The sequence below is a fragment of the Salvelinus alpinus genome, chromosome 5 (genome assembly GCF_045679555.1).
Source record: "Salvelinus alpinus chromosome 5, SLU_Salpinus.1, whole genome shotgun sequence".
Classification (NCBI taxonomy): Eukaryota; Metazoa; Chordata; class Actinopteri; order Salmoniformes; family Salmonidae; genus Salvelinus; species Salvelinus alpinus.
The window spans coordinates 68895539-68967627 of record NC_092090.1 but is presented as its reverse complement, the minus strand read 5'-3'; the positions used below and the strand labels follow the sequence as shown (position 1 = coordinate 68967627).

General features: G+C 42.6%; 1 long non-coding RNA gene across 1 annotated transcript; it reads right to left on the bottom strand.

The window, feature by feature from the left end:
- Positions 1–13745: 13745 nt before the first annotated feature.
- On the bottom strand, positions 13746–40532 carry LOC139575224 (uncharacterized). The gene is made up of 4 exons (XR_011674921.1): positions 40392–40532; positions 39831–39951; positions 39520–39596; positions 13746–14093 (listed from the first exon to the last, which is right to left on the bottom strand). It is a non-coding gene; the product is annotated as an uncharacterized lncRNA (long non-coding RNA).
- Between the last annotated feature and the right edge of the window lie 31557 nt (positions 40533–72089).

The following is a 72089-nucleotide window of genomic DNA, read 5'->3' as shown; positions in this document are numbered from 1 at the left end:
TCGATATGCAGGGGTACGAGGTAATTGATGTAGATATGTGCATATAGGTATGGGTAACGTGATTCGGCAACAGGATAGATAATAAACAGTAGCAGCAGCGTATATTATGAGTTAAAAGACTTAGTGCAAAAAGTGTCAATGCAGATAGTATGGGTAGCTATTTGGTTAACAATTTAGTAGTCCTATGGCTTGGGGGTAGAAGCTGTTCAGGGTCCTGTTGGCTCCAGACTGCATCGGTACTGCTTGCTGTGCGGTAGCAAAGAGAACAGTCTATGACTTGGGTGACTGGAGACTTTTTAGGGCCTTTTTAGGGCCTTCTTCTGACACCGCCTGGTATATAGGTCCTGGATGGCAGCGAGCTCGGCCCCAGTGATGTACTGGGCCGTACGCACTGCCATCTGTAGCGTCTTGAGGTCAGATGCCAAGCAGTTGCTATACCAAGCAATGATGCAGCCAGTCAAGATGCTCTCAATTTTGCAGCTGGATAACTTTTTGAGGATCTGAGGGCCCATGCTAAATCCTTTCAAGGGGGAAGAGGAATTCAAGTATGATAGCTAAGGAGATGTAGAAAAACATCTGTCTCCGGATTACATCTTCAAACTACGGGCTACCATGTGTCGTGTCTTTGGCATCATTGAATTGAAGACCGTTATTTTATCAAATCAATTCTCTGTCATTATTATTACGTGATTAAACTAATCATGTAAATGTAATTAACTAGGAAGTCGGGGCACCAAGGAAAATCTTCAGATTACAAAGTTATAATTTTCCTAATATAACTTTTCAGATATTTTAATATCTGATCAATTAGTCTTGTAATTAATGAATTATTTATTATTCTTTACCTCACATTAGTCTCATTCCAAACATCAAACCCAGCTTTTACTATGAATCATTCATACATCAATTGTCTTAATCATTTATTTACTAATTAACTAAATAATCACACAAATGCATAAACAAACAAACAGTAGAAATGGTTACAAGGAAATGATAAGGAGGATATTCCCTAGTGGGCTAAGCCGATATGACGACTTGGTGGACAAAGGGAAGTGGGTGTGGACTGAGAAGGGCGGGAAAGACAGAAGAGTCACTACACAGTTGATAATTATATTAATTGAAATGCTAATCCTATGCACATGAACGCTCACTCATTCGGGAATAATTGCAATCAATATATATTTACGCTCAGTGTGTCGTCGTGATCTCTGTTGGAATCGTCCGTCTTTCTGTTGGAATGTTCATCCAAGCGTTTCTCTGCTTCCCTAGAGTCTTTCGTGGTTAGAATGGATACTTCAGAGTACCATTCAGAAATGTTCTTATAGAATAGATGTTTCGGCGGTTGTCGGTCTTCGCATCCCAGGTTAACAATTTCTAGCTGCAGACTAGTAATTAATATCTAAGATTTGCTCTTATTCTGTCGGGATCGATAGTCTCAGAGTTTAATAATTTCCATCCGTGTAGCCAATGCTCCACGTGGTATGGTTAGGAATTCAACAACCATTACAACCTTAGCTTATACTGAGGTTCTTGTGGTCTCTACTCAAACCTTCGCCCCCTCGGTGACCGAGGTACGCATGGTCTGAAGAGGATTTCTTCATGTGGGTTTTTTATTTGTAACAGTAGAAAATGTCTGTCCCATGAGCCAGATCATGTCTGCGCTCATGGGGGCGGGCCAATGACTTAGTTAAACTGTAAAGGGAATACAATTCTCTCACATGAACATCTTTACATCATTTCACAAACAGTTTCATCTTTACTCATTCATTTATACAATAATTAGACGCAAACCTCATAATGGAGGCACCTGTATAAACAGAGTTATGGTAATGTGGCTGTATTGTCTTTCATGAGGTCACAAACATGAAACAAAATGGACCGGGTCGTAGCTAGCTTCTCCACCGACCATTTACCCATTCTCCAAAACATGGACATTGTTCAGTTCTCATGTTCTGTGATGTAGAAGAAGTTCCTTTGTTCTACTCTGAAAGTCTCTCTCTCTATATACTGCATGGCCAGGAGGAGAGAGTCTCCTCCAGGAATTTACGACCTGAGATAACAGAACCTGGGTGTAGGAGGGAGAGAGAGGGGGATGCCACGCTCTATACCCAGAAAGGGCCATGTCATGACACATGGCATCCGACAGGAGAAGCGTCCATCCATAATGTATATGGGTAAGATAGTCTAGCTAGCTACATTTTCAGATATTTTACGTTTCAAATTTTGACAGAAAGTGGTTTCTTTTCAAGTTAAAGTGTACTGTTAACTAGCTAGCTAACATTAACTGGCTGGCTCGCTAGCTAACATTACGTGTATGATCTTATTATTAGTTTCTCATAGCCATTTTCTTGGCTAGTTATAGCCTAACATTAGCTAGCTAACATTGAACCTTGTTGGTTAGCTACATGCAGATTCATGCAGAGTAGTAACGTCATGAGTTGTGTTTGCGCTTAGTGGGACTATCATTTGTTTTTCAACAGGACAATGACCCAACACACCTCCAGGCTGTGTAAGGGCTATTTGACCAAGAAGGAGAGTAATGGAGTGCTGCATCAGATGACCTGGCCTCCACAATCACTCAACCTCAACCCAATTGAGATGGTTTGGGATGAGTTGGACCGCAGAGTGAAGGAAAAGCAGCCAACAAGTGCTCAGCATATGTGGGAACTCCTTCAAGACTGTTGGAAAATAATTCCAGGTGAAGCTGGTTGAGAGAATGCCAAGCTTGTGCAAAGCTGTCATCAAGGCAAAGGTTGGCTATTTGAAGAATTTAAAATTGTTTAACACTATTTTGGTTACTACATGATTCCATATGTGTTATTTCATAGTTTTGAAGTCTTCACTATTATTCTCCAATGTAGAAAATAGTAAAAATAAAGAAAAACCCTTGAATGAGTAAGTGTGTCCAAACTTGACTGGTACTGTACGTCAATTTGTGCACCACGTGTGTCTTTATAGCCACTCCCGTCACACGTATGCTTGTAAAAAGCCTTTCTAATTTGAACAGGAAAACCCAGGATGCCGGGATGCTGGCAATTTTCTCGGGAAGGAACATTTTGAGATTTTAGGGAAAATGTTCAAGAAGTTAACTTCTTGTGGCTGCAGGGGCAGTATTGAGTAGCTTGGATGAAAGGTGCACAGAGGTGCCCAGAGTAAACGGCCTGCACCTCAGTCATAGTTGCAAATATATGCATATTATTATTAGTATTGGATAGAAAACACTCTGAAGTTTCTAAAACTGTTTGTATTATGTCTGTGAGTATAACAGAACTCATATGGTAGGCAAAAACCTGAGAAAAAATCCAAACAGGAAGTGGAAATTCTGAGGCTGGTCGATTTTCAACCAAGATCCCACTGAAATCACAGCGAGATATGAATGAGTTTGCACTTCCTACGGCTTCCACTAGATGTCAACAGCCTGTAGAACTTTGTCTGATGCCTCTACTGTGAAGGGGGGCCGAATGAGAGGGGAATTAGTCAGGTCTGCCATGACCTGACCATTCTTTGACCATGCGCGTTCACATGAGAGGGACCTCTGTTCCATCGCTCATCTGAAGTCAATGTAATTCTCCGGTTGGAACGTTATTCAAGATTTATTTTAACAACATTCTAAAGATTGATTCAATACATCGTTTGACATGTTTCTACTGACTGTTACTGAACCTTTGGACAGTTCGTCAGCTTTTAGGGAACGCGCTTCGTGACTTTGGAATTGTTTACCAAACGCGCTAACAAAAGTAGCTAATTGGACATAAATAACGGACATTATCGAACAAATCAAGCAATTTTTGTGGAACTGGGATTCCTGGGAGTACATTCTGATGAAGATCATCAAAGGTAAGAGAATATTTATCATGTATTTTCTGGTTTCTGTTGACACCAACATGGCGGCTAATTTGACGATTGTTCTGAGCGCCGTCTCAGATTATTGCATGGTTTGCTTTTTCCGTAAAGTTTTTCTGAAATCTGACACAGCGGTTGCATTAAGGAGAGGTATATCTATAATTCCATGTGTATAACTTGTATTATCATCTACATTTATGATGAGTATTTCTGTTGAATCGATGTGGCTATGCAAAATCACATGGATGTTTTTGGAAATAGTGATTTATCAAACAAAACATACATGTATTTTGTAATATGAAGTCCCATGAGTGTCATCTGATGAAGATCATCAAAGGTTAGTGATTCATTTTAGCTCTATTTGTGCTTTTTGTGACTCCTATCTTTGGCTGGAAAAATGACTGTGTTTGTCTGTGATTTGGCGGTGACCTAACATAATCGTTTGTGGTGCTTTCACTGACAATCCTATTTGAAATCGGACACTTTGGTGGGATTAACAACAAGATTACGTTTAAAATGGTATAAGACACATGTATGTTTGAGGAATTTTAATTATGAGATTTCTGTTGTTTGAATTTGGCGCCCTGCACTTTCACTGGCTGTTGTCATATCGATCCCGTTACCGGGATTGCAGCCCTAAGAAGTTTTAATAAGCAGACAGCCATTACAGAGCTCGACACCTCTTAACTGTATTCATCATACATTTGTCAATTTTGGCATTAACTGCAGTCAATAAAAATATGCTGTCTGTTTGAGCTCATTGAGACATTCAACCTTTGTCTAAAAGTCTAAAATGTTTAGTCTGAAAAGTGTCAACATTGTGTTAAAATCTTTCTACTGACAATCCCTCAGTTTATACTGAACACCCGGAAGCATTGATTCGTTTTGCACCTGGCTTTTCTGTAAATGTAATTAGCCACTCATGAACATGAATAGCTGGCAAGGGCTCAATTCAATCCAACCTATTTTGCAGTATTTCATATTTTTCCTGTTGTCAAATCAAATGTCAGAATGGTTCAGGGTATTGTAAATGTACCCGGTAGACTGACTCCCCTGACACTTCCAAAACCAGACCAGGGGGAAAAAAGTCCCTACATCACAATTTTATGAAGTTCCCTTGGGAAAAATAAAGTTCTATTAGGTCTGAGTCAAAGTTTAAGTTAGTTGGGTTAGGCTATCTCTATCATCGTTTCCATTCCATCACAATTCTGTACAGCTCTCCCACTCCCTCCCTCCTTCCCTCCCACCTCCTCCTTCCCGCTGAACAGATGATATCTTCACTGCATCAGTGCATTCATTCATTTGATCATCATGACCACTTCATTTAGACCAGACATTTGGAATCTAATAAAAAGAGAGTTCATCAACACTGATAATAATTTGTCATCTTGATAGATTATGATTTTTTTCTCCCATTGGTCAAATAATAATATACTCTCATTTTATTTTATGATTCATAATCATAATCATTGAGTAAAATGTGCATTGGAGTCAGAACCCATAAATGTCCAATAATTTGGCCTGTAATAAAGTCATTTTGAATGTAATGAAAGCACTGGTAGTAGTGATGGCCCGGGAGAAGTCCCATTGAACTCTCACTGACCTGTCATCTCTTTAGGGAAGGTAGCAGGGCTGTATCTCGATAGTGTAAAGAGGGCAGGCCGCCATCCAATAGGCACTGGTCTTATAAGGCTATGTTAGGTGGAAATGATAGAAAGGAAGCCTAGCAGGATGCATGCTGTAGCTGTCCAGTTATTTCATTAACATCAGTGTAAATGAAAGAACGGAGTCAAGGAGAGGGCGCACATTAAAGTATATTGAGATTCACTAAAAGTCAGAGGAAGGAAGGAAGGTACTCTTTCACTGAATCCTAAACCTTTCCCTCCTTTTCCTTTACCAGGTCTTTAATGAATAGTAATAGCATTTGTTCCCAATGGTTCCTGGCATCATTAAGGTTAAATAGAAAAGTAAAAGTTTGCGTCCCATATGGCTCCCTATTCTCTTTTTAGGCTGTTGGTCAAAAGTTGTGCAATACTATATAGGGAATAAGGGGCTATTTGCAACGCAACAAATACCTGCCAAGCTAAACAATCTTTGTGGATGGGAGTGGAGTGGAGCTAATGTCTAGAATCCATTAGATGGGGTCTAGGGGTCTAGGGGTCAGGAACACCTGCACGTTCATCTCCATAATGTCCGCCATTCACACCAACTGCCTTCTCCACACAAGACACACCATCACTGAGTGAGGAAAAGGAGCAGGACTGAACCTCAGACATTGAAATCAATTTACAGACATTTCTGCAACAGCCTGCCAATGACAAGCGCCCGCCAGCCTGAGTTGGTCGACGAAAGCAATGTGATTTGATGGGACTCGAGTGACATTATGAGTGATTAATATAGCAACTTTGATATAACACATTATAAGGAAATTGCTTGGCGAAAGGGATAAACCCAATCATCCATGTCCAAACGGGAAATGATCTGGCCAATAAAACTTATAAAACAGCTTGCCCTACCGACTACCTTTCTCTACAAGGTCAGATTAATTTCACACCTCAACTGTCTTGGAAATTCTGTTAAAGTAGCCTAGGCCTATTCTAAGCTATGAGTGGTTCCTAAACTTTGTTGTGCCTTGACTGTGACCCACCTGAAGCTAGACAGAACCAAAAGAGACCAGTAGGACATATGGTTGAAGCCTACCATTTGGTAAAACACTGTTAAATGCCTAAACAACGCCAATACATTATCATCAATACATATGAGTTAGCACATCGTCAGCATTAGCCTGCATGGACACAGCCTATGGCAGGGCAGATTACAGTTTCATTTAAAAAGCCTAAAACATAATTCCCAAAATTCCACAGCAGCCATGTCACTGTAGCCCCACCTGGGTAATGCTGACATCCTAATCATCTGAATTCTAAACCCAAGCTAACTGAATCACTCGGAATTAGAACCAGAATGGAATGTTGAGAGACAGTAGCATGGCTTCTAGTTCTAAACTTGTCTCTACTCTCTAGCTAGCCTATAACATACTGTAGCTGTACGACTGGTCCCGCTCTCTCTCTGAAGTACATCTCCCCCCTTGTCCTTCCTAGTGGGTTAGGGCTGACAGCGCTGGTCTCCATTTAGAGGGAATGGGCTACATTTGTTGGTTTCTGTGTGAAAAGAGTCCAGGCAGTAGAGAACAGAGAGGAGAACAGAAGATGGGCCAAGCTAGCATGGAGGAGATGGAGAGCACACAGTCATTCTGCCACTGCCAAAACACTCCAGATGGAAAACAAGGCAATTAGCAGTAGTGTGTGAGTGTGTGTGGGGGGAGAGGAAAAAGCTTCCAGCTCCAACACAACACAGTTGTTAGAGAGACACAAACAGGATGCAACAGACAAAAAGTGAAAGCCTGTATGCCTCCCCAAAAACAACTCAGAGAGGGGAGGGGAAGGGGAGAAAAGTGGAGGGAGAGGTGAGGTTAGGGGAGTCTCTAGAACCAGAACCCAATCCTCATCTTACATGATTGACTGGAATGTTGAGAGGCAGTAACATGGCTTCCAGTTCTAAACTTGTTTCTACTCTCTAGCTAGCCTTAAAACATAGCTGTATGACTTGCCACGCTTTCTCTCTTTCTGAAGTACATCTCCCCCGTATCCTTCCCAGTGGGTTAGGGCTGAACAGAGACCAGCACTGTCAGGCTTCATCTGTTGGTTTCTGTGTCAAGAGAGTACAGCCAGCAGAGAGCAGAAAGGAGAACAAAAGAGGGGCCAAGCTAGCATGGAGGAGAGGAGAGCAGTATGGAGCTCCAACACAACACAGTTGTTAGAGAGACCCAAACAGGATGTGACAGACAAAAAGGGAAAGCCTGCATGCCTCCCCAAAAACAACTCAGAGAGGGGATGAAAGGGGAGGGAGTGGTGGCGTTAGGGGAGTCTCAATATACCTTACACCACGGTTCCCCAGTAGGTGGCCCGCAGGTGATTTTTATTTGTCCCCCCAAGTTTTCAGAGCAAAATAGGAGATGAGCTTAATAGGATTTTAATTTAGGAAATCTGTTCCCAAGTATAAATAGAGAGGCATATATGATCATACCCCAATGTAATCAAGGTTTGAAGTTATTCTATTTTTATCCAAAACTATATCTGCGTGGGATTCTTGCAGTCAATTTGCACTGTAAATATTATTTATCAAATCACATTTTATTTGTCACATGCGCCGAATACAACAGGTGTAGGTAGCTCTTACCGTGAAAGACTTACTTATGAGCCCTTAACCAACAATGCAGAGTATATACACTACCGTTCAAAAGTTTGGTGTCATTTAGAAATGTCCTTTATTATTAAAGACATTTGTCCATTAAAATAACAAAATTGATCAGAAATACGGTGTAGACATTGTTAATGTTGTAAATGACAATTGTAGCTGGAAACGTCAGATTTTGACTGGAATATCTACATAAGCGTACAGAGGCCCATTATCAGCAATCATCACTCCTGTGTTCCAATGGCAAGTTTATAATTTTAATAGGCTAATTGTTCAATAGAAAACCCTTTTGCAATTATGTTAGCACAGCTGAAAACTATTGTTCTGATTAAAGAAGCAATAAAACTGGCCTTCTTTAGACTAGTTGAGTATCTGGAGCATCTGGATTTGTGAGTTCGATTACAGTCTCAAAATGGCCAGAAACAAAGGACTTTCTTCTGAAACTCGTCAGTCTATTCTTGTTCTGAGAAATGAAGGCTATTCCATGCGAGAAATTGCCAAGAAACAGAAGATCTCGTACAACGCTGTGTACTACTCCCTTCACAGAACAGCGCAAACTGGCTCTAACCAGAATAGAAAGAGAAGTGGGAGGCCCCGGTGCACAACTGAGCAAGAGGACAAGTACATTAGAGTGTCTAGTTTGAGAAACAGACGCCTCACAAGTCCTCAACTGGCAGCTTCGTTAAATAGTAACCTCAAAACACCAGTCTCAACATCAACAGTGAAGAGGCGACTCTGGGATGCTGGCCTTCTAGGCAGAGTTCATCTGTCCAGTATCTGTGTTTTTTTCCCATCTTAATCTTTTATTTTATTGGCCAGTCTGAGATATGTATTTTTCGTTGCAACTCTGCATAGAAGGCCAGCATCCCGGAGTTGCCTCTTCACTGTTGACGTTGAGACTGGTGTTTTGCTGGTACTATTTAATGAAGCTGCCAGTTGAGGACTTGTGAGGCGTCTCCGGGATAGAGAGTAGAAAACTGTTTGGTACAGAAAATTATCAGACTCAAGTTACAAATGCTGGTAAACACTCAAATAGAAATACATTTAGTAAAAAAGTAGTGCGGACCAATATAGTCGTCTGTAGCAGGGGCATTTTTTTGTTGCATCTCCGCTCTTCTCCTCATCCACATCCTTCTGTCCTCACTATGACTCACTACCTCTCAGATGAATGCAGAAGTACCTAGCGCTACTGATGCCCCAATCCATCTGTGAGGTAAAAGTGGTCTAACTAACCCGCACTGCTGAGCAATAGATAAAACAGGAAAATAAAGACATTTTAGAAGGCTGTAGTAAATAGGGAATAGAGGAAGGTAGAGAGAAAGAGAGAGGAACAAAGAGTCAGGGCAAAATAAGCATTTCCAAGTAATTAGTTTAAAGGCCCTGGGAGGAGGATAGGAAGGGAAAAGGGATCACATGGCAATGCATGATCTCTGTACAAACAATAAACAATACTTTTACCCACATAGAAGTGTCTCTAAACTGAACACATGCAGCTGCCAAACCAGGTCAATCTGACTACACAACCAGGTCAGCTTGACTGCCACAGGAAATGACACAGTATCTCTCTCTCCATCTCTCTCTTTCTCTCTCCATTTCTCCTTCATCCTCCCCTCTTTCTCAATCTCTCTTGCTGTCTGTCTCTCTCTCGATCATCTTTCTCTCTCTTGACTTATCTCTGATCTCCAGTGACTTCTTGGCCTGTTTTAGCAAGTATAGGACTGAGATGAGAGGCTGGGTGTGTCATTGTTTACAGGATTATTAGGAAGATCCTGGTGTTGAGACACAACAAATAATTACCATATGCGTTTGTCGGTGGTTATTTACTTTTTCTCAATTTCATTTATATATTTAGACATCGAACAGGCCTACATATATCAGCTAAAGGCATCAATGTTAAATTCATGTCAGCGACTTTTTCATCCATTTGTTTTCATCGTTTGGCCTCCATGGCATATTTAAGTATTCCCCCCATGTTTGGTTTCTTGGCAGGTTGCAAACGCCCCTAAAGCAACATTCACAGGCATCAAACACCAGAACATTCAATAGACACCATTAGAGGCCAATTTGGTTGAGTTGGGGGGGGTACAGAGTTAGGCAGCATGGGGTGTGTGAGTGTGTATGTGCGTGGGAGTCTGGCTAAGTAATTATTGTGGACTTTTTTTTCATGTGGAGCGACTGAAAGAGAAAACAGCTCCTCTCAGGCTAGAATCACACAGAGAGAGGGATGAAGGGATAGAAGGAATCACACAGAGAGAGGGATGAAGGGATAGAAGGACTAACACAGAGAGAAAGATGGAAGGATGAAAGTACTAACATATAGGAGGAGAGAGGGATCAGCTTCCTAGTGTTTGGTTAAAGCGACATTGTGAACACAGGCAGTGTACCTCCATCCGTCCCTTTTAAAGTAGGCTCTCTGTCGTTTATCGATCCATGGAAGGAGCCTGTGCCGCCTTCGCTCTTTCTCTCTGATCAAAGAGAGAATAAGGCCCTTTCAACCCCTCAGGAAACACACTCACGCTGGGAGAGGGATGGGTGGATGGAAGGATGGAGGGGAGCTAAGGGCACAGACTCTCAGATAAACGAGGCAGGGTTGGACACATGAGGAGCCTTTGAAAGAGTTTCTTTAAAAAGTTTAAGGAATGTATTGAATTGTGCCAATAACATGTCAAAATCCCCTCAAATGGGAAACATCTATTGCCAACTGGGCAGAGGCGCTGTCCATTTCAGCACTACAGAGCGCAGCTATTCCAGTCTCAATGAGTGGAGATGCAGCAGAAGCGCTGTCCATTCTGCTGTCCTGAATATGGGCACAGCCTCACAGCAATTTGAAAGAGGAAGCTAAATATTTTAAACACATGTTTTCTTTTCAGTCTCCTCCATTTCCACTGAATGATGTTAACTGTAAGTATTTATTTCCTAATAATAATAATGTAAAATTAACACATTTACAGAAAGACCTGTGTGAAGGCCAACTTTTTGAGGCAATAAAATATTTTCAGTGCTTGACGATATACCAGTAGAGGTATATCAGACCCTTTTTGACATACTCAGATTCATTATTAGCATGTTTTAATTACTCCTATACAAATTATAGACTTTCAGGCACTCAACAAGTAGGTCTGATTTCATTACTACTAAAACAGGGCCCAGGTGGTAAATATAAAGATCCAGTCCATTTAAAAAACTGGAGGCCTCTAATACTTCAATGTTGTGATGCGAAAATCCTGGCGAAATGCATAGCACATAGAATAAAAAAGGTTTTACCAGATATTGTTAATCCTGATCAGGCAGGTTCTTTACATGGACAATATATTGGAGATAATATACGACAATTACTTGAAACAATTGAACATTACCAAACATCAGATACCGGGCCTGGTCTTCATAGCAGATTTTGAAAAGGCGTTTGATAAAGTATGACTAGAATTTATATATAAATGCCTGGATTACTTTAATTTTGGTGAATCTCTTATACAATGGGTTAAAGTTATGTACAGCAACCCCAGATGTAAAATAGTAAATAATGGTTACTTCTCAGAAAGTATTGAGCTTTTAAGAGGAGTAAAACAAGGCTGTCCGTTGTCTCCATTGAAATGCTAGCTATTAAAATTAGATCCAACAAGAACATCAAGGGGTTAGAAATCCAGGGGATAAAAACAAAAGTGTCAATGTATGCCGATGACTCAAGTTTTTTCTTAAGGCTGCAATCTGAATCCCTGCACTGTCTCATTGAAGATCTTGATCAATTTTCTATCCTCTCTGGATTAAAACTTATTTATGACAAGTGTCCCATATTACATATTGGATCATAAAAAAATACAGTGTTTACACTACCTTGTAGTTTACCAATAAAATTGGCGGATGGTGAAGTAGACATACTTGGTATTCACATCTCAAAAAATATAAATTAAATTACCACAATCAATTTCAATAGAAAGTTAGCAAAAATAGATAAGATTCTGCAACCACGGAGAGGTAAATACTTGTCTATTTATGGGAAAATAACATTGATTAACTCTTTGGTCCTATCACAGTTTACTTACTTACTTACTAATGGCGCTGCCTACTCCAGACGACTCGTTTTTTTTAAATTGCATGAGCAAAAAATATTTATTTTCATTTGGAATGCTAAGCCAAAATTAAACGTGACTATTGATATAATGAATATGAGTTTGGGGGGCTAAAATGATTAAATATTAAAGATTTAAACCTCTCACTAAAAGCTTCACTCTATCACGTTTCAGGAGAAGACCCAGATGCAGACAGTGTTGAAGTAACAAAAGTTTATTACTAGAACAGGGGGCAGGCAAAACGACAGGCCAAGGGCAGGCAGAGGTCAGTAATCCAGATCAGAGTCCAAAAGGTACCGAACGGCAGGCAGTCTCGGGGTCAGGGCAGGCAGAGGTCAATAATCCAGGGTGGTGTGACAAGGTACAGAATGGCAGGCAGGCTCAGGGTCAGGGCAGGCTGAATGGTCAAAACCAGGAAAACTAGATAACAGGAAGTAGAAAATGACAGGAGCAAGGGGGAAAAACGCTGGTAGGCTTGACGAACAAAACAAACTGGCAACAGACAAACAGAGAACACAGGTATAAATACACTGGGGATAATGGGGAAGATAGGCGACACCTGGAGGGGGGTGGAGACAAGCACAAAGAAAGGTGAAACAACAATTACATTGGAAGCAACATTCTTTCCGCAATATTAAGCTGATCCACCCCTAAAAAATAAATAAATAAATAAATAAATAATAATAATAATAATAAAGAAACAAAAAAATTAAAAAAATTAAAAAATAAGGTGAAACACATCAGGGTGTGACAGTAGGCGCTATTGTGATGACATCCTGTAGGTCTGATATCTGATTGGAAGTTCACTTTTACAGTATGCCATTGGTCAACAACTCCAATTTTGAATCCAAACATGGTCAAATGGTTTGTTTACATGCACAGTAATAATTTGATATTAAACCGACTATGGCAGTAGGTAGATTATGCAATTGTCACGTTCTGACCTTAGTTCCTTTTTTATGTCTTTATTTTAGTTTGGTCAGGGCGTGAGTTGGGGTGGGCATTCTATGTTGTTTTTCTATGTTTTGTTCTGTATGTTATATTTCTATGTGTTTGGCCTAGTATGGTTCTCAACCAGAGGCAGGTGTCAGTCGTTGTCTCTGATTGGAAGCCATATTTAGGTAGCCTGTTTTCTATTGTGTTTTGTGGGTGATTGTTTCCTGTGTTAGTGTTTGCACCATACGGGACTGTTTCGGTTTTCATTCATTCTTTTGTTCTTTTGTAATTTGTATTCATTCTCGAATAAATAATATTATGGATACGTACAACGCTGCATTTTGGTCTTCCTCTCCTTCCACCAACGAAAGCCGTTACAGCAATAGTCATGTAAACACCTTACTCAATCAAATGTTTTTATAAAGCCCTTTTTACATCAGCATTTGTCACAAAGTGCTTATACAGAAACCAAGCCTAAAACACCAGAGAGCAAGCAATGCAGATGTAGAAGCACCGTGGCTAAGAAAAACTCCCTAGAAAGGCTAGAACCTAGGAAGAAAACTAGAGAGGAACCAGGTTCTGAGGGGTGGCCAGACGTCTTCTGGCTGTGCCTGGTGGAGATTATATAAGAGTACATCGCTATTAAGGCTAGATCTTTCTTTAATATTTTCAAATGATCATAGATGACCAGTAGCGTCAAATAATAATCACGGTGGTTGTCGAGGGTGCAACAGGTCAGCACCTCAGGAGTAAATATCAGTTGGCTTTTCATAGCCGATCATTCAGAGCTAGAGACAGCAGGTGTGGTAGAGAGAGAGAGAGTCGAAAACAGCAGGTTTGAGACAGGTAGCACGTCCGGTGAACAGGTCAGGGTTCCATAGCTGCAGGCAGAACAGTTGAAACTGGAGCAGCAGCACGAACCGGTGGACTGGGGACAGCAAGGAGTCATCAGGCCAGGTAGTCCTGAGGCATGGTCCTAGGGCTCAGGTCCTCAGAGAAAAGAGAGAAAAGAAAGAGAGAATTAGAGAGAGAATACTTAAATTCACACAGGACACCGGATAAGACAGGATAAATATTCCAGATATAACAGACTGATCCTAGCCCCCCGACACAAACCTTTGCAGCATAAATACTGGAGGCTGAGACAGGAGGGTCGGGAGACACTGTGGCCCCGTCCGACGATACCCACGGACAGGGCCAACCAGGCAGGATATAACCCCACCCACTTTGCCAAAGCACAGCCCCCACACCACTAGAGGGATATCTTCAAACACCAACTTACTACCCTGAGACAAGGCCGAGTATAGCCCATGAAGATCTCCCCCACGGCACGAACCCAAGGGGGGCGCCAACCCGGACAGGAAGATCACGTCATTGACTCAACCCACTCAAGTGACGCACCCCTCCTAGGGACAGCATGGAAGAGCTCAAGTAAGCTAGTGACTCAAGTCCCCATAATAGGGTAAGAGGATGCTCCAGATACTCAAGTAGTCTAAATAAGGCCAGTTTAATTGCTTCTTTAATCAGAACAACTGTTTTCAGCTGTGCTAACATAATTGCAAAAGGAATTTCTCATGATAAATTAGCCTTTTAAAATGATAAACTTGGATTAGCTAACACAACGTACCATTGGAACACAGGAGTGATGGTTGCTGATAATGGGCCTCTGTACACCTATGTAGATATTCCATAAAAAATCTACCTTTTGAACAATGTCTATACTGTATTTCTGATCAATTTGATGTTTTTTTAATGGACAAAAAATCTGCTTTTCTTTCAATAACAAGGACATTTCTAAGTGACCTCAAACTTTTGAACGGTAGTGTAATGTTGCTGCTACCTTCTCTTATGACCGAAAACAGCTTCTGGATATCAGAACAGCAATTACTCACCTCGAACTGGACAAAGATTTTTTCTTTAATGAGTCCGACGTGATGGATATACTGCTTCTCTGAGACCAGGCCTAAATCCCTGTCATTTGCGTGAAGAAAAGACGGAAATACAGGGGGCGGAGATCAGGGTGCCTTGTGAGAATGTGTGTTTATATGTCAAAAACAGCTGGTGCGCAATGTCTAATATTAAGGAGGTCTCAAGGTATTGCTTGCCTGAGGTAGAGTACCACATGATAAACTGTAGAGCACACTATCTAACGAGAGAGTCTTCTTCTGTATTTTTCATAGACATCTATTTACCACCACAAACCGATGCTGGCACTAAGACCACACTCAACAAGCTTTATAAGGCCGTGAGCAAACAAGAAAATGCTCAATTAGAGGCGGCCACCTAGTGGCCGGGGACACTAGGTGGCAAATTTACATCCGTTTTACTTAATTTCTACCAGCATGTCACGAGCAACCAGAGGAAAAAAACTCTAGACCACCTTTACTCCACACACAGAGAAGAGTACAAAGCTCTCCCTCGCCCTCCATTTGGCAAATCTGACCATAATTCAATTCTCCTGATTCCTGCTTACAAGCAAAAACTAAAGCAGGAAGTACCAGTGACTCGCTCAATACGGAAGTGGTAAGGTGACGCGGATGCTATACTAAAGGACTGTTTTGCTAGCACAGACTGGAATATGTTCCGGGATTCATCCAATGGCATTGAGGAGAATTCCACCTCAGTCACCAGCTTCATCAGTAACATTGTCCCCACAGCGACGTACGTACATGCATATCCCAACCAGAAGCTGTGGATCAAATCAAATTGTATTTGTTACATGAGTCGAATACAACAGGTGTAGACCTTACCGTGAAATGCTTACTTACAAGCACTTATCCAACAATGCAGTTCAAGAAACAGAGTTAAGAAAATATTAGCTAAATTAACTAAAGTGAAAAATAAAATAAAAAGTAACCCAGTAACAATAAATAACATTAACGGGGCTATATACAGGGGGTACCGGTACCGAGTCAATATGTGGGGGTACAGGTTAGTCAAGTTAATATGTACATGTAGGTAGGGGTAAAGTGGCTATACATAGATAATAAACAGCGAGTAGCAGCAGTGTAAAAACAAAGGGCAGGGGGTCAATGTAAATAGTCCGGGTGTTCATTTGATTAATTTTTCAGCAGTCTTATGGCTTGGGGGTAGAAGCTGTTAATGAGCCTTTTGGACCTTTGACAATTTTTTGTCCCTTCCTCTGACACCGCGTAGTATATAGGTCCTGGATGGCAGGAAGCTTGGCCCCGGTGATGTATTGGGCGGCACGCACTACCCTCTGTAACGCTTTAAGGTCAGAGGCCGGCGAAAAAACAGGCAACATCCACACCGAGCTAAAGGCTAGAGTTGACGCTTTCAAGGAGGGGGACATTTATCCGGACACTTATAAGAAATCCTGCTATATCACCAGACAGGCAAAGCTTCAATATAGGATTAAGATTGAATCCTACTACACCGGGTCTGACGCTCGTCAGATGTGGCAGGGCTTGCAAACTATTACGGACTAAATGCCTTTTATGCTCGCTTTGAGGCAAGCAACACTGAAGCATGCATGAGAGCACCAGCTGTTCCGGACGACTGTGTGATCACGCTATCCGTAGCCGATGTGAGCAAGACCTTTCAACAGGTCAACATTCACAAGGCCGCGGGGCCAGACATTTTACCAGGATGTGTACTCAGAGCATGGCAGACCAACTGGCAAGTGTCTTCAATTACATTTTTAACCTCTCCCTGACCGAGTCTGTAAAACCTACATGTTTCAAGCAGATCACCATAGTCCCTGTGCCAAAGATAGCAAAGGTAACCTACCTAAATGACTACCGCCCCATAGGACGTCGGTAGCCATGAAGTGCTTTGAAAGGCTGGTCATGGCTCACATCAACACCATCATCCCGGGAACCCTAGACCCACTCCAATTCGCATACCACCCCAACAGATTCACAGATGACGCAATCTCAATCGCACTCCACACTGCCTTTTCCCACCTGGACGAAAGGAATAACCTATGTGAGAATGCTGTTCATTGACTACAGCTCAGCGTTCAACACCTTAGTGCCCACAAAGCTCATCACTAAGCTAAGGACCCTGAGACTAAACACCTCCCTCTGCAACTGGATCCTAGACTTCCTGGGGGGCCACCCCCAGGTGGAAAAGGTAGGCAACAAAACATCTGCCACGCTGATCCTTAACACGGGGGCCCCTCAGCGGTGTGTGCTTAGTCTCCTCCTGTACTCCCTGTTCACCCACGACTGTGTGGCCAAGCACGACTCCAACACCATCATTAAGTTTGCTGACGACACAACAGTGGTAGGCCTGATCACCGACAACGATGAGAGCAAATATGGAGAAGGTCAGAGACCTGGCAGTGTGGTGTCAGGACAACAACCTCTCCCTCAACATGAGCAAGACAAAGAAGATGATCGTGGACTACAGGAAAAGGAGGGCCCAACACTCCCCCATTCACATCAACGGGGCTGTAGGGGAGCGGGTCGCGAGTTTCAAGTTCCTTGGTGTCCACATCACCAACAAACTATCATGGTCCAAACACACCAAGACAGTTGTGAAAAGGGCACGACAACACCATATCCCCCTCAGGAGACTGAAAAGACTTAGCATGGGTCCCCAGATCCTCAAAAAGTTCTACAGCTGCACCATCGAGAGCATCCTGACCGGTTGCATCACAGCCTGGACCTATATACTAGGTGGTGTCAGAGGAATCCCCCAAAAATGATCAAACACTCCAGTCACCCCAGTCATAGATTGCTTTCTCTGCTACCGCACGACAAGCAGTACCGGAGCGCCAAGTCTAGGTACAAAAGGCTCCTTACCCGCTTCTACCCCTAAGTTTAAGAGTGCTGAACAATTAATAAAATGGCCACCCGGACCATTTACATTGACCACCCCCCTTTGTTTTTACATTGCTGCTACTCTCTGTTTATTATATATGCATAGTCACTTTACCCCTACCTACATGTACAAATTACCTTGACTAACCTGTTCCCCGGCACATTGACTCGGTACCCCTTGTATAGAGCCTCGGTATTGTTATTTTATTGTGTTACTTTTTTTGGACATTTTCTTTACTTTAGCTTATTTAGTAAATATTTTCTTAACTCTATTTCTTGAACTGCATTGTCGGTTAAGGGCTTGTAAGTAAGCATTTCACAGTAAGGTCTACACCTGTTGTATTCAGCGAATGTAACATACAATTTGATTTGATGTGATATAATACAGTACAGTACAGTAATACAGTTACACTCAAAAAGATTAGCCTACTGTAGCTTTTTTCATTTATTTACCCAAGAGAGCATATAGCGAGTTACATCTATGGACTTTTATGTTTTTCTGTCGTGCGTAATGTGCCTATATACTGTATCATATACAGGATACGGGACAATTTAGCAAATATCTGCAATGGTTATGATAAATTAGGCATTGTTGAGCACTGTTGGCATATAGATAAATTTGCACATATTTTTTACGTGTGGGCCTGTGTTCTAAAAATGTTTTTATTTTTATTTGAGTACTCAAAATAAATGAATGTGAGTACTCGAACAGCCCAAAGATTACAAATAGCCATCCCTACCCCAAATCCCATTTGACAGCCCTGATAGATGACAGAAGGATAGAGAGATAAATCTGATGCATTGAGAAAGAGATAGAGGGATTCAAACTGGAGAGGACAGAGAGAGTGAGATAAACGAGGCAGCCTTTGCAGGGAGGTTACATTAAACGGGCGGGAGAAGAGATACATGGAAGAGAGGATGACGATAAATGTGATGGGAGAACAGAGATCAAATGGAGAAGAGAGGAGAGGAGAGAGGGAGCTGTCACCTGTTTAAACAGACTCATCTATGACAAGGTCTAAGGCCATTTCAGCCAGCATGTAAAGCAACAATACAGAGAGAGAGAGAGAGCGAGAGAGGGGATTAACACTGACATCCCTGACAGCTGAGAGAGACGGTAAGAAGATGGCCGGATGAGAGGGTATGAGTTGAAGAAGTGGTGGGGTGGAGGGAGAGATTGATGTACACAGTAGAGATGAGGTAGTAGAAGGAGGGAGGAAGGGAGAGAGAGAGAGAAGGATAAAGAGGTGAAGAGTTGGTTTGTGTCAGTAGGGCAGGGCCACTGGTGTAAACAACATCACTGCCTGACAGTGTCTGTGGGATCTCTTCCTACTGCTACAAAAGAGGCATGGTGGGAGTGAGAGAGAGATGAGAGAGAGGTCAGAAAAAGGGGGAGAGGAAGGGAGAGAGGTGTGTACGTGAGGCAGGACACATAGGGAAGGTCAGAGGGTAGAAAAAGAGGGAGGGGAGAGAGTAAGGGAGGGAGAGAGGAGAGGGAGAATCACAAAGAGTAAGGTTTCATCCCTAATTGTACAGACAGCCTATTAATACATTGTACAGCCCTTCCCAACCCACAAGCCTACAGTAGGGCCCTATAATTTTTTTTTTTTTTTTTGCCTGATTCTGTGTTGTTTTTTCACAAATTCGGTTTTCTCAGTTTTGTTTTTCCAGGTTTCTGTTCCCCAGTTTATTTCAGGTTGTCGCTCTCAAAATCAGACCTTTTAATAGAAAAACAACTACATTGGATGTTCTAATTCCACAAGAATGCTTAATTAAACCACATCAGGAGACCACTTTTGAGAAAAATTAGAAAGATTTCTGGGTGTAGTTACCCTTTAATTACAGTGTGCACCTAGCAAGAGGCTTTTATTTAGCAGTGTTTTTGTAGAACACGTGATGGTAGAGTTTGCAAAACAAATAGCCTACCCACTGGATTTATGCAAATAATCATGATATCATTCTGCCAGGTAACCATAGGATACTTTGTAGTTAACATTTTATTGAGGTTTTTGGGAAAGCCTTTCCATCTACCAGAATACTTTTTATTAGCATCATCACTAACACAGGGCTCAACATTAAGACTTGTCACTTGCCTGGGGCAAGTATTTATTTTTCGGACAACCAGAATATCAAATAATTACTCTGATCAGAATTGGATCAGGTAGCACACAGCAGGGCAGTGCATGGTTGACAATCTGAGTAAATCACCTATATTCCTATTTGCTATAGCCTATTTTAATAAATAGGTTATATTTACACAAAGTAAGAGAACAATGTAGACAGAGCACTTCCGGCGCCGACAGAGATGGCCACCTCGCTCGTTTTTTATGTGTTATTTCTTACATTGTTAACACAGGACATCTTAGGTTTTATTACATACAGTCGGGAGGAACTATTGGATACAAGAGCAACGTCAACTCACCAACATTACGACCAGGAATACGACTTTCCCGAAACGGTTCCTCTGTTTGGTCCACCACCCAGGACAATGGATCGGATCCCAGCCGGCGACCCAAAACAACAGTGCCGCAGAAGGTAGTGTTCTTTGTTTCACGGAAACTTGGCTCCCTCGCGATACGTCATCAAAGTCGGTACAGCCACCTGGCTTCTTCACGCATCGCGCCGACAGAAACAAACACCCCGTATGCCTTATGATTAACGAGACGTGGTGTGATCATAACAACATACAGGAACTCAAGTCCTTTTGTTCACCTGACCTAGAATTCCTTACAATCAAATGCCGACCGCATTATCTACCAAGAGAATTCTCTTCAAACATAATCACAGTCGTGTATACCCCCCCAAGCAGACACATCAACGGCCCTCAAAGAACTTCATTTGACTCTATGTAAACTGGAAACCACATATCCTGAGGCGGCATTTATTGTAGCTGGGGATTTTATCAAGGCTAATCTGAAAACAAGGCTCCCTAAATTTTATCAGCATATCAAATGCCAAAACCTAGGAAGAAACCTAGGAAGAAACCTAGAGAGGAACCAAGCTATGAGGGATGGCCAGTCCTCTTCTGGCTGTGCCGGATGGAGATTATAACAGAACATGGCCAAGATGTTCAAATGTTCATAAATGACCCGCATGGTCAAATAATAATAATCACAGTAGTTGTCGAGGTTGCAACAGGTCAGCACCTCAGGAGTAAATGTCAGTTGACTTTTCATAGACGATCATTGATAGTATCTCTACTGCTCCTGCTGTCTCTAGAAAATTGAAAACAGCAGGTTTGGGACAGGTAGCACGTCCGATGAACAGGTCAGGGTTCCATAGCCGCAGGCAGAACAGTTGAAACTGGAGCATCAGCACGGCCAGGTGGATTGGGGACAGCAAGGAGTCATCATGCCAGGTAGTCCTGAGGCATCGTCCTAGGGCTAGGGTCCTGAGAGAGAGAGAGAGAGAGAGAGAGAGAGAGAGAGAGAGAGAGAGAGAGAGAGAGAGAGAGAGAGAGAGAGAGAGAGAGAGAGAGAGAGAGAGAGAGAGAGAGAGAGAGAGAGAGAGAGAGAAGAGAGAGAGAAAAGAGAGAGAGAGAGAGAAAAGAGAGAGAGAGAGAGAAAAGAGAGAGAGAGAGAAAAGAGAGAGAAAAGAGAAGTACACCAGTAGGCCAGTGACTCAGCCCCCGTAATACGGTTAGATGCAGAGAATCCCAGTGGAGAGAGGGGAACTGACCAGGCAGAGACAGCAAGGGTGGTTCGTTGCTCCAGTGCCTTTCCGTTCACCTTCACACTCTTGGGCCAGACTACACTCAATCATTGGACCTACTGAAGAGATGAGTCTTCAATAAAGACTTAAAGGTTGAGACCGAGTCTGCGTCTCTCACATGGGTAGGCAGACCATTCCATACAAATGGAGCTCTATAGGAGAAAGCCCTGCCTCCAGCTGTTTGCTTAGAAATTCTAGGGACAATAAGGAGGCCTGCGTCTTGTGACCGTAGTATAAATGTAGGTATGTATGGCAGGACCAAATCGGGAAGATAGGTAGGGGCAAGCCCATGTAATGCTTTGTAGGTTAGCGGTAAAATCTTGAAATCAGCCCTTGCCTTAACATGAAGCCAGTGTAGGGAGGCTAGCCCTGGAGTAATATGATCAACATTTTTGGTTCTAGTCAGGATTCTAGCAGCCGTATTTAGCACTAACTGAAGTTTATTTAGTGCTTTATCCGGGTAGCCGGAAAGTAGAGCATTGCAGTATTCTAACCTAGAAGTGACAAAAGCATGGATACGTTTTTCTGCATCATTTTTGGACAGAAAATGTCTCATTTTTGCAATGTTACGTAGATGGAAAAAAGCTGTCCTTGAAACAGTCTTGATATGTTCGTCAAAAGAGAGATCAGGGTCCAGAGTAACGCCGAGGTCCTTCACAGTTTTATTTGAGACGACTGTACAACCATCAAGATTAATTGTCAGATTCAACAGAAGATCTCTATGTTTCTTGGGACCTAGAACAAGCATCTCTGTTTTGTCTGAGTTTAAAAGTAGAACGTTTGCCGCCATCCACTTTTGGGGCTTCACCATGTTTCATCGAAATGTACAGCTGTGTGTCATCCGCATAGCAGTGAAAATTAACATTATGATTTCGAATGACATTCCCAAGATGTAAAATATATAGTGAAAACAATAGTGGTCCTAAAACGGAACCTTGAGGAACACCGAAATTTAAAGTTGATTTGTCAGAGGACAAACCATCCACAGAGACTAACTGATATCTTTCCGACAGATAAGATCTAAACCAGGCCAGAACTTATCCGTGTAGACCAATTTGGGTTTCCAATCTCTCCAAAAGAATGTGGTGATCAATGGTATCAAAAGCAGCACTAAGGTCTAGGAGCACGAGGACAGATGCAGAGCCTCGGTCTGACGCCACTAAAAGGTAATTTACCACCTTCACAAGTGCAGTCTCAGTGCTATGATGGGGTCTAAAACCAGACTGAAGCATCTTGTATACATTGTTTGTCTTCAGGAAGGCAGTGAGTTGCTGCGTAACAGCTTTTTCTAACATTTTTGAGAGGAATGGGAGATTCGATATAGGCCGATAGTTTTTTATATTTTCTGGATCAAGGTTTGGCTTTTTCAAGAGAGGCTTTATTACTGACACTTTTAGTGAGTTTGGTACACAACCGGTGGATAGAGAGCCGTTTATTATGTTCAACATAGGAGGGCCAGGCACAGGAAGCAGCTCTTTCAGTAGTTTAGTTGGAATAGGGTCCAGTATGCAGCTTGAAGGTTTAGAGGCCATGATTATTTTCATCATTGTGTCAAGAGATATAGTACTAAAACGCTTGAGTGTCTCTCTTGATCCTAGGTCCTGGCAGAGTTGTGCAGACTCAGGACAACTGAGCTTTGGAGGAATACGCACATTTAAAGAGGAGTCCGTAATTTGCTTTCTAATGATCATGATCTTTTCCTCAAAGAAGTTCATGAATTTATTACTGCTGAAGTGAAAGCCATCCTCTCTTGGGGAATGCTGCTTTTTAGTTAGCTTTGCGACAGTATCAAAATGACATTTTCCTCAATTAAGTTGGGAAAATAGGATGATCGAGCAGCAGTGAGGGCTCTTCGATACTGCACGGTACTGTCTTTCCAAGCTAGTAGGAAGACTTCCAGTTTGGTGTGGCGCCATTTCCGTTCCAATTTTCTGGAAGCTTGCTTCAGAGCTCGGGCATTTTCTGTATACCAGGGAGCTAGTTTCTTATGACAAATGTTTTTAGTTTTTAGGGGTGCGACTGCATATAGGGTATTGCGCAAGGTTAAATTGAGTTCCTCAGTTAGGTGGTTAATAGATTTTTGTCCTCTGACGTCCTTGGGTAGGCAGAGGGTGTCTGGAAGGGCATCAAGGAATCTTTGGGTTGTCTGAGAATTTATAGCACAACTTTTGATGCTCCTTGGTTGGGGTCTGAGCAGATTATTTGTTGCGATTGCAAACGTAATAAAATGGTGGTCCGATAGTTCAGGATTATGAGGAAAAACATTAAGATCCAGAACATTTATTCCATGGGACAAAACTAGGTCCAGAGTATGACTGTGGCAGTGAATAGGTCCGGAGACATGTTGGACAAAACCCATTGAGTCGATGATGGCTCTGAAAGCCTTTTGGAGTGGGTCTGTGGACTCTTCCATGTGAATTTTAAAATCACCAAAAATGTGAATATTATCTGCTATGACTACAAGGTCCGATAGGAATTCAGGGAACTCAGTGGGGAACGCTGTATATGGCCCAGGAGGCCTGTAAACAGTAGCTATAAAAAGATATTGAGTAGACTGCATAGATTTCATGACTAGAAGCTCAAAAGACGAAAACGTTGTTGTTTTTCTGTAAATTGAAATTTGCTATTGTAAATGTTAGCAACACCTCCGCCTCTGCGGGATGCGCGGGGGATATGGTCACTAGTGTAACCAGGAGGTGAGCCTCATTTAACACAGTAAATTCATCAGGTTTAAACCATGTTTCAGTCAGGCCAATCACATCAAGATTATGATCAGTGATTAGTTTATTGACTATAACAGCCTTGGAAGTGAGGGATCTAACATTAAGTAGCCCTATTTTGAGATGTGAGGTATCACAATCTTTTTCAATAATGGCAGGATGGAGGAGGTCTTTATTCCAGTGAGATTGCTAAGGCGAACACCGCCATGTTTAGTTTTGCCCAACCTAGGTCGAGGCACAGACAAGGTCTCAATGGGGATAGCTAAGCTGACTACACTGACTGTGCTAGTGGCAGACTCCATTAAGCTGGCAGGCTGAGCTAGGGGAGTTAGAGCCCTGTCTATCTTCGTAGATAAGATGAGAGCACCCCTCCAGCTAGGATAGAGTCCATCACTCCTCAACAGGCCAGGCTTGGTCCTGTTTGTGGGTGAGTCCCAGAAAGAGGGCCAGTTATCTACAAATTCTATATTTTGGGAGGGGCAGAAAACAGTTTTCAACCAGCGATTGAGTTGTGAGACTCTGCTGTAGAGCTCATCACTCCCCCTAACTGGGAGGGGGCCAGAGACAATTACTCGATGCCGACACATCTTTCTAGCTGATTTACACGCTGAAGCTATGTTACGCATGGTGACCTCTGACTGTTTCATCCTAACATCGTTGGTGCCGACGTAGATAACAATATCAGCCAGTTTTAGCTTTAGCCAGCACCATCTTCAGATTAGCCTTAACGTCGGTAGCCCTGCCCCCTGGTAAACAGTGTATGATCGCTGGATGATTTGTTTTAAGTCTAATACTGCGGGTAATGGGGTTGCCAATGACTAGGGTTTTCAATTTGTCAGAGCTAATGGTGGGAGGCTTCGGCATCTCAGACCCCGTAACGGGAGGAGTAGAGACCAGAGAAGGCTCGGCCTCTGACTCCGACTTGCTGCTTATTAATGGGGAGAACCGGTTGAAAGTTTCTGTCGGCTGAATGAGTGACACCGGTTGAGCATTCCTACAGCATTTCCCTCCAGAAGCCATGAGAAAGTTGTCCAGCTGCGGGGACTGTGCGAGGGGATTTATACTATTATCTGTACTTACTGGTGACACAGACACTGTTTCATCCTTTCCTACACTGATATTACCCTTGCCTAACGATTGCGTCTGAAGCTGGGCTTGCAGGACAGCTATCCTTGCCGTAAGGCGATCGTTCTCCTGTATATTATGAGTACAGCGACTGCAATTAGAAGGCATCATGTTAATGTTACTACTTAGCTTCGGCTAGTGGAGGTCCTGACAATCACACTGCACACTGCCCTAACCCATCTGGACAAGAGGAATACCTATGTAAGAATGCTGTTCATCAACTACAGCTCAGCATTTAACACCATAGTACCCTCCAAACTCGTCATTAAGCTCGAGACCCTGGATCTCGACCCCGCCCTGTGCAACTGGGTCCTGGACTTTCTGACGGGCCGCCCCCAGGTGGTGAGGGTAGGTAACAACATCTCCACCCCGCTGATCCTCAACACTGGGGCCCCACAAGGGTGCGTTCTCAGCCCTCTCCTGTACTCCATGTTCACCCATGACAGTGTGGCCATGCACGCCTCCAACTCAATTATCAAGTTTGCAGACGACACTACAGTGGTAGGCTTGATTACCAACAACGACGAGACGGCCTACAGGGAGGAGGTGAGGGCCCTCGGAGTGTGGTGTCAGGAAAATAACCTCACACTCAATGACAACAAAACAAAGGATATGATTGTGGACTTCAGGAAACAGTAGAGGGTGCAGCCCCCTATCCACATCGACGGGACAGTAGTGAGAAGGTGGAAAGTTTTAAGTTCCTCGGCGTACACATCACGGACAAACTGAAATGGTCCACCCACACAGACAGCGTGGTGAAGAAGGCGCAGCAGCGCCCCTTCAACCTCAGGAGGCTGAAGAAATTCGGCTTGTCAAAAAAAACACAAACTTTTACAGATGCACAATCGAGAGCATCCTGTCGGGCTGTATCACCGCCTGGTACGGGAACTGCTCCGCCCACAACCGTAAGGCTCTCCAGAGGGTAGTGAGGTCTGCACAACGCATCACCGGGCGAAAACTACCTGCCCTCCAGGACACCTACACCACCCGATGTCACAGGAAGGCCAAAAAGATCATCAAGGACAACAACCACCCGAGTCACTGCCTGTTCACCCCGCTATCATCCAGAAGGCGAGGTCAGTACAGGTGCATCAAAGCGAGGACCGAGAGACTGAAAAGCAGCTTCTATCTCAAGGCCATCAGACTGTTAAACAGCCATCACTAACATTGAGTGGCTGCTGCCAACATACTGACTCATCTCTAGCCACTTTAATAATGAAAAATGTATGTAATGAATGTATCACTAGCCACTTTAAACAATGCCACTTTATATAATGTTTACATACCCTACATTACTCATCTCATATGTATATACTGTACTCTATACCATCTACTGCATCTTGCCTATGCCGTTCGGCAATCGCTCATTCATATATTTTTATGTACATATTCTTATTCATTCCTTTACACTTGTGTGTATAAGGTAGTTGTTGTGAAATTGTTAGGTTAGATTACTTGTTAGATATTACTGCATGGTTGGGACTAGAAGCACAAGTATTTCGCTACACTCACATTAACATCTGCTAACCATGTGTATGTGACAAATAAAATTTGATTTTGATTTGATTTGATTTAGTCTATCATGACTCAGGATTTGACCCAGATATGACTTCACAGATCTTCATGGTAAAGGGTTTAAACACTGTTTCTCATGCTTGTTCAATGAACAATAAACAACCTCTCTGGGATATGTGGGACGCACCGGCCAACATCCAGTGAAAATGCAGAGCGCCAAATTCAAATAAATTACTATAAAAATTTAACTTTCATGAAATCACACATGCAATACTCTAAATTAAAGCTACACTTGTTGTGAATCCAGCCAACATGTCAGATTTCAAAAAGGCTTTACGGCGAAAGCAAACGATGCTATTATCTGAGGACAGCACCCCATTAAACAAACACAGACAATCCTATTTCAACCCTCCAGGCGCAACACAAAACGCAGAAATAAAGATATAATTCATGCCTTACCTTTGACGAGCTTCTTCTGTTGGCACTCCAATATGTCCCATAAACATCACAAATGGTCCTTTTGTTCGATGAATTCCGTTGATATATATCCAAAATGTCCATTTATATGCCACGTTTGATCCAGAAAAACACCGGTTCCAACTCGCGCAACGTGACTACAAAATATCTCATAAGTTACCTGTAAGCTTTGTCCAACACTTTCAAACTACTTTTGTAATACAACTTTAGGTATTTTGTAACGTAAATAATAGATCAAATTTAAGACAGGATGATCTGTGTTCAATACCGGAGGAAAACAAAGTGTAGCTAGCTTTCAGGTCATGCGCTTCTTACAAAGAGTACACTTCCCTCGAGCCTCATTCTGAACAGTGCTACTTCTTCATTTCTCAAAGGAAAAACCTCAACCAATTTCTAAAGACTGTTGACATCCAGTGGAAGCTATAGGAACTGCAAGAAGGTCCCTTAGAAATCTGGATTCCCAATGAAATTCCATTGAAAAGAGAGTGACCTAAAAGTAAAAAAAGTATTGAATGGTTTGTCGTCGGGGTTTCGCCTGCCAAATAAGTTCTGTTATACTCACAGACATGATTCAAACAGTTTTAGAAACTTCAGAGTGTTTTCTATCCAAATCGACTAATAATATGCATATCATAGCTTCTGGGCCTGAGTAGCAGGCAGTTTACTTTGGACATGCTTTTCATCCGGACGTGAAAATACTGCCACCTATCCCAGAGAAGTTAATGAACATGCACCTGTGGAACAGTCTTTAAGACACTAACAGCTTACAGACGGTAGGCAATTAAGGTCACAGTTATGAAAACTTAGGACAGTAAAGAGGCCTTTCTACTGACTTTGAAAAACATCAAAAGAAAGATGTCCAGGGTCCCTGCTCATCTGTGTGAACATGCCTTAGGCATGTTGCTTGTAGACATGAGGACTGCAGATGTGGCCAGGGCAATAAATGCCAATGTCCGTACTGTGAGACGCCTAAGACAGCGCTACAGGGAGACAGGACGGACAGCTGATCGTCCTCGCAGTGGCAGACCACGTGTAACAACAGCTGCACAGGATCAGTACATCCGAACATCACACCTGCAGGACAGGTTCAGGATGGCAACAACAACTGCCCGAGTTATACCAGGAACGCACAATCCCTCCATCATTGCTCAGACTGTCCGCAATAGGTTGAGAGAGGCTGGACTGAGGGCTTGTAGGCCTGTTGTAATGCAGGTCCTCACCAGACATCACCAGCAACAACTCACCGTCGCTGGGCACAAACTCACCGTCGCTGGAACAGACAGGACTGGCAAAAAGTGCTCTTTACTGAAGAGTCGCGGTTTTGTCTCACCAGGGATGATGGTTGGATTCGCGTTTATTGTCGAAGGAATGAGCGTTACACCGAGGCCTGTACTATGGAGCGGGATCGATTTGGAAGTGGAGGGTCCGTCATGGTCTGGGGCGGTGTGTCACAGCATCATCGGACTGAGCTTGTTGTCATTGCAGGCACTCTCAACGCTATGCGTTACAGGGCAGACATCCTACTCCCTCATGTGGTACCCTTCCTACAAGCTCATCCTGACATGACCCTCCAGCATGACAACGCCACTAGCCATATTGCTCGTTCTGTGCATGATTTCCTGCATGACAGGAATGTCAGTGTTCTTCCATGGCCAGCGAAGAGCCTGGATCTCAATCCTATTGAGCACGCCTGGGACCTGTTGGATCGGATGATGGCTAGGGCCATTCCCCCCAGCAGGTGCCTTGGTGGAAGAGTGGGGTAACATCTTACAGCAAGAACTGGCAAATCTGGTGCAGTACACGAGGAGGAGATGCACTGCAGTACTTAATGCAGCTGGTGGCCACACCAGATACTGACTGTTCAGGGACACATTATTCCATTTCTGTTAGTCACATGTCTGTGGAACCTATTCAGTTTATGTCTCAGTTGTTGAATCTTGTTATGGTCATACAAATATTTACACATGTTATTAAGTTTGCTGAAAATAAACGCAGTTGACAGTGAGAGGACATTTCTTTTTTTGCTGAGTTTAGTAGCCTAGGCCTAATACTGTAAGATGAGAATGAGACAAAAATGCCAATCTGTTTATGATTATCAAGTTCTGAGGACAGCAGAATTGCTCTGCAGCCAATGATGATTTACAACCAACCATCACAAAACGCACAGTCAGCGAGGGTAGTTGACAGTCACTCGCTCCATATGCACGCTTCGGCACACACATACACACAGATAGGCCTAGGCTACTACACATCTTTTTCATGCCACAGCATCACCTGAGTGGAATACTCCCTCATGATATTCTAAAAGATTTGGCTCTACTAAAGTAGATATTTTGTCAATGCCATGATTCCTCTCGTCCCTCCCATAGCATGCCAGCCAAATGCGTAGCAGTCTTATTTTTTTCTAAACTTATTTTTGGGGGAGTGGCCGCTAGGGGTGATAACATTGTCTATGGGCAAGTGCAGAAAATTATTTTAGATCCCACCTATGTACTTCACTTATTTTCTGTCACTCTTTTTGCCGATGGTGTGACAGACCTTTTTGGGGGGGAGACAAGTGACTTCAGCTTTCGAACAAGTAAAAACATCTGTCCTACTAAAAAAGTTAATGTCCTTTAATGGCTGCACAAAGTGAATATTGTTGAATTCCGTTTTCCAGATAGCGGATTTTATAGGGCCCTACTAGAGGCCTTCTGAAAGCGTGGCATGTCCACCACCCGGTCAGCTACAGTTAAAAACGGACCAACTGTAATCAATGAGACATGCTACACCTGACATACCATCAGACATACCACAACACCATCAGTCAATCAGTACTGCTGAAGATTCATCACACATCAAGTGTATAGCAGTTTTATATGCAGCACTAAAGTGTTTACAACGAGCCTAATAAAGTGGCTTGTGCTCCCGATCTTTGACTCTGTTTTCATGCCTCAATTTGTATGTCGTCGGCATCTCCTGAGACCATAGACTTGCAAATGGGGGGAAAAAACTTTGGAGGTAGACTACTTATGAGGTAGGTGAACGGATGTGTAAGGGCTATTTGACCAAGAAGGAATGTGATGGAGTGCTGCATCAGATGACCTGGCCTCCACAATCACCCGACTTCAACCCAATTGAGATGGTTTGGGATGAGTCGGACCGCAGAGTGAAGGAAAAGCAGCCAACAAGTGCTCAGCATATGTCGGAACTCCTTCAAGACTGTTGGAAAAGCATTCCAGGTGAAGCTGGTAGAGAGAATGACAAGAGTTTGCAAAGCTGTCATCAAGGCAAAGGGTGGCTACTTTGAAGAATTTGAACACTTTTTTGGTTACTACATGGTTCCATATGTGTTATTTCATAGTTTTGATGTCTTCATTATTATTGTACAATATAGAAAATAGTAAAAATAAAGAAAAACGAGTAGGTGTGTCCAAACTTTTGACTGGTACTGTATACAGTTGAAGTCGGACGTTTACATACACTTAGGTTGGAGTCATTAAAACTTGTTTTCAACAACTCCACAAATTTCTTGTTGACAAACTATAGTTTTGGCAAGTCGGTTAGGACATCTGCTTTGTGCATGACAAGTCATTTTTCCAACAATTGTTTACAGACAGATTATTTAATTTATAATTCACTGTATCACAATTCCAGTTGGTCAAAAGTTTACATACATTAAGTTGACTGTGCCTTTAAACAACTTCCAAACAACTTCCAGAAAATGATGTCATGGCTTTAGAAGCTTCTGATAGGCTAATTAACATAATTTCAGTAAATTGGAGGTGTACCTGTGGATTTATTTCAAGGCCTACTTTCAAACTCAGTGCCTCTGCTTGACATCATGGGAAAATCAAAAGAAATCAGCCAAGACCTCAGATAAACAAACGTGTAGACCTCCACAAGTCTGGTTCATCCTTGGGAACAATTTCCAAACGCCTGAAGGTACCACGTTCATGTGTACAAACAATAGTATGCAAGTTTAAACACCATGGGACGACGCAGCCGTCATACCGCTCAGGAAGGAGACACGTTCTGTCTCCTAGAGATGAACGTACTTTGGTGCGAAAAGTGCAAATCAATCCCAGAACAACAGCAAAGGATCTTGTGAAGATGCTGGAGGAAACGGGTATAAAAGTATCTATATCCACAGGAAAATGAGTCCTATATTGACATAACCTGAAATGCCGCACAGTAAGGAAGAATCCACTGCTCCAAAACCGCAATAAAAAAGCCAGACTATGGTTTGCAACTGCACATGGGGACAAAGATCATACTTTTTGGGGAAATGTCCTCTGGTCTGATGAAACAAAAATAGAACTGTTTAGCCATAATGACCATCGTTATGTTTGGAGAAAAAAGGGGAAGCCTTGCAAGCCGAAGAACACCATCCCAACCGTGAAGCACGGGGGTGGCAGCATCATGTTGTGGGGGTGTTTTGCTGCTGAGGGGACTGGTGCAGGAGGGAATGTATATAGTACATACACTACATGATCAAAAGTATGTGGACACCTGCTCGTCGAACATCTCATTCCAAGATAATGGGCATTAATAAGGAGTTGGTACCCCTTTTCTGCTATAATAGCCACCACTCTTCTGTGAAGGCTTTCCACTAGATGTTGGAACATTGCTGCGGGGACTTGCTTCCATTCAGTCACAAGAGTATTAGTGAGGTCGGGCACTGATGTTGGGTGATTAGGTCTGGCTCGCAGTCAGCATTACAATTCATCCCAAAGTTGTTCGATGGGGTTGAGGTCAGGGCTCTGTGCAGGCCAGTCAAGTTCTTCCACACTGATCTCATAAACTATTTCTGTATGGACCTCAGGTTTTGCACGGGAGCATTGTCGTGCTGAAACTGGAAAGAGCCTTCCCCAAACTGTTGCCACAAAGTTGGAAGCACAGAATCGTCTAGACTTTAATTTTATGCTGGAGCTTTATGATTTTCCTTCACTGGAACTAAGAGGTCTAGCCCAAACCATGAAAAACAGCCCCAGATCATTATTCCTCCTCCACCAAACTTTACAGTTGGCACTATGCATTGGGGCAGGTAAAGTTCTCCTGGCATCTGCCAAACCCACATTTTATACACCCGTTGCTGACAGGTGTATAAAACTGAGCACACAGCCATGCAATCTCCATAGGGGAACATTGGCAGAAGAATAGCCTTACTGAAGAGCACAGTAATTGATACCATTGATCACCACATTCTTTTGGAGAGATTGGAAACCCTAATTGGTGTACACAGAAACGTTCTTGCCTGGTTTAGATCTTATCTGTCGGAAAGATATCAGTTCGTTTCTGTGGATGGTTTGTTCTCTGACAAATAAATTGTACGTTTTGGTATTCCTCAAGGTTCTGTTTTAGGACCACTACTGTTTTCACTATATATTCTACCTCTTGGTGATGTCATTCGTTCGGCTACACAATGTCAACTTTCACTGCAATGCGGACGACACACAGTTGTACATTTCGATGAAACATGGTGAAGCCCCAAAATTGCCTTCCCTGGAAGCCTGTGTTTCAGACATAAGGAAGTGGATGGCGACAAACATTTTACTTTAAACTCGGACAAAACAGAGATGCTAGTTCTAGGTCCCAAGAAACATAGAGATCTGCTGTTGGATCTTGATGGTTGTACAGTCGTCACAAATAAAACTGAAGGACTTCGGCGTTACTCTGATCTCCCTTTTGACGATCATATCAGGAATATTTCAAGGAGAGCTTTGTTCCATCTACGTAACATTGCAAAAATCAGAAACGTTTTGTCCAGAAATTATGCAGAAAAACGTATCCATGCTTTTGTCACTTCTAGATTAGACTACTGCAATGCTCTACTCTCCTGCTACCCGGATAAAGCACTAAATAAACTTCAGTTAGTGCTAAACACGGCTGCTAGAATCTTGACTAGAACCAAAAGATTTTATCATATTACTCCAGTGCTAACCTCTCTACACTGGCTTCCTGGTAAGGCTAGGGCTGATTTCAAGGTTTTACTGCTAACCTACAAAGCATTACATGGGCTTGCTCCTACCTATCTCTCCGATTTGGTCCTGCCGTACATACCTACATTTACGCTTCGGTCACAAGACGCAGGCCTCCTTATTGTCCCTAGAAAGCACTGAAGCAGAGTAGAAAGTGTTATGGTCAATGGTCAGTGAGTTTAGAGAGAAGAGGGATAAATGGTATCTCTGAGAGACTGGACACTCCTGAAGGCCTTGGATTGATCACAGCACCGCTAGCTTCCATTACATTGCTGACATCATCTGTTGTTATGATTTATAACCTGTTGTTGTTGACATACTGAAACAGCATTCCTCTAGTCTGCTTTACTCTCACACTGTCTGCTACACTGAAAGAGAGGGGGGGATAATGTGTGTGAGACAGATAATGTGCGTGAGAGATTGAGTGAGAGAAAAAGAAAGAGATGGAATGGGAGAAATAGAGAGAAAGCGATGGACAGATAAAGACCTATTTTGTGGCATTATCACCCAAACAAATGACACCCAAACAGGACTAAATGTCTGCAGCACAATCTGCATGAGTCATCTGTGAGTCAACAACAAGCTAATCTCAGAACCCAGAACCAAATCTCACTTGTGCTAGCTAGCTGCACGATTTCCCCAGCAGTAGTTACACTTGATGAAACAAATCGTAGTCCCGACTGATGAACACGTGTAGCCATACAGCGCTTATTTGAAATGGGTGTGTTCGTCCCGGACTGGAACAAAAGCCTGCACATCTAGTAGTTCTCTGGAACCAGAGTTCTCTCACTCTCCATCTGTCTCTCTCTCTTTCTTCTCCTACAGCAGGTCTACTAAGGTTACTTAACATAGCACCTCAGCTGAGGTAATAAACAACACAGGCTCCATTCTCCCATCTCTCTCCGTCCTCTTTCCATCTGATTTACTCCCTCTTTCACTGCCGGCCCCAGCTCATTCTCTCCCAATAGCTTCCTCTCTAAATGTCTGCTGTGTCAGCTTCCCTCTCCTCTTCTCTCCTCTGTCTCCTCTCCTCCCTTCAGTGTTTCTCTTCAATCTGAAAAACACTTCCATTTTACTGCTTCTGGCTGCCTAACCTCACTCTATTCAATTCAATTTAAGGGGATTTATTGGTATGGAAACTTATGCTTACATTGCCAAAGCAAGTGAAATAAACAATAGATTATTAAACACCGGTGTAACTGCTAAACTGCTTGCTGCTGACTGTACAATGTACTGCATGATTGTAGCGGGTTTAATAACGTTTCAGTTCTAGTAGCTATGTTGGCTATTACGTTAATATGGTGACAATGATATAGGCTGTGTGTAGTGGTTAGCAGTTATGAAATGAAGGTTTGGCTTGGAAAGGTTTTTTCACCTGGACACAGAAAGCTGTGCACTGAAGTCCACAAGCAAAGGGAAAATTTGAGAGGAGAGCGCGTAGATGTGAGAAGGAATACAACAATCATGCTGTTTGTATGTGGCTGCTATGAAGGTGAACTGTGTTTGCTTGTGATCAGGGGTGTATTCATTGCGCCAATTCTGTTGAAAAACGTTTCTTAAATGGATCAAACGGAACGAAACAGGGCTAAACATAACTGAAATTTTCCAATAAAAACTCTTGTTTGTAACTGTTGGACTAATGATTACACCCTAGATCAGCTAGATGCAGGGAAGAGTGTGCAAGGTAGTATTGAATGTAATATCTGCTACCTTGATTACTCTAAATTCTCTCAACCTGTGCACCTACGATGTAAACTTTTATTCATAGACCAGTTGCAGCAACCTCATGATGGGTATATGGAAAAATTTGAGTATCATGTAGTAGCCTAAACCCAGCGATTTTACATAGAGCTGGGTAAATGGAATATGAATGACAGTCATCCAATATGATGTAAAGAAATAAGGCCATGCTCATAAAAAAATAAAGCACTTTTTGCTAGCTATCCCTTTGATTGATGAAGTTGAGAAAATGCCATTAACTAGTTTGCTAAATTGAAACTGCTGGGGAAAGCTAGCGAACGTTAATTCTGACTATCAGTCTGAGTTGAATTCACTTTACCTAGCTATGTGGACTGTAGTTAGATTCTAGAAAAGAACTAGCTATATAATTGCCAGTTATATTTTAAAGACTAGTTACTGAGTATCAGTGGTGGGCCGTCAGGGCCAGCAAGGCCTTCTCTGCTGGCCTAAACATCATCAGAATATATATTTTTTTAAATATATTTTCCCACAAATATGTATTAAATTATTCCCCAGAGTAAGACTTATACTCTTCATTTCATAGCTTTCCTCTTGGTTGCACTGCTTCCAGCCCCAGGTTGAGATTTGGAGGGCTGGTCTTTATGTTAGATCTTTTATCCAATCATATTCAGCCATCATGTGTTGCCAGGGGTCTAAAATCTGCCCTCAGGCCTTCAGAATCAACAGTGCGGGCGCTTGTAGCTTATAGTGAATGTAAATGAAAATTTAGTGTCAACCAATCAGCTTTAGAGTTGGCTATTGTACGCCTGCTGGCTGGCTCCAGTGTTACACAGAAGCCAGCTAGCAGGCGTAGTGCGTGCACGTCTTTTGATTGGATTACCAATATTGAGAGGCAGGTCCTATGGGCAGGTCTATGCAGATCTAGGAAACTGAATTTGATAAACGAATTAATTCGCGTACTACTAAGTTGTTTTTTCAACCCACAATGGCGGAAGGAGGAGAAGATATCGATTTGGTCGAGGATATAATTATAACGCCATTCTCAAGACGAACTTTTCAAGAAAAGTTAGACATTGTAAGGAGAGGTCGCCCGACACCGACGCCGACGCTACAAAGCCTGTCACAGGCGGGAAAGGGGTTCGTTCGCTCGCCACTTTCAAAGTTCCAACTACGAGCGCTATCAATGGCTCACAGGCTCCGAGAAGCGCTGCAAACTGTACTGCTGGGAATGCCTATTATTTGCAAGTGATCGATTTGGTGTTTGGAGCCACACTGGCTTTGCAAACTTGAGTTGTCTAACCAAGGCAGCAACGAGACACCAAAGTACGGCTGGGCACTTACAAGCAATGGTGCTTTTGAAAACTTTTGGGGACACCGGAGTGGATCTACAGCTCAACGAACAAGCGCGCAGGGCAACGGAGCTGCACAATGAAAAGGTGAAGGGAAATATTGAAAAGACTCATTGATTGTGTCATGTTTTTGGGTAAACACTGTTTACCCAAAAATGTCAATTTGTCAATTTCAAGGTGACGCAACGCCTGGTTATACTGCGTTTCTGTCTAAATGTATAGTGTCTAGAGCCATGGCATCATAATGATGGTAATAAGAGGTGGATTAATTCGGGTGGGACTGTGTAGTACCTCACTGAAGGCCCAGGCCCCAGGCCCACGGCACGCCACTGCTGAGTATTGAACACTTTGTCAAACTGCTCTGTTCTCCTGTCTGTTCATTGATGCATTAGAGACCGAAAAAGTTGCCAATATAGCTAAATGCCCCTCCTGATTTTACTCCAAATAGTCTGTTGTTTTGATATACACTGAAAAAAATATAAACGCAACATGCAACAATTTCTAAGATTTTACACCATGGGGCACCCTGTTCACAACGCTGACATCAGCAAACCGCTCACGCTGTCTGCAATCTGCCAGGTACAGTTGAAACCGGGATTTGTCTGTAAAGAGCACACTTCTCCAGCGTGCCAGGGGCCATCGAAGGTGAGCATTTGCACACTGAAGTCGGTTACCACATTGTACTGCAGTCAGGTCAAGACCCTGGTGAGGATGATGAGCATGCAGATGAGACTTTTTCTGACAGTTTGTGCAGAAATTCTTTGGTTGCGCAAACCCACAATTTCATCAGCTATCCGGGTGGCTGGTCTCAGACGAGGTGAAGGTGAAGAAGCCGGATGTGAAGTTCCTGGGCTGGCGTGTTTTAATTAAAATGTTGTTATTATTGAATATTAAAACATACAATCTGGGCTGATGGATATTGCTGCAGTCAGCATACCAATTGCACACACCCCCAAAACATGAGACATCTGTGGTATTGTGTTGTGTGATAAAACTGCACCTTTTATTGTCCCCAGCACAAGGTGCACCTGTGTAATGATCATGCTGTTTAATCAGCTTCTTGATATGCCACACCTGTCAAGTGGATGGATTATCTTGGCAAAGTCGAAATGCTCACTAACAGGGATGTAAACAAATTTATGCACAACATTTTAGAGAAATAAGCTTTTTGTGTGTTATTATTATTATTGAATATGAAAACATACAATCTGGGCTGGTGGATATCGCTGCAGTCAGCATACCAATTGCACACACCCCCAAAACTTGAGACATCTGTGGTATTGTGTTGTGTGATAAAACTGCACCTTTTATTGTCCCCAGCACATGGTGCACCTGTGTAATGATCATGCTGTTTAATCAGCTTCTTGATATGCCACACCTGTCAAGTGGATGGATTATCTTGGCAAAGGAGAAATGCTCACTAACAGGGATGTAAACAAATTTATGCACAACATTTTAGAGAAATAAGCTTTATGTGTGTATGTAAAATGTATGGGATATTTTATTTCAGCTCATGAAACATGGGACCAACACTTTACATGTTGCATTTATATTTTTGTTCCATACAATTTGGCTAATTAGGCTTGTGCACATTTACCTGAGTCTTTCATTAGTTAGCTAGGTTACTGACAGAGTAGGCTAATTCTTATTCATATTGTTGCATTTCAGGTGGAGAGGGAGTTGGATCACAGAAAGCAGCTGACAGAGCAGGGCCTGTATTCAAAAAGCATCTCAGAGTAGCAGTCGTACTGATTTAGGATCAGTTTTGCCTTTTAGATCACAAAGAATTGACAATGGGGATCTGGTCCTAGATCACTACTCCAACTATGAAGACGCTATGTGAATATGGGATAAAGCTGTTGCCCCTGGGATAAAGATGTCGCCCAATACCTTGCACAGCAGTCATTTCACCACAGGACCCTAGAGGTATTACAGGCAATGCTAATGAACTGAATATAAGTTAATTTTCATATCAATGACACTAACAAATAGGTTGAATTGTTCAGCAACGTGCAGTAAATGCTAATATGGCATTGGTGATGAAAGGTACATAATACATTCATTGTCATCTCCCTATCAGGCCACTGCATGCCGTGACATGGGGCTGGATAGTGACACAAGCTGCCTGACTGAATACTGGGGCCTTCAGTGCTACCGCAAGCAATGGCCTTACCTGGGAGCACAGCAAAATCTATCTCTCACAGCCATTTTATTAACAGGTATTGGGCTCCCGAGTGGCGCAGCGGTCTAAGGCACTGCATCTCAGTGCAAGAAGTGTCACTACAGTCCTTGGTTCAAATCCAGGCTGTATCACATCTGGCTGTGATTGGGAGTTCCATAGGGTGGTGCACAATTGGCTGGGGTAGGCCGTCATTGTAAATAAAAATTTGATCTTCACTGACTTGCCTAGTTAAATAAAGGTCACATATTGTATGTACCCATTCATATGAAGTACTATGGGCAAAATAACTGACTTATATTCCATTTGACCCATTCTTCAATCTTGACTGGGATATATTTTGGTTGACATGCCTGTGTGATGCGTTCGATATAATGAATTATAATGTATTCAACCTGGACATGAGACTTGTACTGATTTTGAATCATATTCTCCAAGTGCGGTCTTGTTACCACAGAAGTAAAAAAAAAAGAAGTATAGACCAACGTGCCAAACATGCTTGTTTGGTAATCTAACATTAGAAAAATGAAAATTACTTTATTACATTTGGTCATCCTCAAAATCTGGCCTTTGAAAGTTAGTTAGTTGCATCTTTGCTCAGGGAACTGTCTATGGATATAGCTGACAACAGGGTTGCCGTTTTTTTTATGTACTGCTCTAGAGTTCTATAGCCACAGATGACTCACCTGGGGATAGGGGGACACATGTAAAAAAAAAAATTTTAAGTCTGTGAGACTTTTACAGGGAGGAGAGGGCATGAGTTTGAGGGATAACATTAAATCCAATCCAACCAGTGGCCCTGGACAATATGCTACGCGATCGCAAAGGCAGACTGAAATAGTGAAGGAGATTTACAGAGTGCATCAAGTATACTATTATGAGTGGAGCTTACTTCTCTGTGCTCTGGAGATCACCGGTAGTTGGTTAGAAGGCTCTGGAGGTCCTTGGATCATGTTGTCTCTGTAGCACCTGGAGAGAGAGATGGATAGCGGTAGTGAGTGTGTCTGAAATAGAGCTCTCACCCCTGACCTCCCACTGGCCCAAAGCCTCCTGCCTAACCCTCTTATCACAGTCTTTGACAGAGTTACTCCATGATTATACAGGTGTATGGTGCATAGGGCTTTCCACTCATACGAGTGGAGTTTTAGTGCTCTTGTAATAGTATCGTGCAAGGTAAAGGAAAACAATAATATCATGACTTACTGATACGGAGTGCTCCATGTTCCTGCTGGTAGCAAGCCTCAACCTGGATGCAGATAAATGTCCTGCCTTGTAGAATAGTAACATATATCTCCACCAGGCTACAAGAAATCAGATGACAAACCTACAGAGATAGTTTGCCTATTTCATGATTCATTTCGGAATGACAGCAATAGAGCTGATAAAACATTATTACATGTTCATCGTACCCTGATGAAGACAGCTTGCCTGTCGAAACGTTGGTAAATTAAATATTTTTTTGCATCTGAGCTCCTAGAGTGTGCGGCTCTCCTTTATTTTTAAGTTTTCTACTCCGCTAGCCAGCACCTCGCCTAAATAGGTGTGCGTTTCTTTTTCTTCTAACACATTATTACATGCCATCCAAGTGAATTATATTATGGCAGCACATCTCATCACACTAAGAATTACAACCTCAACTTATTCCATCATGACAACATCATGTTCATCATTTTACTGTTGTTAGCTAGCTGTTAACTTAGATGCCTGTGTTTGTTGAGACCTAGGTTATGTTCCAAAATGCGCACTTGCGTTCTGCATTCTCACATTCTTTCAAGTTGTGATCTTCCAAGAACACCTGAGAGAGCATACCATCTACTATGGGAAAACGCAGAGCACTTAAAATCCACTAAATTTGAAACGTACTTCGACGTGACCTCTAACCTAAGCAGGAAACTGCATCATGACACAGCCTGCGTCAACAAAGCTAGCTTTAATGCTAGCTAGCTATGTATGTTTACATTATACCCAATGTAGCAGCTTGAGCAACTAGTGCTACCAATTCAGTAAAGAACTATCCCACGAAAAACAAGTAAACAAGTAACAGAATCTATTTTTTCAGTAACTGTTAGTGAATTAAGCTGACACTAACCAGAATAATTTTACATGGGGAACTATCACAAATTGCTTGGTCTGCTTCTAAATCACGGACGTGTGGACGTATGACAGGTAAGGGTTCATGCATTGCACAGAGGCAAAACATTTTTTATAATGAAATAGCGAAATAACCTATTTTGCTTACTGTTTAAGAATGATAAATAGCCAGAATAGTGGTATTTCACTGTGAAGCTAATATTGCATTGGATTACAACTGCTGGTGTTTTATTTCCAACTTGCATTGTGATAAATTCATACAGTTATAACACCCATATATGTTATTAAATGACACTGATGTTCAAGATAGCGTGGTTATAAACTCAGAAAAAAAAGAGTCATCCCTTTTACAGGATCCTGTCTTTCAAAGATAATTCGTAAAAATCCAAATAACTTCACAGATCTTCATTGTAAAGGGGTTATACACTGTTTCCCATGCTTGTCCAATGAACCATAAACAATTAATGAACATGCACCTGTGGAACGGTCGTTAAGACACAAACAGCTTACAGACGGTAGGCAATTAAGGTCACAGTTATGAAAACTTAGGACAGTAAAGAGGCCTTTCTACTGACTCTGAAAAACACCAAAAGAAAGATGCCCAGGGTCCCTGCTCATCTGCGTGAACGTGCCTTAGGCATGCTGCAAGGAGGCATGAGGACTGCCGATGTGGACAGGGCAATAAATTGCAATGTTCGTACTGTGAGACGCCTAAGACAGCGCTACAGGGAGACAGGACGGACAGCTGATCATCCTCGCAGTGGCAGACCACGTGTAAAAACACCTGTACAGGATCGGTACATCCGAACATCACACCTGCGGGACAGGTACAGGATGGCAACAACAACTGCCCGAGTTACACCAGGAACGTACAATCTCTCCATCAGTGCTCAGACTGCCCGCAATAGGCTGTGAGAGGCTGGACTGAGGGCTTGTAGGCCTGTTGTAAGGCAGGCCTACGAGTCATGGTTTTGTCTCACCAGGGGTGATGGTCAGATTCACGTTTATCGTCAAAGGAATGAGCGTTACACTGAGGCTTGTACTCTGGAGCGGGATTGATTTGGAGGTGGAGGGTCCGTCATGGTCTGGGGCGGTGTGTCACAGCATCATCGGACTAAGCTTATCATTGCAGGCAATGTGGTACCCTTCCTGCAGGCTCATCCTGACATGACACTCCAGCATGACAATGTCACCAGCCATAGTACTCGTTCTGTGCGTGATTTCCTGTAAGACCGGAATGTCAGTGTTCTGCCATGGCCAGCGAAGAGCCTGGATCTCAATACCATTGAGCACGTCTAGGACCTGTTGGATCGGAGGGTGATGGCTATGGCCATTCCCCCCAGAAATGTCCGGGAACTTGAAGGTGCCTTGGTGGAAGAGTGGGGTAACATCTCACAGCAAGAACTGGCAAATCTGGTGCAGTCCACGAGGAGGAGATGCACTGCAGTACTTAATACAGCTGGTGGCCACACCAGATACTGACTGTTACTTTTCATTTTGACCCCCCCCTTTGTTCAGGGACGCATTATTCCATTTCTGTTAGTCACATGTCTGTGGAACTTGTTCAGATTATGTCTCAGTTGTTGAATCTTGTTATGTTCATACAAATATTTACACATGTTAAGTTTGCTGAAAATAAACGCAGTTGACAGTGAGAGGACGTTTCTTTTTTCGATGAGTTTATATTTACCTTGATAACTAATTGATAACTAATTGATTGCATTATGATGCAATACTACATTAGCAGGCCTAGACTACTTCATCCTAATGTTAGCTAAATACATTGGATACAAAACAAACACTTACGTATTATAAATGAGAACATGTCCAATTTAATTATATGCGGTCATATCAAACAGGAATTTAAATGAAATGAATAAACCATTAAAATTGCTGATGCCTTTCTCTCCTTGCAGGGGATTAGACAGTTGAACTGCAGCCTCCAGATGCCCAAGCCTCAAAACCAGAACCGTGAGGAGACATCAACACGAACCCTTTTATTGGTTTTCCTGTATCTGTGTGTAAATCTTTACAACACAGTCCATTGTGCAAAAGAAGTCAAGTTGAAAGTTTTATCAGTCAAATGTATAGTAGTTTACGGTCGTTGACGTTTAGGATGAGGGAGGACGATGTAATTTTTTTGAGTATGGCCTTATTTCTATTACAGCATATTGGATGACTGTCATTCATATTCCATTCACCCAGCTCAATGTAACATCGACAGGTTTAGGCTACATGATACTAGACATTTCCCTATACCTATCATGAGGTCGCTACAACCTAGCCCATGAATGAACGTTTACAACGTAGATGCACAGGTCGAGAGAAACATTTGAGTAATCAAGGTGACAGACAGTGACACATTCAATACCACCTTGCACACTCAAACACAGTTCCCTTTCATTGCAGCCACATACACACAGCATGATCCCTTTGGTCGTTGTATTCCTTCTCGCATCTACGCACTCTCCTCCTCTCATCTTTTCCCTTCGCTTGTGGACTTCAGTGCATTAATAACTTGCTGGTAAAAGATGACATTTATATTCTGACTATCTCTGAAACTCACTTAGACAATACCTTTGATGATACAGTGGAAGCAATATAAGGTTATAACATTTACAGAAAAGATAGAAATGCCAGTGGTGTTGTCACGCCTGCTCCCACTCTCCCTCCCTAGAGGGCGCCAGGCTGCCCAGCACTACGCACTCCTGCCACCATCATTAAGCACACCTGCTCCCCTCGTCAGCGCATCATTGATTCATTGCACTCACCTGGACTCAATCACCTGTGTTACTTTATCTGTCTGTTCCCCAGCTCTGTTTCCCGGCTTTAGCATTAATTGTCGTTTGTCATTTTGTTACCCGGTTCTGACGCTGTTCCATGTCTGTGCTATATTAAATGTTCACTCTCCGTACCTGCTTCTCATCTCCAGCGTTGGTTCTTACAGAATGCTGAAGCCATCAAATGAAGCAGCGGGTAGTGCTGGCTTTTGGTCTTGGTGGTGACATCGGGTCCGGGGCCCGCCGTCGATGTAACCAGGGTGGTGCCTCAGCTGGTTTGTCGGGCTTCCACGCCCTAGCTGGCTCGAGAGGTTTCCTTGACGCGGTTGGGTCGGCAGGCTCTCATCCCACGTCATGCCTCAGCAGGCTCTCATCCCACGTCATGCCTCAGCAGGCTCTCATCCCACGTCATTCCTCAGCCGGCTCGCCAGGCTCCCATGTCCCAGTGGGATCGTCAGGCTTCACGCCTCAACCGGATCGTCAGGCTCACACGCCTCAGCCGGTTGGCATGGCTCCCACGCCTCTGTCGGTTCGTCGGGCTTCTATGCCCCAGCCGGCTTGTCCAGCGCTCATGCCTCGGCCGGCCCGTCAGGCTCACCCAGGTGGGATGCCGGGTGGTGCTCCTAGGGGTGGGGTACTGTCACGCCTGCTCCCGCTCTCCCTCCCTGGCGCACGAGGGTTGCCATCAGCGATTCATTGCACTCACCTGGACTCAATCACCTGGGTTATTTCCTCCCCTTTATCTGTCTGTTCCCCAGTTCTGTTTCCCGGCTTCAGCATTAATTGTCGTTTGTCATTTTGTTACCCGATTCTGACGTTGTTCCTGTCCTGTTCCATGTCTGTGCTATATAAAATGTTCACTCTCCGTACCTGCTTCTCATCTCCAGTGTCGGTTCTTACAGGTGGAGGTGTTGATGTTTACAGTTGAAGTCAGAAGTTTACATACACCTTAGTCAAATACATTTAAACTCAGTTTTTCAGCCTATCAGAAGCTTCTAAAGCCATGACATAATTTCCTGGAATTTTCCAAGTTGTTTAAAAGGCACAGGCAACTTAGTGTATGAAAACTTCTGACCCACTGGAATTGTGATACTGTGAATTATAAGTGAAATAATCTGTTTGTAAACAATTGTTGGAAAAATTACTTGTGTAATGCACAAAGTAGATGTCCTAAACGACTTGCCAAAACTGTAGTTTCTTAACAAGAAATTTGTGGAGTGGTTGAAAAACGAGTTTTAATGACTCCAACCTAAGTGTATGTAAACTTCCGACTTCAACTGTATATTCAGAACCACATCCCTGTAAAGATTAGAGAGGATCTCATGTTAAATACTGTTAAAAGTAATATGGTTACATGTTCATCTGCCTCACCTAAAATTGTGTTGTTGTGTTGTTGATGTAAATAATATTTTTCTGTTGTTGATGTAAAGAATATTTGTTGGTCCGTTGTGTGAAATGAGGAGCAAACAGACGTTGCACTTGACACTTATGAAATTGCTTATTCCAGTTCATAATAAGCATGCACCCATTAAGAAAATCCCTGTAAAAACTGTTAAATCCCTGTGGATTGATGAGGAATTGAAAAAATGTATGGTTGAGAGGGATGAGGCAAAAGGAATGGCAAATCATTCTGGCTTATATTATTATATATATTCACAACCGATTTGCAAACATACTGCAAATGTAGAAATCATGTGATTAAACTGAATAAAAAGAAGAAGAAATCACACTATGAAATAAAGATAAATGACCTAAAGATTGATAGTAAAAAGCTTTGGGGCACCTTTAATTACATTTGAGAAAAAAGGCAAACTCAGCTCCATCAATCATTGAATCAGATGGCTCATTCATCACAAAATTTACTGATATTGTCAACTACTTTAATGATTTTAAAGTAGATTAGCAAACTTAGGCATGACATGCCAGCAACAAACGCTGATACTAACATCCAAGTATATCTGACTAAATTATGAAAGACAAGAATTGTAATTTTGAATTCCGTAAAGTGAGTGTGGAAGAGGTTAAAAAAGTATATTGCCACTCCTATTTTCCATATCTTCAATGTAAGCATACTAGAAAGTGTGTGCCCTCAGATCTGGAGGGAAGCAAAAGTCATTCCGCTACCTAAGAATAGTAAAGCCCCCTTTATTGGCTCAAATAGCTGCATGACATAAGTATTTGATCACCTACCAACCAGTAAGAATTCCGGCTCTCACAGACCTGTTCGTTTTTCTTTAAGAAGCCCTCCTGTTCTCCACTCATTACCTGTATTAACTGCACCTGTTTGAACTCGCTACCTGTATAAAAGACACCTGTCCACACACTCAATCAAACAGACTCCAACCTCTCCACAATGGCCAAGACCAGGGAGCTGTGTAAGGACATCAGGGATAAAATTGTAGACCTGCACAAGGCTGGGATGGGCTACAGGACAATAGGCAAGCAGCTTGGTGAGAAGGTAACAACTGTTGGCGCAATTATTAGAAAATGGAATAAGTTCAAGATGACGGTCAATCACCCTCGGTCTGGGGCTCCATGCAAGAACTCACCTCGTGGGGCATCAATGATCATGAGGAAGGTGAGGGATCAGCCCAGAACTACACGTCAGGACCTGGTCAATGACCTGAAGAGAGCTGGGACCACAGTCTCAAAGAAAACCATTAGTAACACACTATGCCGTCATGGATTAAAATCCTGCAGCGCACGCAAGGTCCCCCTGCTCAAGCCAGCGCATGTCCAGGCCCGTCTGAAGTTTGCCAATGACCATCTGGATGATCCAGAGGAGGAATGGGAGAAGGTCATGTGGTCTGATGAGACAAAAATAGAGCTTTTTGGTCTAAACTCCACTCGCCGTGTTTGGAGGAAGAAGGATGAGTACAACCCCAAGAACACCATCCCAACCGTGAAGCATGGAGGTGGAAACATCATTCTTTGGGGATGCTTTTCTGCAAAGGGGACAGGACGACTGCACTGTATTGAGGGGAGGATGGATGGGGCCATGTATCGCGAGATCTTGGCCAACAACCTCCTTCCCTCAGTAAGAGCATTGAAGATGGGTCGCGGCTGGGTCTTCCAGCAAGACAACGACCCGAAACACACAGCCAGGGCAACTAAGGAGTGGCTCCATAAGAAGCATCTCAAGGTCCCGGAGTGGCCTAGCCAGTCTCCAGACCTGAACCCAATAGAAAATCTTTGGAGGGAGCTGAAAGTCCGTATTGCCCAGCGACAGCCCCGAAACCTGAAGGATCTGGAGAAGGTCTGTATGGAGGAGTGGGCCAAAATCCCTGCCGCAGTGTGTGCAAACCTGGTCAAGAACTACAGGAAACGTATGATCTCTGTAATTGCAAACAAAGGTTTCTGTACCAAATATTAAGTTCTGCTTTTCTGATGTATCAAATACTTATGTCATGCAATAAAATGCAAATTAATTACTTAAAAATCATACAATGTGATTTTCTGGATTTTTGTTTTTAGATTCCGTCTCTCACAGTTGAAGTGTACCTATGATAACAATTACAGACCTCTACATGCTTTGTAAGTAGGAAAACCTGCAAAATCGGCAGTGTTTCAAATACTTGTTCTCCCCACTGTATGTGCCCTTTGTTCATCATGTTGGGGTCGATTATTGTTACTATGTCCGTTGGTGCGTGTGAGTACCTGTGCTGTGTGTTTTTGGGCTTTCGTGCCCTTGTGGATTGCGCAGATGATTACGGGTCTTGTCCCATGTGTTAATCATTGTGCGCATGTGTTATTTATTCGAGGTACTCCTCGCTCTTTTTGTTTGGGTTTCAACCCTGTGTTTTTGTATAGTGTTTGTTTTGTGCCTTTACACTGCACGCCATCATTTGGGGTATAGTAAAAAATCCTATTACGCATTCCTGCGCTTGTCTCACAAATAATTTATACCAGCGTGAACGATGCTGAATGGGTGTAGACAAAGAATAGCTCTCCAGTAGGTGTACCAAAACATTCAAGGGCCATTTTCTCAAAAGTGGGGTTACAAGTTTATCAACTTTCAAAGCATAATTACTTTCCCATTGTTCCTCATCTTTAGTGTATGATATACAATATTCTAGCTCCGAGTCTCTACTTTAATCCAATGTAAAAATCACAATTTCAAATTTTGCTACATACGACTGAATCGATATTTATATTTAATTATATGGAATAAGCACCCTGACTCACTTAACATTAATCCTGGTCTCAATAGCATTCATCCCTCTTTCCACCTCCTGTCCTCTGTACTTCGTCAATGTGTTTTATCCCCCTCTTTTCATTAACATCAAAGCCATGTCATCAATTGGAAAACAGAGAAGAAAACAGAGGGAGGAAAAGAGAGAGAGAGAGAACAAAGTGAACAAAGCCAACAAAGTCTAACCTTCCCTTTAATATTTGACCGAGCCCAGTGGGCCAGAGCGCTGATTATAAAACCTGAAATCCACCAAAATACTGTTTTCTAAGATGAGAGGTAACCATAGATGAATGAAGGTTTCTCATTGTGAGAGAGAAAACATACAGCATCATCTACAGAGATCATAGGCAGATAACTGCATAGTTTGACCAGAGCAAAAACAAAATTAACAAATGGTGTCATGTCCTCATGGGGCTCTCTCTCAATACTGCTGAGTAAAAGATCGGTTCAAGCAAAAACACTTGTTTTTGAATAGTTGCTCCTGCCAACATAAGCACCTGGATCTTAACGCACTGTTTTTCCCCCACTTTCTTTTTTGCAATGAGTTCAGGCCCAGCTTGGGAAGCGAACCACTGCTGTAGGGCCATGTTGATGGATAAACCAAATGTGGCACCGTTTTCCAAACTCGATCCTGGGAACCCCAATGGGTGCACGTTTTGGTTTTTGCCTTAGCACTACACAGCTGATTTTAAAGTGGAACTGACAGCATTTTAGCAACATGAAATCTTATTAAAATCTGTTCATATCCACCCCCAGGAAGAATGACACAATTTTTTACATTTTCTGACAAGCGAGCACTTAGATATGGTTTTCATAAATTCTTAGAATTTGGGGGATTTACGTATACTAAGACATTTTAAATCATATAGTGGGAAAGTCGCTGTGCGTTTGAACAATTAATAGACACTGCAGTAAATAAAAACATCTGTCTCGTCCATGGCTGGAGTCTACACAGACCAGTGTGCTCTTGACAATCAGAGCTACAGTAGGCCTTTACACAAACAAGCCATTTGCCACACGGATCTGCCATCATTCACTTCAAACTGGACTGTGTGTTTACAGACAGTTGCAACAGCACGACATCAGATCATTAGAACACATTCGCCAAAAGACACAAAATACACCTGAATGGATTTCTGCAAATATGTAAACACCACAGGAGTCTTTTTACAATTTGGGAACTTTGTGGTCCTACTGATCGAACAACCATGAAAAGGTAAGCTCTCGCTCCCTTAGTTATGCACATCAAAAACAACAAGATCAACAACTAACGCTGTGGGGTGTCAGGACAACAACCTCTCTCTCAACGTGAGCAAGACAAAGGAGCTGATCGTGGATTATAGGAAAAGGAGGACAAAACAGGCCCCCAGTAACATCGACAGGACTAAAGTGGAGCGGATCGAGAGTTTCAAGTTCCTTGGTGTCCATATCACCAACAGCTATCTGCTGTAGATGATGCTGTATGTTTTCTCTCTCTCACAATGAGAAACCTTCATTCATCTATGATTACCTCTCATCTTAGAGAACAGTATTTTTGTGGACAGTCGTGACAGTCGTGAAGAGGGCACCTTTTCCCCCTCAGGAGACTGAAAAGTTTTGGCATGGGTCCCCAGATCCTCAAAAAGTTCTAGAGCTGCATCATCGAGGGTATCCTGACCGGTTGCATTACCGCCTGGTATGGCAACCGAAGGCGCTACAGAGGGTAGTGCGTACGGACCATTACATCACTGTGCCAAGCTTCCTGACATCTAGGACCTCTATACTAGGCGTTGTCATTGGAAGGCCCAAAAAATGGTAAAAGACTCCAGTCACCCAAGTCATAGACTGTTCTCTCTGCTACCACATGGCAAACAGTACCGAAGCGCCAAGTCTAGGACCAAAAGGCTCCTTATCAACTTCTACCCCCAAGCCATAAGACTGCTGAGCAACTAAACTAATCAAACAGCCACCCGGACTATTTAGATTGAACCCCCCTCCCCCCTCGTTGTTACACCCCCCTTTGTTGTTACACTGCTGCTACTCACTGTTTATTATCACTTTACAAATGACCTTGGTTAACCTGTACCGCCGCACATTGACTCGGTACCGGTATCCCCTGTATAGCCTCGTTATTGTTATGTAAATTTCTTGTGTTGCATTTTGATTGATTCCATTATTTTTACTTTAATTTAGTAAATATTTTATTAATTATATTTCTTGAACTGCATTGATGTTTAAGGGCTTGTAAGTAAGCATTTCACGGTATGGTCTACACCTGTTGTATTCCGCGCATGTGACAAATAAAATGTGATTTGATTTGCTAACCAGAGCAAGATGAGCTAAAATCTAACAAAGGAGCATTAGATAAACCCTCTCAAACTTTTTCAGCTATTTGGCTGTTAAAATTGCACTGATAAACGATGGAGCCTACTCGTCATTCTACAGCTTGCCTGCGAATGTACGCTTGTCCCAACCACGCACCTAAGCTAACTGGCTAAAGTTAGCTAGCTTGCTAGCTAGCTACTTTCAGACAAATGAGAGAACACCTCACTCTAACCACTTTACTCGGTTAGGCTGTTTACATGTTATCTAGAGCATTCGTGACTAACTAAACTCAGTCAAAAAAGAAACATCCCTTTTTCAGGATGCTGCAAGGAGGCATGAGGACTGCAGATGTGGCCAGGGCAATAAATTGCAATGTCCGTACTGTGAGATGCCTAAGACAGCGCTACAGGGAGACAGGATGGACAGCTGATCGTCCTCTCAGTGGCAGTGACTGCGCTTGTTGTCATTGCAGGCAATCTCAACGCTGTGCGTTACAGGGAAGACATCCTCCTCCCTCATGTGGTACCCTTCCTGCAGGCTCATCCTGACATGACACTCCAGCATGACAATGCCACCAGCCATACTGCTCGTTCTGTGTGTGATTTCCTGTAAGAGAGAAATGTCAGTGTTCTGCCATGGCCAGCGAAGAGCCCAGATCTCAATCCCATTGAGCACATCAGGGACCTGTTGGATCGGAGGGTGAGGGCTAGGGCCATTCCCCCAGAAATGTCTGGGAACTTGCAGGTGCCTTGGTGGAAGAGTGGGGTAACATCTCACAGCAAGAACTGGCAAATCTGGTGCAGTCCACGAGGAGGAGATGCATTGCAGTACTTAATGCAGCTGATGGCCACAACAGATACTGACTGTTACTTTTCATTTTGAACCCCCCCCCCCCCCCCCCCCCTTTGTTCAGGGATACATTCTTCAATTTCTGTTAGTCAGTCTGCGGAACTTGTTCAGTTTATGTCTCAGTTGTTGAATCTTGTTGTTTTGATACAAATATTTACACATGTTAAGTTTGCTGAAAATAAACGCAGTTGACAGTGAGAGGACGTTTCTTTTTTTGATGAGTTTATTATTTTTTTGCCTTTGTTTAATGACACTGGTCATATTCAGCGGGTGTTGCCCGTTCATAAATTCATCAGTTATTCTGCGCTCTGGCATACTCAGATGGGAGTGCTCTGAAATTGGAGTAGATAGCCAGAGTGAATTTGCAAACACAATAAATATGATAACTGGATAACAGTCGTTCAAGTTCTTGTTAGCTAACCAATTGACACCTGCAACTCTAGCTGTGTATAGCCACTGAAAAACTATACGAGGGGGAAAGTCAGTCACTCACCTACTCCTCCAATGGTATGACATGACATCCTCCTAGCAGCTATCTAGCTAACCTTAGGCTATGTGTTTTTAGCTTGCTACCTAAATAGATACGCTAGCCTATTAGCCACGCTATGACTGACTTGTGATCATTGCCCTTGATAGTTTGATTGTATTGACATTCCCAGCCTTAGTTACATTTGTCTGTTTTTGTCCAAAATATTGAGTCATTGAATCTGAAACAGTGCATCCAGAATGGAGGCAGCAAACAATGTACCAGGCCAGCTGTGATTTACAACCTGATATCAATATTTTTTGGACTACCAAGAAATGTATTGATGATATATATTAATCATGCATTGAAATGCATCCATCTATTCTGCCAACAATGCCATTGTGTACGTCATTCAATGTTGATTCAAATTTAATCTATTTTTAAAACCTCTTATGAAGTTGGTTTTGTAGCATAAACTGGGAATTTGATATATATACATATATATATATTATTTATTTTTCCTCTTTTTCTATCTTGTCTCATCACTGCAACTCCCCAACATGCTCACGAGGCGAAGGTCGAGTCATGGGTACCCCGAAACATGACCCACCAAAACGCACTTTTTAACATCCACCCACTTAACCCGGAAACCAGCCGCACCAATGTGTTGGAGGAAACACTGTTCAACTGACATCAGCCTGCAGGCGCCCTGTCCACTACACAAGGAGTTGCTAGAGCACGATGAGCCAAGTAAAGCCCCACCTAACCCCGGACAATACTGGGACAAATTTGCACCGCCCTATGGGACTCCCGAACACGGCCTGTTGTGATACAGACCGGGATCGAACCCGGGTCTGTAGTGACGCCTCCCGCACTGCGACGCAGTGTCTTCGACCACTGCGCCACTCGGGAGGCCCGGAATTTGATATTTTGTTACTGATATATATTATGATTGTCTGTTTGTTTCATATCTGCAAAGTAGTTCAAACGCTGTCAGTTCTACTTTAAATGATCAACTCAACTCAAGCTTTGATTATTTGAATTAGCTATGTAGTGCTAAGGAAAAAATTAAGAAGTGCACCCCTTGGGTTCCCCAGGAATGAGTTTGGGAAACGCTGAGATAGGGAGATGCAGAAGTGCACTGCTGGTCAAGTCTTTGGCAAATGCTTGATGAGTTATCATGGGAAAAACTCAAATATATTGGGGAACAGGAATAAATGCTTGAAGACATAGGCTACAGACATATACATCATACAGTATATCTGGAAGGGCATGGGAGAGACATGAGTCTATAGCTACTGAGCCTCCATCTCATGACATCTGGAATGCTGTAACTGTTTTTCCACACACTGGAAAGGCCATAGAGCCGTAGGGTAGTCTATATCACTACAGGCATGCAATTTCATGTGGCGGTATGTTTTTTTAGTGCTGGGTAACCATTCCTTTCCCCTAGGTGACATGACTGAGATACAGAGACAGGATATTAAAAAGTAATAGTCGCCGTCAAAACTAATCAAGACAAAAAACTGCCTTCAAGCCTGGACATGACACTCTGACTAAACTTAGACCAGTAGCACGTAGCACACACGCACACACAGTGATATGTATTTCTGGAGCCCTGGGAAGCGGTGTCTGATTTGTGTCATGGGAATAGAGCGGCAGAAATGTACACAAACACACAGAGAGCATATCCAGTAGAAAGAGAGAGAGACAGACAGAAAGGAAGGGAGGGAGAGAGGCACAGACAGTAGCACTGACACACACACACACACACACACACACACACACACACACACACACACACACACACACACACACACACACACACACACACACACACACACACACACACAGAGAGAGAGAATAAGGCATGCATCCACACACACACACTCACATGTAATAAGATCGTAACATCCACATCACAGGCGTTTATCTGAGGACAGGAGATTGCTCTGTAAGATGGGTCATATTCTATTCCACAGCGCACAGAAGATGTTTGACACCACAGACAGAGTCTGTCAACAGGAAACAAGAGAAGCCAGCCCCATTCATTCCCCACCATAGAATTTGAATATATAAATCATTCTATCAGAATTAGAAATCATTCTATTTTTACGTCCCCCACCACCACTTTTGAAGCTATCATGAGCAGTGAGTTGTTCAAACTTTTCATTTTAATGATCACTTCACATTTTCTCAAGTTGCAACAAAAGCTAGAAGCAAACTCAACATTTGTATAAAATAACTGAGACACTGGCCATAAAAATAGAAAGAAAGAAATTAATTGTTTTAATTACTCTGCTTTCCTCAAATGAGAAAGTGTTAAAGTGGTGAAAGTGGTTTTGCATAAACCTAGAGCAAACCCAAGGGATCTGATTTAAATTATGTGAAAAATAATGGCAAATTTATTTCCCAAAACGCTATGTCAGATAAATAATGAACAGTTGTACGACACACAGCTCCTCACTCTCTTGCTCCCTGTCTCTTGTGATGAGACAGACAATTTAGACATGATATGAGTAAACATCCCAGAGAGCTCACTCCAACTCTCAAACGGCCAACGTTCTGATTGGAGGGAGATTGAAGGAGTTTCAAAGCATGAGAGCGAGAGCGAGAGTGAAAGAGTATGACAAGAAAGAGAGAGAGCGAGAGAGAGTACACAGCAGCAATATGTGACCTGTTGTCATAAGAAAAGGGTAACCAGTGGATCACTTAACACCACTGTAAATACAATCTATGTTTATCTGTTTATTTATTTTCCCTTTCGTACTTCAACTATTTGCACATTGCTACAACACTATACATAGCCAACAATAAAACAATAAAACATCTATTCTTTTTAAACTTTTGTGAGTGTAATGTTTACTGTTAATTTCTGATGGTTTATCTCACTTTTGTTTATTGTTTATTTCACTGGCTTTGCCAAGGCAAACATATGTTCCCCATGCCAATAAACCCCCTTAGAATTTAATTGAGTAAATGAGGGAGCAACAACGAATTAGAACGAAAGAGAGCGACATGGGGAAAGGAAGAGAGAGAGAACAAAACGTATCTGGGCCACAACTTCAACCATAGAGACAGGCAAAGCGAACCTAGAGAGCCTGCGAGATAGCTGAAGAGGAGAGAGAGAGGTGGAGAACAGAGAGATTGGAGAGAGAGAGAGAGGGGAGGAGAGACTGAAAACAGAGAAAGAGAGAAAAAGAGAGATTACACAAACATCTGTCGGTGTTCATTTGTTGGAGGGATGGAGCCGCCCATGCACCACTCCAGAGCCACTGTTAATTACAGGCCTGCTAAAACGAATAAACACTCCACTAGCCTCTTCACATAATTCAGATGTAGCAGCACGATGAGCACTATAACGTGAAGTGTGTGTGTGTGTGTGTGTGTGTGTGTGTGTGTGTGTGTGTGTGTGTGTGTGTGTGTGTGTGTGTGTGTGTGTGTGTGTGTGTGTGTGTGTGTGTGTGTGTGTGTGTGTGTGTGTGTGTGTGTGTGTGTGTGTGTGTAGGCAGGACGGTCGTCTAAATAGTGATGTCACAATACCAGAATTTTGACTTCGATACCGATACCAGGGTTAGTGACACGATTCTCGAAACCATCATGATACTCGATACCAAAACGATACCATGGCAACAAAAATAAGGCATATATGCCAAAGTCACAGAATGGCACGTGATCCAGATAGAAACTCAGCTACTGCTCTTTTCAACCGTTGGGCATCTTTTGAGTTCAATGTCATTACATTGAAAAATCTTGATATAAAACATTTCAAGAGGCAGCCATGTTTGCATTAATGAATCAATTATACAATCATACAATCAATTTTACTTTGTTTTTACCAATCTAACTACATAAGATAAAGGTAATCATTTATTTGAATAGTAAATCTCTATTGATAAACTGTATAAATCAAGATGTACTGTAGCTTAGGCCTATTCACAATACAGGTGAATGCATATTCAATAGGAGTGTGTGCATGCTTTGAGTTATTGAGCTTGTTTAGACTGACTTCATGGGGCTATCGATGACAATTTGTTCCCTTTCCATTTGGGACTTATTTTATTGTACCGACCAACAACAATTTCAAAGAAGTAGCTTATTTTTTAAAAGTGTGCGCTGTCTCTTTAACCAGTAATGATTCAGGAGGCAAAAGAGGGCGCCCATCAGAGCCCTATTCACAGACACAGTCAGTTTACTGAGGCAATAGATAATCTTTGGTAGAGACATGAGAGAGAGGCTGATTAAGTAAATAAATAATGTTTTGGTGGCAATCAGCTTTGAAATCAGCATACTTTGCATTATGGTTTGCATATTATCAGGAAGCACCAGTGACTAGATCAAAAAAAAAGTTGTCAGATGAAGTAGATGCTAAGCAACAGGACTGTTTTGCTAGCACAGACTGGAATATGTTCCGGGATTCCTCCGATGGCATTAAGGAGTACACATTAAGGAGTATCAGTCATTGGCTTCATCAATAAGTGCATCGTTGATGTCGTCCCCACAGTGACTGTACGTACATAACCCAACCAGAAGCCATGGATTACAGGCAGCATCTACACTGAGCTAAAGGCTAGAGCTGCTGCTTTCAAGGGGCGGGACTCTAACCTGGAAGCTTATAAGAAATCCCGCTATGCCCGCCGACAAACCATCAAACAGGCAAAGCGTCAATACAGGGCTAAGATCGAATCGTACTACACCGGCTCTGACGCTCGTCAGACGTGGCAGGGCTTGCAAACAATTACAGACTACAAGGGGAAGCACAGCCGAGAGCTGCCCAGTGACACAAGCCTACCAGACGAGTTAAACTACTTCTATGCTCGCTTCGAGGCAAATAACACTGAAACATCAAATCAAATCAAATTGTATTTGTCACATACACATGGTTAGCAGATGTTAATGCGAGTGTAGCGAAATGCGTGTGCTTCTAGTTCTGACAATGCAGTAATAACCAATGAGTAATCTAACCTAACAATTCCACAACTACAACCTTATACACACAAGTGTAAAGGGATAAAGAATATGTACATAAAGATATATGAATAAGTGATGGTACAGAACGGCATAGGCAAGATGCAGTAGATGGTATCGAGTACAGTATATACATATGAGATGAGTAATGTAGGGTATGTAAACATAAAAGTGGCATAGTTTAAAGTGGCTAGTGATACATGTAATACATAAAGATGGCAAGACGCAGTAGATGATATAGAGTACAGTATATACATATACATTATGTTAAGTGCCATTGTTTAAAGTAGCTAGTGATACATTTTTGATAAATTCCCATCAATTTCCATTATTAAAGTGAGCTGGAGTTGAGTCAGTATGTTGGCAGCAGGCACTCAATGTTAGTGGTGGCTGTTTAACAGTCTGATGGCCTTGAGATAGAAGCTGTTTTTCAGTCTCTCGGTCCCTGCTTTGATGCACCTGTACTGACCTCGCCTTCTGGATGATAGTGGGGTGAACAGGCAGTGGCTCGGGTGGTTGTTGTCCTTGATCTTTATGGCCTTCCTGTGACATCGGGTGGTGTAGGTGTCCTGGAGTGATCCTGGTAGTTTGCCCCCAGGGATGCGTTGTGCAGACCTCACTACCCTCTGGAGAGCCTTACGGTTGTGGGCGGAGCAGTTGCCGTACCAGGCGGTGATACAGCCCGACAGGATGCTCTCGATTGTGCATCTGTAGAAGTTTGTGAGTGCTTTTGGTGACAAGCCGAATTTCTTCAGCCACCTGAGGTTGAAGAGGCGCTGCTGCGCCTTCTTCACAACGCTGTCTGTGTGGGTGGACCAATTCAGTTTGTCCGTGATGTGTACGCCGAGAAACTTAAAACTTACTACCCTCTCCACTACTGTCCCGTTGATGTGGATAGGGGGGTGCTCCCTCTGCTGTTTCCTGAAGTCCACAATCATCTCCTTTGTTTTGTTGACGTTGAGTGTGAGGTTATTTTCCTGACACCACACTCCGAGGGCCCTCACCTCCTCCCTGTAGGCCGTCTCGTCGTTGTTGGTAATCAAGCCTACCACTGTAGTGTCGTCCGCAAACTTGATGATTGAGTTGGAGGCGTGCATGGCCACGCAGTCGTGGGTGAACAGGGAGTACAGGAGAGGGCTCAGAACGCACCCTTGTGGGGCCCCAGTGTTGAGGATCAGCGGGGTGGAGATGTTGTTACCTACCCTCACCACCTGGGGGCGGCCCGTCAGGAAGTCCAGTACCCAGTTGCACAGGGCGAGCTTGATGACGAGTTTGGAGGGTACTATGGTGTTAAATGCTGAGCTGTAGTCGATGAACAGCATTCTCACATAGGTATTCCTCTTGTCCAGATGGGTTAGGGCAGTGTGCAGTGTGGTTGCGATTGCGTTGTCTGTGGACCTATTGGGGCGGTAAGCAAATTAGAGTGGGTCTAGGGTGTCAGGTAGGGTGGAGGTGATATGGTCCTTGACTAGTCTCTCAAAGCACTTCATGATGACGGAAGTGAGTGCTACGGGGCGGTAGTCGTTTAGCTCAGTTACCTTAGCTTTCTTGGGAACAGGAACAATGGTGGCCCTCTTGAAGCATGTGGGAACAGCAGACTGGGATAAGGATTGATTGAATATGTCCGTAAACACACCAGCCAGCTGGTCTGCGCATGCTCTGAGGACGCGGCTGGGGATGCCGTCTGGGCCTGCAGCCTTGCGAGGGTTAACACGTTTAAATGTTTTACTCACGTCGGCTGCAGTGAAGGAGAGTCCGCAGGTTTTGGTAGCGGGCCGTGTCAGTGGCACTGTATTGTCCTCAAAGCGAGCAAAGAAGTTATTTAGTCTGTCTGGGAGCAAGACATCCTGGTCCGCGACGGGGCTGGTTTTCTTTTTGTAATCCGTGATTGACTGTAGACCCTGCCACATACCTCTTGTGTCTGAGCCGTTGAATTGCAACTCTACTTTGTCTCTATACTGACGCTTAGCTTGTTCGATTGCATGAGAGCACCAGCTGTACTGGAAGACTGTGTGATCACGCTCTCTGCAGCCGATGTGAGTAAGACTTTCAAACAGGTCAACATTCACAAGGCTGCAGGGCCAGACGGATTACCAGGACGTGTACTGCGAGTATGCGCTGACCAACTGGCAAGTGTCTTCACTGACATGTTCAACCTCTCCCAGTCTGAGTCTGTAATACCAACATGTTTTAAGCAGACCACCATAGTCCCTGTGCCCAAGAACACTAAGGTAACTTGCCTAAACGACTACCGACCCGTAGCACTCACGTCTGTAGCCATGAAGTGACTTGAAAAGCTGGTCATGGCTCACATCAACGCCATCATCCCAGAAACCCTAGACCCACTCCAATTTGCATGCCGCCCCAACAGATCCACAGATGATGCAATCTCCATTGCACTCCACAACGCCCTTTCCCACCTGGACAAAAGGAACACCTATGTGAGAATGCTATTCGTTGACTACAGCTCAGCGTTCAACACCATAATGCCCTCAAAGCTCATCAATAAGCTAAGGACCCTGGGATTAAACACCTCCCTCTGCAACTGGATCCTGGACTTCCTGACAGGCCGACCCCCAGGTGGTAAGGGTAGGTAACAAGACATCCGCCACGCTGATCCTCAACACAGGGGCCCCTTAGGGGTCCGTGCTCAGTCCCTTCCTGTACTCCCTGTTCACTCATGACTGCAAGGCCAGGCATGACTCCAATACCATCATTATATTTGCCAATGACACAACAGTGGTAGGCCTGATCACCGACAACGATGAGACAGCCTATAGGGAGGAGGTCAGAGACCTGGCCGTGTGGTGCCAGGACAACCTCTCCCTCAACATGATCAAGACAAATTAGATGATTGTGGACTACAGGAATAAGAGGACCGAGCATGGCCCCATTCTCATCGATGGGGCTGCAGTGGAGCAGGTTGAGAGCAAAAGTGTGCGCTACCAACTTTAACTTTAAAATCTGTGTGCGCTACCAATAAAATTTGATTTGAAATTAGATGTGCTGAAATAAAAGCAATTTCCGAAAAAGAACACTGGGATTAAGTGATATTATACCTGATCTCGCAAACAATGTAAAGTATGTATAGATAGGTGTAATCTAGAGCCAAGCGTGTTGATTATTAGTCTGAGGGTATTCTGCTATTGAATTATGCAACAGAACGTGACAACAGCAGTAATTAATGTGGCAGTCTAGACAGCACAGGTAGGCCTAGAGAGAGGTTGTGGTTTCAGCCCCGTTCCTCCCCTTTATTTTAATGTGTTCATTATTGCAAATTAGCACATACTTTTCTTTATTTTAAGACAACAAAATAAAATAAAAACCTGATACCATTACAACATGTATACAGTAAACAATACGAAAAATGTTGAGGGTTAAAAAAACAGCAGCATTGCAGTTCTTGACACAAACAGGTGCACCTGGCACCTACTACCATACCCCATTCAAAGGCACTTAAATATTTTGTCTTGCCCATTCACCCTCTGAATGGCACACATATACAATCCATGTCAACATCCTTCTATAACCTGTCTCCTACCATTCATCTACAATGATTGAAGTGAATTTAACAAGCAACATCAATAAGGGATCACTGCTTTCACCTGGTCAGTCTATGACATGGAAAGAGCAGGTGTTCTTCATGTTTTGTACACTCAGTGTATGAGTGCATTCTTAGAAAAAAGATTTTACAATAAATTGAATATCTGAATTCCCACCAAAATCCCTGAGCTCCATTCATTATTTTGTCCATGCCAGTAAAATGTGTTATTTGCTATAATTAATTCAACACCTGATGGATTTTTAAAATGATCTTCATCTATTGTCCAACTGTTGCATTTATTAGAATTGTTTTTAAAACCTTTTAACAATTTTGATGACCGTTCCTACATTAAACCCCATTTGACTGTTGTTTTCTATGTGATGACTATCATTTCCCTGAAATGGTTAGGTAGGACAAGTGTTTCCCAACTCTAGTCCTCCAGTACCCCCAGCAGCACACATTTTTGTTGTAACCCTGGACATGCACACCTGATTCAACTTGTGAGATTGTCAGGGGAAACAAAAGCGTGCGCAACTCGAGGACTGGAGTTGGGAACACTGGGTTAGACAACACTGCATCTTGAGGAGACAGATGTTCCACCCCACGGTTCTAAATTATTTTACTGTGACCTGTTACAGTACTTAGCTGTCAGAATTCTACCTTGTGACATATCAGATTAATAAACCAAATGGGCCACACTCAAACCACTTGCAAGCAGGCACTCAATTATCCAATTAATCTCTTATAATCTAGCCTAATTAGCTACAGTGCCTTCAGAAAGTATTCAAACCCCATGAATATTTCCACGTGCTACAGCCTACATTTAAAATTGTTTAAATTGTGATTTTGTGTCACTGGCCTACACACAATACCCCATAATGTCAAAGTGGAATAATGTTTTTACAAATTAATAAAAAGAAATGACAATCTGAAATGTCTTGAGTCAATACATTTTCAAACACTTTGTTGTGGCAAACCTAAATACGTTCAGGAGTAAAGATTTGCTTAACTTCTTTGGGACAGGGGGGCAGTATTGAGTAGCTTGGATAAAAAGGTGCCCAGAATAAACTGCCTGCTACTCTGTCCTAAAAGCTAGAATATGCATATAATTAGTATATTTGGATAGAAAACACTCTGAAGTTTCTAAAACTGTTTGAATGATGTCTGTGAGTATAACAGAACTCATATGGCAGGGGAAAACCTGAGGAAAAATCCAACCAGGAAGTGGGAAATCTGAGGTTTGTAGTGTTTCAACTCTTTGCCTATCCAAGATACAGTGGAAATGGGGTCATGTTGCACTTCCTAAGGCTTCCACTAGATGTCAACAGTATTTAGAACCTTGTTTGATTCTTCTACTATAAAGGAGGGGGGAATGAGAGGGGATTGAGTCAGAGGTCTGGCAAAGTGCCACGAGCTGGCCATGTGCATTCACATGAGAGGTAGCTTGCGTTCCATAGCATTTCTGAAGACAAAGAATTCTCACCCATTATTGAAGATTTATGATAAAAACATCCTAAAGATTGATTCTATACTTAGTTTGACATGTTTCTACGGACTGTAATATGACTTTTCGTCTGAACTTTCGCCCGGGCCATGCCAGCGCGTCGTCAGTTTGGATTGTGTACTAAACGATTGGAACCAGGTGTGTGTAATGACGAGACAAGTCCGGGGTTGATGAGTGAAGGGCGTTTGCCAGCAGTAGGTTCGGCAGCAGTTACTGTAGAAGGCCTAAGCTGGACAGGAGGGGGAGCCAAAGCGAAGGCTGGTGTGACAGGCTCCTCAGTCGAGCAGTGAATTTCAAACACAGATTCAACCACAGATTCAACCACAAAGACCAGGGAGCTTTTCCAATGGCGCGCAAAAAAGGGTACCTAATACAAAAAAACACATTGAATATCCCTTTGACCATGGTGAAGTTATTAATTACACTTTTGAATGGTGTGTCAAAGATACAGGCGTCCAGCCTAACTAAGTTGCCGGAGAGGAAGGAAACCGCTCAGGGATTTCACCATCAGGCCAATATGTCACGCCCTGACCTTAGTTCCTTTTTTATGTCTCTATTTTGGTTTGGTCAGGGCGTGAGTTGGGGTGGGCATTCTATGTGTTTTCTATGTTTTCTATTTCTATGTGTTTGGCCTGGTATGGTTCCCAATCAGAGGCAGCTGTCTATCGTTGTCTCTGATTGAGAACCATACTTAGGTAGCCTGTTCCCACCTGTGTTTGTGGGTAGTTGTTTTCTGTTTTGTGTGTCTGCACCAGCCAGAACTGTTTCGGTCGTTCTCGTTGTTATTTTTGTTATTAGTGTTCATTAAATAAATATGGACACGTACCACGCTGCGTATTGGTCCGATCCTTCCTCCTCATCTTCCCAGGACGAGAATCGTTACAGAACTACCCACCACCAACGGACCAAGCAGCGTGGAAAAAAGGAGGAATGGACATGGGAGGACATTCTGGACGGGAAGGGATCCTACACGTGGGAGGAGATCCTGGCTGGAAGGGATCGCCTCCCATGAGAACAGGTGGAGGCAGCCAGGAGAGCAGAGGCAGCAGGAGAAGGGAACCAGCGGTACGAGGGAACACGTCTGGCAAGGAAGCCCGAGAGGCAGCCCCCAAAATGTTTTTTGGGGGAGGCACACGGGGAGTGTGGCGGAGTCAGGTTGGAGACTGGTCAGGCCCTGTGCTATGGGGTGATGCGCACGGTGTCTCGGCCGAGCATCCACAGGCCGGTGTGCTCGGTGCCAGCGTCCCGCATTTGCCGGGTGGAAGCTGGCATCCAGCCAGAGCGAGTGGGGCCAGATCTGCGCTCGAGACCGCCAGTGCGCCTCCACGGCCCAGTGTATCCGGTGCCTCGGCCAAGGAAGAGGCCTCCTGCATGTCTCCCCAGCCTGGTGAGTCCTGTGCCTGTGCTAAGCCCTAACCCTCCTGCATGTTTCCCCAGCCTGGTGAGTCCTTTGCCTTCTCCCAGAGCCAGGCCTCCTGTGTGTCTCTCCATTCCAGTGATGATCCATGACACGAAGCCTCCAGTGGCCTAGTTATAGTTTTGACTTAAATCTATGGCAAGTCTTGAAAATGGCTGTCTAGCAATGATCAACAACCAACTTGACAGAGCTTGAAGAATTTTTAAAATAATGTGAAAATATTGTATTATACAGGTGTGCAAAGCTCTTAGAGACTTACCCAGAAAGATTCACAGCTGTAACATGTATTGACTCAGGGGTGTGAATACTTACATAAATTAGATATTTCTGTATATTATTATCAATAAATTTGCAAATGTTTTCACTTTGTCATTATAGGCTATTATGTGTAGATATTTAATCGATCTTGAATTCAGGCTGTGACACAACAAAATGCAGAATAAGTCAAGGGGTATGAATACTTTCTGAAGGCACTGTATATCAGGGGTGTCAACCATTCAATCTGGCCCGCAGGTGGTTTGAGATGAAAACATTTTTTAAGAATAATTTTGGGACAATCTCAATCGACATTGAAATGACTTAAAACAAATTGAAAATTATAATGGACCTGGATCTACATTTATTGTGTCTTCACTCTGTCCAACTTTCTAACAGTCATCGAAACTTAAGCTAGACGGTCAGGGAACATCGGAAATATTATTTGCACATTTTGACAGCAAGGATTCCAAGGAAATATAATACATTTTAAGTGCTGCCCTCCGGACCTTGGTGAGAGACCCAATGCGGCCCAAGAGGAAAAATTCGTTTGACACCCCTGAGGTAGGCCTATATTACCTCATCATCAACTTTCACCTGACAGTTCTGATACTGAAGAGCACCAACTCAGCCATTAACCTTTCTTGGGCAAGAGAGACGGTAGCGTCACACCTCTTCAACAGCCAGTGAAACTGCTGGGCGCCAAATTCAAATACAGAAATACTCATTATAAAAATTCAGAAAACAAAACATATTTTACATAGGTTTAAAGATGAATTTCTTGTGAATCCAACCACGGTGTCAGATTTAAAAAATGCTTTACGGCGAAAGCATACCTTACGATTATTTGAGAACATAGCCCACTAGACAAATCATTACAAACAGTAGCCAGCCAAGTAGAACAGTTACACATGTCAGAAATAGAGATAAAATGAATCCCTTACCTTTGATGATCTTCATATGGTTGCACTCAGCAGACATTCATTTACTCAATAAATGTTCCTTTTGTTCGATAAAGTCTCTTTATATCCAAAAACCTCTGTTTTGTTTGCACGTTTTCTTCAGTAATCCACAGGCTCAAACGCAGTCAAAACAGGAAGACAAAAAAATCCAAATTGTATCCGTAAAGTTCATAGAAACATGTCAAACGATGTTTATATTCAAACCTCAGGTTGTTTTTAGCCTAAATAATCTATAATATTTCAACCGGACAATAACGTCGTCAATTTAAAAGGTAAACAAGAAACGCACTCTCTCGGTCGCGCGCATGAAAAAGCTCTGTGACACTTTCGGGTCCACTCATTCAGACTGCTCTTCTTCATTTTTCAGAATACAAGCCTGAAACAATTTCTAAAGACTGTTGACATCTAGTGGAAGGCATAGAAACTGCAATTTGAGTCCTAAGTCAATGGATACTGTAATGGCATTGAATAGAAAACTACAAAACCAACAACAAAAAAGACTTCCTGAATGGATTTTTCTCAGGTTTTCGCCTGCCAAATCAGTTCTGTTATACTCACAGACACTATTTTAACAGTTTTGGAAACTTTAGAGTGTTTTCTATCCAAATCTACCAGTTATATGCATATCATATATTCTGGGCCCAAGAAGCAGGCAGTTTAATTTGGGCATACATTCCATCCAAAATTCCGAATGCTGCCCCATACCCTAGTGAAGTTAAAACTTCTTCAGCTGCAGGGGCAGTATTGAGTAACCTGGAAAAAGGTGCCCATTTCAAACGGCCTCGTACTCAATTCTTGCTCGTACAATATGCATATTATTATTACTATTGGATAGAAAACACTCTCTAGTTTCTAAAACCGTTTGAATTATTTCTCTAAGTGAAACAGAACTCCTTCTGCAGCCCACTTCCTATCCGGAAGTGAGATTTCTGAAAGCGAGGTCTCTGTTCAAGAGCTTGCCTATAAATGGGCATGTCACTTAGGACTATACATACACGTCATACACCTTCCCCTGGATGTCAAGAGGAAGTGAGAGCAGAAATGAGTTGATTATCTTGTTCTGAGGTGGAATACATCATCTTGGAATGAGGGGTCCGCCATTTTTTTTTCTTTTCGAAAGCGCGAAGTTGGACCTGGAATCGCCTTCTGGAAAGCTGTCGTTATGGGCGAATACAATCTCCGGCTTAGATTTTATTTGATACATGTCACAATATCATCCTAAAGTATGTTTTTTCAATATAGTTTTATTATATTATTGAAATTTATTCGGGACTTTAGGCGTGTTGCGTTGTATGACTTTGTTCACGAAGGAGAGGTTAGCGCCGCATGGCCAGTGTGCTTGCTAATTCAAGAGGGAAAGAGTTCGTTCTGAATCCAAACAAAGACGGTTCTGGACAAAGGACCCCTTGTACAACATTCTGATGGAAGATCAACATAGGTAGGACCCAATTTGGGATGCTATTTCATATATCTGTCGAACTGTGCTATCGCTACCGATTACCTGGAATCAATGCTGTTGTGTGTTAGCTATTGTAGTAAGCTAATATAACGCTATATTGTGTTTTCGCTGTAAAACACTTAAAAAATCGGAAATATTGTCTGTATTCACAAGATCTTTGTCTTTCATTTGCTATACACCATATATTTTTCTGAAATGTTTTATGATGAGTAATTAGGTATTTGACGTTGGTGTCTGTATTTACTCTGGCTACTCCCGTGCTATTTCTGACTGTAGCTGTGATGGTAGCAGTAATGTAAAACAGATTTATAGCTCAAATATGCAAATTTTTCGAACAAAACATAGATTTATTGTGTAACATGTTATAGGACTGTCATCTGAGGAAGTTGTTTCTAGGTTAGTTTGGTTGGTTCTAGGTTAGTTAGGTTGGCTTTGTGCATGCTACCTGCATGCTACCTGTGCTGTGAAAAATGTCTGTCTTTTTTTGTATTTGGTGGTGAACTAACATAAATATACGTGGTGTTTTCGCTGTAAAACATTTTAAAAATCGGACATGTTGGCTGGATTCACAAGATGTTTATCTTTCAAATGCTGTATTGGACTTGTTAATGTGTGAAAGTTAAATATTTTAAAAATATATATTTTGAATTCGCGCCCTGCACTTGAGCTGGATGTTGTCATAAGTGTACCGGTGTCGGGCTTGCAGCCTGAAGAAGTTTAAGCAAATCTGAAGTGGCGCCCTAATACAGTATCTATATAGTGCATTACTTTTGGCCAGAAATAGTTTGCCCCAGCAAGCCCTTCTGCAGAGTCTGGTTGGCTATTGAACTGTATATGTTGATTCCGGTTGGAGCCCCACGGTTATTTTTCCAGAAGAAAGTTTGTTTACAAGTTTGGGAGGGTTGTTCAGTCCTGGAGAGAAACAAAGAGAACAGCCAGAGGCTGGTGGTACACACACACGCGCGCACACACACACACACACACACATCAGCCAGAAGTGTTGTTGTGGACACACACTGCTGTAAAGGGTACATTTGTACCCATAAGCCTCCCTCAAGTCTTTCCCCCTCCCTGAACGGCAGAGTGTGACGTGTGACGTGCTGTGAGACGGAAAGATAATGCCAGCTTTGTATGAATGTCTGTGCTTGAGGAGGAGTAGAAAGGAGTGCAAAGAAGAGGAAAGGAGAGGAGTCAAACCGGCAGACGCTCACCCCCAGGCCTGGTCTTGTGCCTCTGATATAGAGATCACATACAAACACACACACACTGACCCGGTGCAGTGAGGGTTTCACACAAAAACATAACCTATCTTCTGATACATGCGTTATCAATCAGGTACCATAGTGAGTGTTCACTACCCTGCCAGGTCTCTGGTCATTTAATGCAGCTTCTCGCCTCGCGCTGAGGTAACAGTGGTTTGTTTGGGTAATGGCTGCATAACATAAGGCCGAGGTCAATTAAAATTGTGTGTGTGTGTGAATAGAACTTCAGAGTCCAGCTAGGGGCGGCACAGTGGAAAGCCACTTTGCAAGGAAACACTTCAGAGTTAAGTTAGGAAACACGTCTATTGCAGAACAACATACAGTCGACTAAGTGTGAGACAATCACATATCACAGTCATTCCAAGTAAAACCTTCATTAAAAAAGCAGCTATTAGTGATAGTAAGAAAAGACAACCTATAGGTAGGCCTACAGTATAGCTAAAGAATATCCTATGTGGCCCACCCTAGCTGTACACGGTCCTCCTTTTCCTGTAGTCCACAATCATCTCCTTTGTCTTGATCATGTTGAGGGAGAGGTTGTTGTCCTGGTACCACACGGTCAGGTCTCTGACCTCCTCCCTATAGGCTGTCTCATTGTTGTCGGTGATCAACGATGAGACAGCCTGTAGTGAGTTTAAATGGCCACTTAAATGGCCACCAGGGAATTAATCTGTCCGACTGTCAATCTGATATATTCTTCCTCTCTCTAATTGTCTATGCATCTCTCCATCTCTCCACCTGTATGTGTGATCACAATCAGATAAGCCAAATTGGTGAGATATTTTGAAATGTTCAATTTACAGCAGCCAACAACATGTAATAACCATAGTCTTACTGCTCTCAGTTGTGCTTCCATGTTGAAGGTCCAATCTACTGTATTACCAGTAGATCCTCCACAGTTTCTTAGAATTAAGCTTTGAGAGAGAGATAGAGAGAGAGAGAGAGTAACCCCTCTGTTTTACCTGTGTCTGCACTGTTAGATTGGCTTAATCCTCTTTCAGCACGCTGAAACATTCCGCTAATGCTCTACTCTCAAGGCGGGTGTGTGTGTCTACACTCCAGGATCTGAGACTATGTGCTCAGCTCAAGGTAAATCTTTCTGTTTTTAGTTTTACTTCCTTTATAAAAATATTTAATGACAGTTACAAAAAACCTTGGCTTCATCTCCTAAACCTTTGCTTTGTCATGGCCTCTAAGCCTAGGAAAAAGCTGTTTTCAGACTTAAAACATTTGTCAGACTTTACTCTCAATGCTACCTACTTCTGTCAGTCAAGCTCACAGGTCTACAGAGAGGGAGCTTTTGTACCCGGTGATGTTACAGACTAGTAAACTACTCAACTCTATTGACTGTCTGATTCAGAAAATGTATCTTTCTTTTCTCCCTTCCTTGGATTTAATCACTGATTGATATAGGATATGATTGCACAATGTGCACATTATATGTGCGTGTGGAACAGAAGCAGATTATTAAACCACACAAAATAAACCACTCATATCCAATCATGTGCAATCATATGCTCCTATATCATTCGCAATTAGTGATTAATCCAAGGATAGGAGAAAAGAAAGATACATTTCCTGAATATTTGTGTTTCTCAGACTGTCAATAGAGTTGAGTAGTTTAGTAGTCTGTAATATCACCAGGTACAAAAGCTCCTGTCACGTTCGTTGGAATAAATGTCCAAGGCGCAGTGGATGTTGAGTTCCACATAATTTAATGATAAAGTGAAACTTAACAAAGACAAAAACAAATAAACTAACAACGAACCGTGACTACATATGTAGGTGCTACGTGCACTAACTCAAAACAATGTCCCATAAAACACAGGTGGAAAAGGCTACCTAAATATGATCCCCAATTAGAGACAACGATTACCAGCTGCCTCTAATTGGGAATCATACCAATCACCAACATAGAAATAATAACCCAGAACCCCACATAGAAATAACTAACTAGAACAACCCCCAGTGTCACGCCCTGACCTTAGAGAGCCTTTTTATTCTCTATTTTGGTTAGGTCAGGGTGTGACAAGGGTGGGTACTCTAGTTTGTATATTTCTATGTTGGCCTGGTATGGTTCCCAATCAGAGGCAGCTGTCTTTCGTTGTCTCTGATTGGGGATCATATTTAGGCAGCCTTTTCCCACCTGTTGTTTGTGGGATCTTGATTTTGTATTGTTGCTTGTTAGCCCTACAAAGCTGTACGTTTCGTTTTGTTACTCTTATTTGTTTTGTTGCTGGTTCACATTAATAAAAATTATGAACGCCTTCCACGCTGCACCTTGGTCCAATCCTTCAAACAACGATCGTTACACCCAGTCACGTTACACCCAGGCGTGACAGCTCCCTCTCTGTAGGCCTGTGAGTGAGTGAGTTAGTGTGAAGAAATGTATGCTTTCACCATTCCAGTTATATAATATCATCAGAGCAGCGATAACTAAGAAAGGGAAGAGAAAAGTATTTTAATGAGGTCAGAGTGAGTGAAACTTTGGAAGGGGAAGAAGAATGATGAAAGGAGAGTGTGAGGGATTGGAGAGAATCATTTTTTTTTTGTCCTCGTTGAGTTGAGGGTGTCTGTCCTCTAGGTTTGACCGTGTCACAGATAGTAATATAACCGCAGCAAAAAAAGAAACGTGCTCAGGGGCCAAGGGGAACCCCCTCACCCCTCTGTTCCTCTGAGGGGTTGAGGAGATGTTGTTATCCAGTCTGTCCAATATGAGCAGTCAGCCAAACCACCAGGCCAGCAACACTAAGCTGATTAACCCTTGGACAGTAGACGGTGTGTGTGGGTGTGGTCTGTCAGGTCTGTCAAAACAGTAGCCAGAGTGGACTTAACTGTTAATTTAGCAGTAGTTTGTTTTAATTCCGTGGTGTAGAATATATGATATGGTACAACGGAAAACCATCATGTTATTTTCATGGTATATTACTGTATAATCAACAGCATTAACTGAAAACAGTAGATTCATGAAATTACATTGCATTATGGTAAAATATTCAACAGCCAGGAAATATTAGATGTATTTTGGACTTTACCTTAAAATATGCTATGTAATATACAGTAGAAGTACACTTACTGTATTTGTGAATGTTCAAAATATAATGCTACACAAAGAGCACAAGGTTGACAAAATCAAAGCACCTCCTCTAAAATAAGAGAGAATATTTTTGCTCTATTTCAAAGGCTTGTAATTCCGTCCCACAGAATACAGTACCGTACCGTATTTTTGGAGTGCCAAAAACCTTTTGACCACTAGTGGGTGTGCCCATTTGTGAGAGTACTGTACCAATTTAACTGATATGTGGTAGTAGTGCCCTGTCAATTAAATGTTTATAGGGGACAGATTGGAGTGGCAGCAAGTCTTTAAGGTTGAGTCATTTAGAATTTTGTCCCCAAATGTAACCACATTTCTATTTAATGTACATAGTTTATGATTAGTGAATGCCACAATGTAGTTGTTTTGTTAGATACTTATCCCTTTAGCCAAAATCGTATTCTTTAAAAACCATTTGAGCTGTTGCTCTAGTTGTTCGGTCCGAACAGATTCACAAATCATGGGAATTTGTTGGCTATGCAGATGTTGTCTCCCTCCAAGGCACTTGTTGCTATGCAACCCTTCTGGACTTACCAGACCAGGTCCTGGCTAAAGCCAGTGTGAGAGACTTGCCAGCAAACGTTTGTGCTATGAAACTCAATAAATACTGCACTCTGACCCACAAAATGTATTTGCTAGATTCTTCATAGTGTTGTGACACAAAGCAAGGAAAGTGAACTTCAAAACGTGATGTGGATTTATTGAGATTTGCAGCTGTTGTTGGTAAGTACCGAATCTGCTAGCTTCTGAAGTGGTCTGTTTTGACCTGTAGTTACTTTTTGGAAAAATACCAATATGTGGTCTTTTATATCACTTGGACTTTTGGAGGCCTTAACAAGAGCTTCTAATAAGGCCTTCATTGATATGTTGTAATATGTAAACACATTACCTAACAGCCAACCTGTTCATTTTTATTTAACCTTTGTTTAACTAGGCAAGTCAGTTAAGAACAAATTCGTATTTACAATGACAGCCTAGGAACAGTGGGTTAACTGCTAGGGGCAGAATGACAGATTTTTACCTTGTCAACTCGGGGATATCTAGCAACCTTTCGGTTACTGGCCCAGCGCTCTAACCACCTGCCGCCCCCAGGTAGGTGTTTGCACCAATCCTATGTATTTACGTTAAAATACAAACCCCATAAGATTACAGTAGTGCACTGTACTGTTGTTTTACTGTCACTAACAGGTTACAGGTTACATTAACAGATACTGTAAAATACGGTACGGTAACATACCATACCTTTTTTACGGTAACTTCCATGCAACTGGCTGCCTATAAGTTACCGTAAAAACAACAGGAAATGGTTGACAGTGTTGTTTTTGAAACCTCTCAAAAGTTGCTTAATGTATAATTTCTCACTGTGTAGGTAAACTGTACTTTTCTTCCACTCAATTTCATGTGAATTGTTTCACATTTTTGCCAAGTGGGTTTCAATGGGCTCTTGTTATACACTTTCCTCTGCATTGGACAATGTTTTTTACAAAAACTATCAGGCTTTTCAGGCTGTCCAGCCCTCTTTATAATAGTGAGCCGTGTGCACATAGCCTGTCTTTTCTTGAGAGCCAGGTCTGCCTACGGCGGACTTTCTCAATAGCAAGACTATGCTCACTGAGTCTGTACAAAGCTGTCCTTAACTTTGGGTCAGTCCCAATGGTCAGGTATTCTGCCAGTGTGTACTCTCTGTTTAGGGACAAATAGTATTCTAGTTTGCTCTGTTTTTTTGTTAATTCTTTCCAATGTGTCAAGTAATTATCTTTTTGATTTCTCATGCTTTGGTTGGGTCTAATTTTGTTGCTGTCCTGGGGATCTGTGGGGTCTGTTTGCGACTGTGAACAGAACCCTAGGACTAGCTTGTTAGGGGACTCCTCTCCAGGTTCATCTCTCTGTAGGTGATGGCTTTGTTATGGACGGTTATTGCTTCCTTTTAGGTGGTTGTAGAATTTAACTGCTCATTTCTGGATTTTGATCAAATTAGCGGGTATCGGCCTAATTCTGCTCTGCATGCATTATTTTGTGTTTTACGTTGTACACAAAGGATATTTTTGCAGAATCCCATTTTGTGGATTCTTGGTTGGTGAGCGGACCCCAGACCTCACAACCATAAAGGGCAATGGGTTCTAAACTCAGCAAAAAATAAACGCCCTCTCGTTGGCTAATGTGTTTATTTTCAGCAAACTTACATGTGTAAATATTTGTATAAACATAACAAGATTCAACAACTTAGACATAAACTGAACAAGTTCCACTGACATGTGACTAACAGAAATGGAATAACGTGTCCCTGAACAAAGGGGGGGTCAAAATGAAAAGTA